Raw genomic sequence first — 72,089 nt, 5'->3', positions numbered from 1 at the left:
CTGGGGTGGAGGTGTCAATATGATGGAGTACCGGGAAGATGGCGAGGAACAAACCGAGGAGCGAAGGAGGTCAACACGAAGTAGTTTCACTCAAAGTAATCATTTTTCTGTGGATGCAGGGATCAATACACAAAAATGAGGGTCTCTTTCAAAAAAATCCCCAAGAAAGTTGAGAGCCATACCATAGCATATAATACTTAAGAACGGTACTTTTTGGTAGCCCTAAAAACAAGTTTAATACCCATTTATCTAGGACCTTTTGAATTGTCTATCTCATTTCTTGAGATCATGAAGGACAAACAAAGGCGTCTTATCTTCTTTATAAATATTGAATTTAGAATTTTTTTTTTTAAAAAAATAGTCGCTAGCAAAAGCGACTTTGTGTCTACTAAATATTTACCTTGAGCGCAGGTACATTCAAGGGAGTTGGCAAAATAAATATAATAATCAAAGGATCACTCAATAGGAGGAAGAGCAGAGAGTCACCCTCAAAATTCGCCTTGAAGCGAAGTAACAGTATTTGAGTAATCCTTAAACAAGGGTTTTTCCCCATTTACTTGCATTCGGTGGATTTGTTATTTCTTCAAAAGGAGAAGATTGATGGAAAAATAAGTCATTCAAATTATGATGCTCAGTATTTGTCATTAAACTATCATGAAGCTTGACTTTGGTCGCTAGTGAGAGCGACGTTGTGTCTACTAATTGTCTACCTTGAGTACAGGTACATGTAGAAAGCAAGACGTAGACAAACGAACTCGGGTGAAACTGTTTTCAGATCACCAAAAAAACCATTGCATCTCTGCCAAGAGGGCCATTTTATATCATTGCCAAGAGGGTCATTCATATCATCGTCGAGAGGGCCATTTCATATCATTGACAAGAGGGTTATTTCATATCATTACCGAGAGGGTCATTTCATATCATTGCCAAGAGGGTCATTTCATATCATTGCCAAGAGGGTCATTCATGCCATTGCCGAGAGGACCTTTTATATCATTGCCAAGAGGGTCATTCATGCCATTGCCGAGAGGACCTTTTATATCATTTCCAAGAGGTCCATTTATGTCATTGCCGAGAAGGGTCATTCAATATCTATTGACATGTGAGACACAAATGCTGGCGTCGAGGATATCATCAGCATTTTAATATCTTTTGACACACGAGATAACATACGTTAGCGTCGAGGATATCATCAATATTCAATATTTGTTGACACGCGAGATAGCATACGCTGGTGTCATATCATCAACATTCAATATATGTTGACACGCGAGATAGCATACGCTGGCGTCGAGGATATCATCAGCATTCAATATTTATTGACATGCTAGATAGCATACGCTGGCGTTGAAGATATCATCAACATCCAATATCTGTTGACACGTGTGATAAAAAATACTGGCATCGAGGATATCTCATCATGTGATGAATCAGCATCTGAATGCATTTAGAGCACACGATTTGAAGGAATGCCTTCAAATCGCTATCTAAGGATGAATGATATATAAGATTTCCTAGAAATTGACAATTTGAGGGTCATCTATAAGTCATATTATTTGAAATATGATAGTGTGCAAGATCACCTATAAGTTGATAGACTGTAGGTCATCCATAAGCCACAACAACATCCTAACCGGATAGTGTGCAAGATCGCCCAAAAATCGATAGTCTGGAGGTTATCCATAAGTCGCAACTAAATCTTTATCAGAGAATATGTGAGATTATCAAATTGATACGTCCAAGGGTTCTCTATAAGCCGCGTCATATCCAAGATCGATTATGTGCAGGATTACCCAAGGACTAGAAATTTGAGGGATATTTATAAGTAATATTGTATCCAATCAGGAACACCTAAAAGCTAGCAATTGGAGGGATATATGTAAACCATCTCTTATCCAAGGTCGGATAATGTGCAGGATTACCTAAAAGCTAGCAATTCAAAGGATATTTGTAAGTCGCCTCATATCCAACATCAAATAATGCATAAGATTATCCAAAGATTGATAATTGAAGGAAAATTTAGAAATCGATCATCGACTATAACCGGAAAGGTTATCATTCCACATACAACAAGTGATATAGGTAACTAAAAGAGTTGCCACACTAGCACAAGATTACATGGTTGTAGGGACCGTTCTGCATAAAGTATCACCGGTATCCAAAAGGGTCACCCCACTTTGAAGACATATTCAACCGACAAATGTCATAATTTTGTGTTTATTATTGCCAGTTAATTCATTCCAAACAGGTACATAAGGAGATGACTCCGGTTTTCAGGCCACAACTCACGTGGAGATATGGTAAAAGACTACATACCTCTTTCGTGAATTATGTTTAGCACTAACACTTTTTACTTGAAGCATTGTCGAGAGCATCGAGAGGATGAAAATCTCAAATCAAAACCACAGGTGCGGATGACTTTAGATAGAATGCAGCACAACGTGAAACTCTTTCTTAGCAGCAAAATGGGACATAGTCTAGAGAGGGACGTCAAACTCTCTGTACGCGAGCTAAAGGATGATCACCACCACCATCCAACCGCACCCCTATTAGAAGGAATGTGGGTATTTCTAGGATATTCTGGTTTCCGCTTCACCTTTGGAATATTTCTAAACTCATGCCAAGGGTAACTTTTTCTTTTTTTCAAATCCGGGTGACAACATACTTAGAGTTTTGGAAATTATACCTAGTTAAGTTCTTACCTATGGATATGAAGAGCTCCAAATTCATGGTTAAGAGGTTACAAGCATCTTTTCTGCAACTCATTAACTTGTCACTCATCTCGAGCCAAAGATCGCATAAAATAAAACACTATCTTTTCTATCGATCGAGTCGAACTACAAGCAATTTGATTCCCTGAGTCACGGGGATATGTAGGCTAGGCTATATGTAGAAAACTGGACTACATTCCAAATTCCCCCCAAATTTCTTTATTCCCCAGTTTCTCAATTTTATCAAAAACTCTAAAATTGAGATAACTTGTGAATTTTCTTGAAAATCGTGCTTAAAATCAAGCTTCATGAACTACAAGTGGCCTGAATTCTCATGTAACCTGAGATATATAGAAAACCTGATACCAAGTTCCGACCATAACTCCATGAAACTTGTGCGAAAGCCAGCCTCTTTCGGATTCAAATATGTGATCGGACAAAAATTAGGAATGTCAACCTCCCTTTGCCTAGGGTTACTTGCATCCACTCTACCCAAAGAAAGGAGATAGTTGTTGACACCTAATTTTTGCCCTCTATAACTAAGTTTAATCCTGAGTTGCTTCGATTTTAAATAAAATTATAATATTTATTTCATCCAAATAAAAATTGTTCAGAATATTATTGTACGTAATTTTATCATTTTTAAGTAGCGATTATATATTATCGTATTTAATTATACGAGATTATATAATTTGATTACTTATATATTTATTCTATGAAATATCATATTTTAATTAATGATTATTTTGAAAATAAATATAATAATTATAATCTTCATTTGAATATGATTTATTTCAAAAATAATTTATTTGAAAAAAATATTTATTCGATTTTATCGAATCAAAGAAGCTAGTGATTAAACTAGTTACTAAATTTGTTTCAAATGTTGATTCAATTTGGTCAATTTATTAAATTTGATTTAACTAAAGTCGATTTGGCTACAATTGCAACACAATTGGCCAATAAATTTTCAATTAGGTCAAAATTTAAACATAATTGATGAAACTTCCATCAATAGGCTATTTATTAAATAGCTTAAACCTCATCCTAATTGGGTTATGCCTTAAATAATCCCAAAATCCTATTAATAGGCTATTTAATAAATAACCCAAATCTAATTCATTCTTTTATTTAAACCCAAATAATTTTCCAAGCCCAAAAAAAAACAACATCATCTCCCCCAAGCCCAAAGAATGGCCGACCCAGCCCAATCCCCACTTTCCTTCCTCCTTTAATCACCAACATCGACAACAAGCCCTCAATCTGTTTCCACCAGCGAACATAAAAAACATCAACAAAATCAGTCGATGAACCAGCTTCGACCCGAACTAGCTCCGACCCGAAATTAATTCGTCCTCTTTCCTTCATACGCGTCATGTGCTCTACACGAGATGGTGTACCATAGGAGGTCCGAGAAGCTTCTAGAACAGTGCCAAAGTGGCCTCTCAACGGCTAAATCCACAAATTCAGGAGAAACAAGTATGAATTCATACATAGGTGTTTGAATCTCATTGGTTCTTAGGGGAATTATTCATTTCCCTCCAATTTCTATTTGTCGATTTTTCATTTTCCTCAAGAAAAATTGAAATTCGTACAATTTTGTTAGCTGGAAATTTCAATCCAAAACTTGAATTCAAAATATTGTATTTCTTAAATCCTGAAAATATTTCCCAATGGTCCTCTATATAAACGACCCATTGTGAAGCTGAAGAGGGGTTGAAAATTCTTGGGTTCAAAAATGTTAGGTTGGAAAACAGGAAAAAATCTCGGAGCTAAGGGTTTTTCCTTCATAATAAAAAATTCTCTTTTCTTTCTTCTTTTTGAAAGTTTAGTCGATTAATCGAAGGTTCTCGAGTTGATAACATTGATTTTCGGTGGTGAAGGAATCCTGTCGTCAGCTCAACATCCCGTTTTGCTGCTCTCAAACAGGTAATAGCCTATCTCGTTTAAACTTTTGACAATTTTTGCTTCATCTCAACTTTCTGAAGTTGTAGGTTTCCTTTAGTAATTTTGTATGTTGGGTTGCCTTCTGTAAAGGTCTTAAAGACCATAGGTTGTTGTTTTGGTGAAAGGTGTTGAATGTATTATTAAGTAAGGATTAATCTATGTTCGGATTATTGAATATGTGGTTTCTGTCTTTTTTTAAATTTTGGTGTCATGATCTCTTGTCCACTCTTGGTGTTACTGAGTAATTTTTTATCTATGCTTCATTTGGTGTATCGCTTGTGGATGGAAGGGCAAGTTTATTAGGCAAAGTCTGTTGCTTTGATTGTATTCAGTAGTTTTAGTAGGATGATGTTTGGCTCGTAGTTGTGATTTGATTGTGTTTTTCTGTTGTTATTACTGGATGGTGTCGTAATTGTCGAGCTAGCGGCATTGCTAGCAAAGCTACCTCTCAAGTTCCTTTGGCTTCTCATTTGCCAATAGGACAATTAGTAAGGTTCAAAATATGCTGGAAAATCCTAGGATTCCTCGATGACTATTTTATTTGAGTCTTTCGGAGCAAAGAGGAGGATTGAAACAATCTGTTGTTTTGCTCGTTGTTACTGTTTGTTGTTATCTTAACTGATGAGTCGTAATGTCATTTGCAGGACTCCTTCTTGAGTTCTTTGGCTTCTCAAAGGATGAAGAACAACGAGGATAAGTCCACTAAAAATAGAAAATCCTAAGCATATTTTTTTGGGTTTGTCAAAGAGAGAGTGAGGATAAGGATAGTAGACTTTGCCATATTTCCCTTTGGTTTAGTGGGTTATGCCTTTCTTTTTGTCTCAAAACCCGAATTTAGATTCCCAATCTTCTTTTAGGTTCATCTTCGGTATGAAAACACATTAGAAGGATAAACATAGTCGTATTTTGGGATGCTAGACGTTTGAGTATGTTTATTCAGAGAAGTTAGCTTAATTTTGTTGTCATTGCACTTTGTATGGTCTATACTCAGGTTAAGGATTCCCAAGGATCTTTCTTGGCCACAATAATCAAGAAGGTAAGGATGAAGTTGCATTCATCCTACTTTTAAAATAGGATTAGGGATGCAACAACGCATCACAATTGTTTGTCTCCATCCTCAAATACCTACTGCCAGAACCTAATATTGCAGATTATTTAAGCACTCTTCCAGATTCAAATATTATTTATCTTGTGCTCAAGTTCAATTAATATATTGTCATTGTAAAGGTTATTGTTTTGAGCGACTGAAAAGGCTCAAAACTTGGAAGGAAATTTGTTCCTTCGAAACTGCTAGCTTTATAGCTATTACTATGACTCATGAGTCGAACATTGGGCACCTCACTTGTTCTCCATGCTACTGTTGTGTGCTTGATTCTTCGGCTTCTCGATGTTTTCCTTCTTGATAAAATTGGATAACATGTAATCATTATGTGTTAACGTCTCAGTAAGTATTCAAAACCTCGTCCATATTCTGACCATACTTTTAGCTTGATAGAGTCTTGAATAAGCTTTATTTGTGTTGTTTGTATTAATTTACCATGAAGCAATAGTATTCTGATCACGAATATCTTTCAAATGAATTTACAGTATGTTTATGTACTATCTACATTGCCACACATCATATTCTCTTGAGTATTAAACATGTCATTCACACTTAAGTGAAAACAAAGCATACACCAAGACATCAGTTGCTCAGTGCGCTACTTGACTATCTAAATGTATCCTCGTTCTTTTTTATTATCCTTTTCTATATTTTTCCTCTTTTCTGTGACCAAACATGAGTTAGTGCGCTCTCTGTTTTCCTTGCTGTGCGCTCTCTGTTTTCCTTGCTTCAGATAGTCATATGTTGTGTATTTTACTTCCTCATTTCCTTGATTTGACTTTTGTATTTACCTCTGTTAATTTTTCTTCTTTCCTTTCTTAGTTGTTCACGTATTAATATATTTATTTTCTTGCTTTGCATGAATCTACCTTAGAGTCCCAAATGGACTCTTTCCCTTTGCATTTCCTAATGGGCCCATGAGGCTCACCTCGTTGAACTAAGCCCAAAAGAAGGTCCAAGAGCCCATCTTTTGGCGTATGGATACGAGAAGGCGGAAGGAAATGAAACAGATTAAAGTCGTACGTTTGAAGCGGCTAAGAGACAAAAGTCTCATTTATTATTTCATTTGTTTAATTACTGTTGTCTTTATTTTATTTATTTATTTATTTTATTCATTTCATGAAGTCAAGGTTGTATTTAATACAAGTGGAGGCAAGATTCGAGCCAAACGCTCGAAAACTAGATTAGGACAAGTGAAATGGGTCGAAGGTCCAATTAGACTAGGACAGGTTTTGTTGGTTTGGGCCAATGACCTAAATCCCTTACTTCCTCCCCTCCCCCCTGTTGTTTATGTTTGTTTTCCTTATGTACTTTGTGAACCTAGTTAAATCCTTAGTTAAGTCACTAAAAAATTAGTTTTGCATAAACATCAAAATATTTCAAAAATTGCTCTCTTTTCAAAAAATTAACTTTTCCTTATTCAAAGTTAGTCAAAGACAATTTTTAAACAGTCCGAGTAACCGTAAGTTAGCGGGCGTTTTAGGTGCCTAACACCTTCCTAAAACGTTAATAGGAACCACTTACTTAGAATCTCTAACTTAAACGATTTTCCTGTTTTAGATCGTTTGAAGTAACTCTCTAAAGGTTTCTTAATTTCTTTCCAAAATTAAGTGGCAACTCTTCCAAAAGTCAAAATTTCTCCGTAAAATAATGGCTAAGGCAAAATAATGTGTTTTTGATGTAAAGTCATGAAACTTGTCCATTGAATATTCTCCATTCCAAGAAGTGAATATGGTAGCAATATATGATAAGTCTGAAAGATGACAATTTGCTCCATTCTTGAAGTGAATGTGGTAGCAATATAGAGAATTCTTTCTATCATATTTATGCATCGATTTACTCCTGAAGTAGAAATATCATGAAAGAGGTTATAAGCTATCATAATTTGATAGGCTTAAGTCATAATTATATTCCATTCCTAGGGAATGAGAACCTTATTAATGCAAACGTGCACTTGTTTGTGATGGTATCACAACTCACCTCCGAATGAGGCAGAATAACTGAGAAAAGTTATTTTAAAATCTACTTCTATAGTAGTAAATCTAAAATTTATTCATGTAATAGTAAATCTGAAATTTACTAAAGAAATAAGTACATATCATGGTAAACTTGGAGTTTCTAGAATAAAATTTCATAAATTGATGTGAACGATTGTGACATCTCAAAGATGTGCATATTGAGTATTAGACATGTATTGAAGAACTAGAAGATTCTTCGAGAATTGTTTATGTCGCTTGTTTTCATGATAAGTTAGTTGGACCAACTAATGTTGGGATTGAATTCCTTAAATCTGAAAAGTATAAAAGGTGAATATGGGCCCATTCACCTATCATGTGATCTATTAAGATGCATCGATATAAGATGATCACATGTACATTTATTGTCAACCTGTCGTTTGACATTCATAAATGTTGCTTGCTCAATAAAATTGAGTTAAGATCATAACTTTCAGATTATGTAATCAACACAATTTATCTTGATGATGATAGTTTAGCATTGAATGCCTTCGATAAATAGCTAAACCATTACTAATGAGAATAAAGCTTCATGTGTTGATCTGAAATATGATATGTTGCATACAATAACACTTGTATGCATTAGACCAATAAATTATGATTATTTCTTTCCTCTTAATTGGTTCAAGGTCAGGAACCAACTATTCCATCTAATAATTTTGATGTGCGGTATACGATTAATGAATATACCAAGATGCACAAAGATGAAATCCTCAAAGAAAATGGAGGATGTATGTTAGTTTTCCTAACATAAGGGGGAGATTATATGCATCTATGAAATATATTAGGAATTCTCATCAAATCCTCATTCAAAAGATAATTCAAGTCAAATGCCGAAAGCATCTCATATTAAAGCTGCAAATGCTCCTATTTTGTGTTCCTAAAGGATAAAGTCTATGCATACGTAAAGCGTGGTTGACTAATCGATTTTAAATAAAATAATTCTTGAAAAGAATAAGGAGCAAATAATCATAATAAGAAGGCAATGTACTTTTGAAGAGTCTACGACATAACACTTCATAAAATCTTATGAAAGATTCAGGTACCTGAAAATAATGAAGTTATGAGATCTCAAAATGTTATGTCGCATTATGAACCAATACAAAATGATATATCATTAACGATATCTTTGATACAATATTGGCTCAATATTGTAAAAGATTACGAGGATCTAAATTCTATGTTTATTTAAGTATGCTGACGTAGAAACATTTATCAAGTGACATGAAAGGATGCATCTTGGTAAGTGTAAAACTTATCTGATTTGCAGTCCAGACACTTGAAGATGTTACATATGACATGTTGAATATTGTCACTTGACAAAATTCATATGAAACTTTCTAAGGATTCAAAATGTTTGAAGCATATAAAAGTTTCTGGGAAACTTATTTAGAATTCTTATATTGTATAAGCTTATAGCTTGAAAATCATTAAAACTCTTGGAGAGTTTTCAATAAGATTATTTGCTTAAATACGAAATATACCGAATTGGATTGGTCCTGAAGTACCATATCTTAGTTCAATTGGTGTACTAATGTATCTTGCAAATACTACAAGGCCTAATATAGCCTTTTCAGTTAATTTGTCAGCAAGATATAGCTCTGCTCCTATTAGGATACATCAAAATGAGATCAAATACATGATTTTATTCTAAAGCCTGCAGTCTTAATCTTGTTGGTTATGCTGATTTTAGGTACTTATCTAACCCGTATAAAGCTCGATCTCAAATAAGCTATGTGTTTACATGTAGGGATACTGTCATATCTTGGAGATATACAAAGCAGTTTATCATTGCCACTTCATCGAACCATGCTGATATAATAGTTATTCATGAAGCAAGCCGAGAATGTGTATGGTTGAGGTCCATGATACAACTCATTCGAGAAAAAATGTGATTTAAAATGTAACAATGTACCCACAGTTTTATATAGAGATAATGCAGCATGCATAACACATCTTAATAGAGGATTCATAAAAGGAGATAGAACGAAGCACACTTCATCAAAGTTTTTCTACGTACATGAGCTACAAAAGAATGGTGATATTAACGTACAACAGATTCGTTCAAGTGACAATGTGGCTGATTTATTCACCAAATCTCCTCCAATTGTAACTTTCAAGAAGATGGTGCACAAGATCGAGATGCAAAGGTTCAAGGATGATCTCATTAGGAGGAGTTAATATGCGTTGTACTCTTTTTTCCTTACGAGGTTTTGTCCCACTGGGTTTTCCTTATAAGGTTTCTAATGAGGCAATCTATATGCGTATTATTAAAGATGTGTACTCTTTTTCCTTCGCTAGATTTTTTTCTCACTGGATTTTTTCTAGTAAGGTTTTAACGAGGCACATTATCTACTAATTAGACATTCAAGAGAGAGTGTTATAAATGTATTTATATTATAGTGAATGTATCTATTTTGATATCTATTAGGATTTGAAGCATCTGTCTTTTACTCAGACTAGGAGTAAATTTCTCTTTAAATAGATGAATTTTGTTCATTATATTATCAATCTTATGATCTCTCATCCATCAATAGAAATAAAAAAGTCTCTCTCTTCTCTCTCTATTTATTCTTGTTGTTCTTTCTGTATATTTCATAACAATCATACTTTTTTAAAAAAAAAATGAAACATGTCGCAGTCTCCATTGGTCCAATATATCTCGTTGGTCCAATATATCTCGTTAGCAGTAAGTTGACATTAGTGGCATTATGTCTTAATCTTTTAATATTTTGCAACAAAAATAACGTGTCAGATGACAATTGTGTTAAATTCATTGAAAGAGATTGGACGAGCAGGTTGAAGAGTTCTCCCGATTTGCTAACCCTTCATGCCCCAAAAGGTTCGACCAATGACTTGAGACTCGACCCGAATCCAATTTGGGACTCAAGTGTAGGCCTAATCCAGGACCCGAGATCCGTTCTTACTAAGTATGACGAAATATTTGGGCAAAACCCGCGATATAGCGACTACATAAAGAGAAGTGAAATACGCGGTTAAACTGAGTTGAGCTAACATTTTTTTTAACAATGGATGGCAATTGAATGAGTTAAAATTTATTTGTTTTAAAATGGATCATGTTTGAATGAGTTGAGATTTATCTCAATTTAAAAATATTTTGAGCTTAACCCATAAGTATCTAGATCAATTGGGCGAGTCATATGTTGTTGGTTCATTTTGACAGTTTAAGTTTAAGTTATATGTGTTAATTAACACAGCTTTAACTCTTTTTATATTATCAATGTACTATATTCAGTTATATATATATATACTAGACACCGAGGGTTTGTGCTAGTACGGATCCAATATAAATTATTTTTTGGCCTTAATTTATATGACACGAATAAAATTTAGATAATTTATTATATTTTTAAATATTTTAAGTTGTTAACTATTGTAATTTTTGATACTTTTTGTGTAATTTTTAAATAATATATGTTACTTCCTTGTTTAAACTTTTGTGACATTGATAGTCAATTATATTTTTTAAATAATTTAAATTTTAAATTATTGTGATTTATAATAATTTTTCATAATTTTTCTTCTATTCTACTAATTAGAAGTGACATAGTAAAATTATTGTAAAAAATACCTGTAAAAAAATTAAGTGGACCCATATAAGACGCCAAGTTAATTTAAAACATCAAGAGTTGATTTATCATTTTATATCTATTTTATTTTTTATTAAATATTATTAATTTTTAATACTTAGATGACATATAATAATTAATTATGGGTGATATAGTAAAATCACGGTTAAAGCAGTTAAAGCAGACATGTCGACCATAAGCAACCTGCTTTAGTTGTTTCATTGTCACTTACTATAATAATTAATTAGGATTGATACAATAAAATCACAGTTGAAACAGCTGAAGCAGACATATCGACCACGTTCCTAAATATCTATTTTATTTTTTAATTAAATATTATTAATTTTATGATATGTAAATAACTTATAATATTTAATTAGGTATCTAATAATTAATTAGGAATGATATAGTAAAATTACGGTTGAAGCAGCTGAAGCAGACATGTCATAAATCTCTATTTTGATTATTTTATTAAATATAATTAAATTTTTAATACATAAATGACCAATAATAATTAATTAAAGATGATACGGTAAAATCATAGTTGAAGTAGTTGAAGCAGGCATGTCGACCTCGTACCTGCTTTAGTTGCTTATTCCCTCTTATTATATACTAGGTGGCTTAGCCGTGCTACGCACGGGCCCAATGTTGATACTTAAAAATTTCATGATATGTGTAATTTTAGTATTTAATTAAAACCTTTATTTATTTAGTTGATAATTTAAATTGTTAATATGACACCTATAAGATTTCGAAAGTCAATCAAATATTTTATATTTTAATTTTTTTTAGTTGTTAATTATTGTGATTAATATATTATTTTACTTATTTTTTTAAAATATATAACAAATTAATTATTTTTTAGATATTTTAAGTTGTTAACTATGATAATTTATAGCACTTTTTATGTAATTTATAAATAATATATTTTTTTAATATATAACAAATTAATTATTTTTTTGATATTTTAAGTCGTTAACTATTGTAATTTATAATAACTTTTTGACATTGTAATTTACTATTTTAAGTTGTTAGCTAATTTATAATACTCCACATGTTCAAATTTTTGTGGCATTGATAGTCAATTATATTTTAAAATAATTTAACTTTTAAATTATTATGATTTATAATTATTTTTCTTCTATTTCAATTTAAGTGACACTGATATAATTTTGATGTCAATCAAATACCACGATTGAAGCAGCAAATTAGACATGTCTTAAATGACTCATAATAACTAATTAGAAGTGATGGTATAAAAATTGTAAACACCTAATTTTTGACCAAACTGAATGTTTTACGTCATTTAGTATCTTATTTTACAAGATTGCTTTTAAAGTTTGGAAAACTACAAAAAATAAAGTCATATTAAAATAAGTTTTTATTTATTTTTATTATTTATTTATTTAAAAAAAAAAAAAAAAAAAAAAAGATAAAGTCAAATCCTAAATCTACCCAAACCACCCACAATCCCCCACTCCTAATCAACCTCCCCCACTATCCCCCCACACACAACACAAACACCACTATACTACATACACTACACACATACTACCACTACATATACACACACACGGAAACCAAAAACAAGAAACTAACACACTACAAAGACTACTATATATGCACTACTATATATACCACTACACTACATATTATATAGAGGCCACACACTACAAAGACTACTATATATGCACTACTATATATAACTACTACACACACATGCACTAGATAGAATATATATATATGCACATGCACACTACACCACGGACGACAACTACAACTACATATTACATATTACACACACGCACACGGAAGAAGAAGAAGAAAAATCAAGAAAAAAAAAACATAAGAAGGAGAGTTTGAGTTTGAAGTTCCGGTTGAGTTTTCGGTGACGTCCATCGGGTTTCTCTTTTAATTAATTCATTATTCAGGTTTTTTTCTCATCCTACACTATTTACTTTATAAGTTTCGTTGAGAGTAAAAGTATGAATAAAGTTATTTTCAATGATTTCTTACGTTATTTAGCGTGTATATTTTGTTACTTTCATGTATTTCGTGCTCTACATTTTAAAAATATAATTCGTTTGTTGGTTCGAAATAATATTCATTAAAATAATTTTGAGTTTTGCGTAAGATAATTTTTAGAGTTGTTAACGTTAGAAGATATAGTGATACACTTAATTAGTGCGTGATTAGTGTAATTGTGTTTAAATGAGAACAAGAATATAGGATCCATGCATGCATGCATGTAAAAAATAAAAAATAAAAAAAATACACACATACCTGCGCACATTATTCTTCATATACTAACTGATGTACTTAACTAGAAATGAAACTAACTAAATTTTATTGCTTTCCTATCAACATTTTGTTTCCGTAATCCTCCAAACCAAATGTTGTTATAAATTATTGTCGTTCAAAGCAAGGTCGAAAATGTTATGTAACTTCAGAAATATGTAGCTTTTCTAGCTAGAATCTTCACATGGTGTTTCAAGATGAAGTTGATTATAATTGTGTGATTCTTTATTTCAGTCACGTCATGTGAACCACTATCTCCAAATACACTGTAAAGTGGTTAAATTAGATTCAAACTGAGATAAAATATAAGACGTAGTTCACAATGGCATTCTAGTAAGTTGGAATAAATTGGAGTTTGATACATGGTTAACGACTTGATTAATCGTTCCCTTAAAGGAAAAGTGGCACTAACGAAGAAGGTTCGCGAACTATTCCATGTTCTATTATCTTGAGGCAAAGGTTACAACTTTTAGTGCACAATTACTGTGATCTATATGCTGAAGGGAAGTAGTTTACATTTTTTGATGCTAAAAAAAAAAAGAAAACTTCAATTTGAATCCTTCTAGTCTACATGTTTACTCATAACCATCGATCTTGTAAGAGGGTGAATTCATAAAAAATGAGTTAAGTTCTTAACTTCAAAGAACATTAAAGTTTATTATGCAGGTGAAAATTAACGATGAAGTTGGAAAGCCCTGCTACCAACCATCGTTATAATAAAATTAACATATCATTTTAAAGCCGATCTAATCGAGATAGATAATTTTTTGGCATGCTAAAATCTTGCTTAAACATGAGAAAAATGGAAACGACTTATAAATTCCGTAAAGGCGCGAGAAACGTGCCTAAATTTGTGGTGAGGCCGAAAAGTACTACTATCGGTAAGCCACACGTCAGTAAATAATTTCAAAATAAATTAAAAGCGGGAGGCAAACAACTCTTAGGTCCTAAAAAAAAAAAAAGGGGTTTTAATTTAAGCCGAACGTAAGTCATTAAAGCGACCGTGCTAGAACCACGGGACTCGAGGGGTGCCTAACACCTTCCCCTCGGTCAACAGAATTCCTTATCCGGATTTCTAGTTCGCAGATCGAAAAAAAAAAATTAAAGAGTCATTTTCTTCTTGAATAGGGATTCAATAAGGTAACTTGGAACACCCAAACTCAATTCCAAGTGGCGACTCTGTAAATAAAATAATCCCTTTTCAAAACGTCACTTTAATTGGAAAGACCCATTTTTCTCCAAAACCAACTCCCTAGCGGGGGGGGGGGGGGGGGGGGTCGGATGCGGTGAAAGAGAGGGGTGTGACAAAAATACTTATGAAAAAAGTCTAAATAGACCTCATATAAGATGTCAAATTAATTCAAAATATTATTGAGGTAATTTATTATTTTATGTCTATTTTATCTTTTTAATTAAATATTATTAACTTTTTAATATTTAGATGATCTCTAATAATTAATTAGGTGTGATATAGTAAAATTACAATTGAAGCAGACTTGTCATAAATGTCTATTTTAATTTTTTTTATTAAATATTATTAATTTTTTAATATTTAAATATCATATAATAATTAATTAGGAATAATATAATAAAATCACGAAACAAGCAAACAGCTGACAAGCTACGTGTCGACGGAGTGGAGTCTGCTTGAGCAGCTCCACTTCCACTTATTATATAGGAGAAAGAGAAAAGAGAATATATCATATTACTTATATTTTATTTCAGACTATTATGTTTGGTTTGGTATATATAACCAGTCTCTTTCATGTGTCTGTTTGTTATACCAAAATCTGTTGAAATCTGCAGTAGGAAACTGTTTGATTACATCTTCAAGTAGTATTTGTATGTTTTGTTTGGAGAAAGAGGAGCATAGTTTAGAATTAAATTAAAATAATAAACACAGATAAAATTAATTGTAAGTCTGAACCAAATATACGAGTAAATGACAAGAGGGAGTTGCTCTGATAATGAACATCCTTCGCTTTCAATCTTAATTGATTGTGAACTCGAATCACCAAATAAGCAAAAAGGAGTGGGAGCTCTAAGGAAGAAAATACAGAGTTATAATAAATAAATTAAACAAAAAAGAGCAACATTTCTAATTAATTGATTGACGGGATAATTGCATAACCCTTCAATAATTGGTAAATATCAATTTCTGTCTTTGTAATATCTAGCTCAACATATTTGACCTTTAATTAATAAAAAAAGGTTTTTTTTTTGTTTAGTAGAAAATATGTGAGTATATTTAAACTATTGTTAGAACCATATTACCCTCAAATATTTGGGTAACAATGCAAACTTAATGTTAGACATAAGTAATTAAGTAATGTATCGGTTACAAATTCAGTAAATTTGTGAAAATTAAAGTCACAAGCAGAAGGATTAAAAGCTAAGTGCATCAATTCAATTAATTAACTAAAGGCCTGATACTCTTATAAGTCACATATAACAAGAACCAAAATCAGAATTAACTGACAACTAACTAGGATCTTCTAAGCTTAATAGCTTAGAAATCTTGTGGTCCATCAGATCATGATGATTTCTGAAATCAATGGTGGAGATTGCCCTACGACTGAGACTCAGTCTATTGTCTTCATAATGTTTGGATTCTTCAGTAATAGAGGCTAACAAAATTGGATAATTCTTGATGTTTTTGAGAGCATTGGGATGTGCTTCAGTTTTAGCAAATTGATTAATGTTCTTGAATTTGAAAGATGGAGTTGGTGAAGGAGGAGGACTTTGATGATTATTCATGCTTCTTGATGAATTCACACTTAAGGAAAATGAACTACTTGATTCTCCTTGCTTTTCCTGGTAGAACAAAATGGAGTAAAATTTAATGAATTTAACTTTTATATAATGACACTACAAGATGGTTTTTTACTCTCTGATAACGGGAAGGATTAATATATAAGTATTTGTTTATAAAAAGTAAGATCAGAAATATGAAACATAAGACATCTTATCCGCCATATATAATAGGTCGAGATATAGTAATATGGTTAGTGTGTATTTAAATACAAATGTGTGTAATAAGATTGTAAAGTTTTAGCTTCTTATTTGATTTTGACAATGCATTACCATTTCGATTAAATTTTCACTTTGCAAAAAATTTGAGAAAAATCAAACCATAAAACTCTTTCGCACCCTTACCTTACATTTTTCCATCCTATCTTGATGGTAGTAAAAGTGCATATATATTAATTGCCAACCTCACGTGTATGTGTATTTGGTTGGATGCATGTGCAAGCATTCAATATGGCAATTTCTGTCCTATTTTTTGAATGAAAAAGGTAGGTTTTTCTTAGTAGAACTCTAAACTATTAGTTAAAAAAACAAAAATAAATCAAAATACACACAAACAAAATTGAAAGAGTGGTTAAAAATCATTTTGGCAGAAATTTTCGGCCCCTCAATTTGTTACTCCTATTTAAGAGAACGCATCCGTTTCATATAGACAACTCCCTCCGTCTTAAATCAACAGTTGTGATTTCTTTTACTTGTTTTTTAAAAAATATTAATTAAGAATGATTTTTAAAATTATTTTATGCTTTATTAGTATTTAAATAATCATAACAACACATATAGTTAAGGTGTACACTTATAGTTTTCCAATAACTAAACAAATTTTATGAGTCATCATCCAGCTTTATATTAATTATTCAAAATTCATTATTTTTTATTTTATCATACAAAAGTCATTCAACTTTATTTTATTATTTACAAAAGTAACTTTGATAAAATTTAGATAAAACCTTAGCTAAATGTGATAAATAAATAAAAAAAAAGATTCCTTGTGTTTGAGGACAGGTTTAAAATGGACCCTCAAATATATTTTTGAGCAGTTTTAAAATTTTAAACTTGTTAAATGTGAGTACATTTGATCTTCAAGGGATACTTAACAAACTCCGACGATTAAATTTTACAGAAAAAATTAATATTGAGTCACATTTAGATATGTATTATTTGCATTTTTTTAATTTATTGCAGGATTCGGTGTAGCTTGCTAGATTAATTTATTTATTTGTAGAATAATTTCATATTTCTCTTCACAAATTTCACTTCATAATGTTGATCTCTCATGGTACATATGATACCATATTTACTTCGATTATTTTGATTTTTTTGTAACAGTTTTTTTAACATAGTTATCACTAATACAAAAGTGTATACTTGAATTTTTCTTTTTGAAATAATTAAAATATCAAGGAATGAAATACTTGTATAATTTTTAAAATTTTCATTATGTCATCATTTTCAACTTTCAACAGATCTTTCAGCTTCGTCTCTGCCCCTCTAAAAAATCTATCATCCAAAACTTTTAAATTTTTTTATTTCATAATAATTAACACTATTTTATTTTTTAATTTCATAACAGGTAACATTACTTTTTTCTTTTACCAGCTTTATTTACTGAAAATACTATAGTTTACTTTGTATATTCAATGTATTGATAATAATATTCATAAAATTATTACAAAATAATTTAAAAATTATATCTATTTACTTAATAATGTACTAATAATATAAACAAAATAATATGTAACAAAAGTAAAAAAGAAAAATGTATATAAATTAATCAAACAAAACAGTATATTAGTAAAGGGTAAGTAAATAAAAATATAATTTTTTACATTCATGATAAATTTAAGATTTTTTTTATTTTTACTTTTTTTTAATTTCGTTAAATTTAGTAGGTAGAATAGTTTGTCAAATATATGAAAATAAAAATTCTTATTTTTAGCAATAAAGTGAATTAAAACTTCTCAAAAGAATATTTGAGAGGTCAGTTTGAACCTATCCTCAAATATATGAGATCTTTTTTTTATTTCATCTCACATTTTAGGTAGCATTTTAACTAAAATTTGTCAAAGTTACTTTTGTGAAAGATGAGATAAAATTAAATATCGTTTGTATAACTAAATAAAGAATAATTACTTTTGGGTAATGAACACAAAGTTGGATAACCAACCATGAAATTTACTCAGACAAAATGACGCTCTCTCTTTCCATTTAAACTTGCCTAGTATTGATCAACACACCTCTTAAAGAACAATAAATAGAATGACAATTTTACAATATCATTCTTTGAGTACAATAAATTTAACATTTTGATAAATAATTATAGTTAATAATTAGGACAATTAGAAATTACGTGATAAATTATCTCGTAATTTTTCAAATTAGATAAATAAAAGTAAACATTGATAAAATAATAAATAACTTGAAATAACTATTTTTTAAAATCACGATAGATAATTTAACACAAGGGGTACATTTTCTCAGGGAATCAAGAGAAAAATATAATCCAGAGAATTTTTTTTACCTTTGTTGAGTGTTCAGAAATATCTGAGAGCAATTTTCTGTAGTTCTCCATACTTTTCCTAGCTCGTTTCCCTTTTGAAGACTTCTTCCTGTGGTGCAATCCAACTTCACATCAGTATAGAGGGAAAATAAAATGCAATTTATTAATGATTATTATTAGGCAGTACTATAATTGTATGAAAGTTACAAAATATTCTCTTTCCTAGAATAGGATTTAATTAAAGATTGTATAGTTATGACAATATATATTCTTTTCTAGATTAGAACTCTAACCTACAGTTGTATAGCTATAAGTATTTCATTATGCATTATTGAAAAGGTAAGCAGCTATTCAGAAAATATTAATTTCTCTATCTCGTTTCTCTATCATGGTATCAAGAGCAACCGTATAATTTTTTTTCTGTGCTATCTGTTTTCTCTGCATAGGTACTTTGCTACCTTCTTGAGTTCCATTTATGTGTACCTTGTTTTTCCTCTTTGGTAATTGGTCGATCAATGGATTCACAATCATCTTCGCACGACTTGCTCTCCACAAAATTTGATGGTTCCAATTTTGCTCTCTGGAAATTTCACTTTGGAATCTTTGTTCAAGGTAAGAGCCTTTTTGGATTTTTAGATAGTTCTGCTCGTCCACCAATAGACGCAAAAGAGTTGGATCTCTGAAAATTGAATAATACGAAGGTAATCTCTTGGATGTTAATTTTGGTACATGATGACATTGCTATGGGGCTTAGACGACCTTTTAGTTTTTCTTCTAAGATGTGGACCCACCTCCGTACAGTTTATCAATAAAGTAATTTTGCGTGAGAGTTTGAAGTGGAACGCAACATTGCAGAATACACACAGAGGGACAAGAATGTTCTCTCTTTTTATGATGGTTTGCAGTTGCTCTGGTCGGAACAAAATCAAATTCTTGCGCAAAATATTTCTAAGGCAGCGCTCAAGGAAGTGTTGAGAGAACAAAAGAAGACAAGGGTGGTGTAATTCTTAATAAAACTTTGGCCTGAATTCGAGCTGATTCGTGGTAGTTTGTTGAATAGGGAAGTCACACCTACTCTTGACATTGTATTGGCAACTGTTTTGTGTAAAGAGACAATACTGGGAACGCAGGTTTTCATAGAGTCTACGTCATTACCTTCTATTGCGTTACTTGTAGGAAAATCAACAATTGTTGCTTCAATCGAAAATACTAAGCGAAGTATCCAATGCTATGAATGTCAAGACTTTGGTCATCTCACAGCCAATTGTCCTAAGAAGAAAAAATATTGTGCTTATTGCAAAATTACTGGCCATCATATTTCAGATTGTCGTCGTTGCCCAAATCGTTCACGCACTGCTAACTAAGCTTACCAGAAAAATGTCACTATATCGTCTAGTTCCTTCCATGTCGATCATGATCTTGAAAAACTTATTCAAGATTCTATTGCATCTGCCCTTCCTGGAGCCATCTCAAGTGTACTCTAGACATCTTCTTCAGGTACAAAAAGTAATTCAATTAAATCTACTTGATATCTAGATTCAGAGGCTTCCAATCATATGATAGGAGATTTGTCCGAATTCTCATCGTTGTCTAGTGATATTTCTAAACATATTATTCATATAACAAACATGCATACATTACCTGCGTTGGGTATTGGTTCTGTTGGAAATCCTTCTAATGTTCTTTATGTACCAAATTTAAAGGCTAATTTGATTTTAGTTGGTCAACTAGTTGATCAAAATTGTGTTGTAAAATTCTCACCCAATGATTGTGTTATTCAGAATCTGAAAATCGATACGATCATGGCCATGAGACGTAGATTTGGCAGAATATTTCTACTAGAGTCGGTTCACCGTCATTTGCATCATTTTTTTCTTTTAGTTTCTACAGTAGATTTTACTCGCTCGAATAAATTGCTCACTCTTTGGTATAATAGGATAGGTCATCCTCATTCTTCTCGGCTTTAACCTTCAATACCTAAATTCATTCATCCAAAGACTTTTCCATTCCCTGATCTGTGCCTCCTTGCTTTAACTAAGACTTTTTGAATAGTGGCTTGACTGGCTTTCGAGTTGGGAAAGATAAGAAGAGTTTGACCGATCCATTCTGAGGGGAAGAAGCACACTATTTAAGATATAAAGCGCAGTGCAGCCACCCCGACATATGTTTAAATCATGTCTTACTGCAGAACATCACATCCATTATAGTCTCCCTTTGACATGTACTAATTGTGCAGGTTCAAAAAGTCACAAACTCCCCTTTCCATCTAGTTCATCTGCTTATGAAGATCCATTCGATTTAGTACATAGCAATATTTGAGGTCCTTCTCCTATTTTGTCTCGAATGGGATATAAGTATTTTGTGTTATTTATTTATCATGCATTTAGATACACACGGGTGTTTTTTATTAGAAATAAATCTGAGGTTCTAACTTTTATTATGAATTTTGTTGAGTATGTTCGTACACAATTTCATAAAACTATAAAAATATTCCGTTCTGATTCAGGAGGGGAGTCCACAAAGACTAATCTTGTTGAATTTTTAAAAAACAAAGAAATTATTGCCCAACGCATTTGTCCTCATACTCCGGAATAAGATGGAGTAGTAGAAAAGAAGAATCGACATATGTTGAACATTGGCTTTGTTGGGTACGTCGAGTATGCCAAAAATCTTCTGGCCTGAAGCAATACATACTTCTGTAGATTTGATCAATAGACAAACTTCTTCGGTCCTTGAAAATAAGACACCGTACTTTAAATTATTTCATAGTAAGCCTGATTATTCTCACTTGTGAGTTTTTGGTTGTGTTTGCTTTGTCCATCTTCTGGCACATGATCGACATAAGCTTTCAGCAAAGGCATCATAGTGTATTTTCATAGGCAACAACGACACACAAAAGAGGTATCTATGTTATGATGCATCTTGTCGTCAGCTTCGAATATCTAGACATGTTATTTTCTTTGAGGATCAGTTTTCTTGCAAAAATAATTCTAAACATGCTTCAGAATCTCTCTTTTTTGTACAAGTTTGATGATGATATGATAGCAACTAACCCTTAACTTGATTCTCCAGAACAGACCGTGGACTATGATAGTGGTGATTTCCGGCCCTCATCTCCTTCCAGTACTGATCCTTTACTTGAATCCCAAGAACAACTCGAGAAATATGATAATGATGCTTTCCAGCCCTATTCTCTTTCTGGTATTGACTCTACATCATCATTTTCATCTTTAAAAGAAGGATCATCTCATCCAGTTACTCCTTCACGTCGGTCTAATAGAACAAATCGCCATGCTCTCGAACGGCTTGGTTACTCTTCAAGGAAATTTGGTAAGTCATATGTCTTGCATACCACATTGTATTCTGTTGAGGTACATACCTACATCTTACTCTCAAGCTTCTACACAAACCTGTTGGAAAGAGGCAATGTCGGACGAGCTTTGTGCACTGGATGAAAATTCAACTTGGGACTTTGTTGGTAAACCAACAGATGGAGTTCTCATTGGAAGTAAGTGGGTATATTCTATTAAAATGAAGGTAGATGGTACAATTAATCGCTATAAAATTCGATTGGTTTCTCAAGGGCACAAACAACAGTATGGGGTGGATTATGATGAGACTTTTGCACCTGTTGCTAAGATGACAACGGTATGAACATTATTGGCTTTGGCTTCAATAAAAGGCTAGACCTTATATTAGTTGGATATGAAAATGCATTTCTTCACAGTGATCTGAAAAAAGTTGTATTTATGAAACCACCACTTGGGCGAGTTCTTTCAAGACCAAATGTAGTTTGTCGTCTTCGAAAATATCTCTATAGCTTAAAACAGGCTCCCAGAGCTTGGTTTGATAAATGTCGATCCACGATTCAAACTGTGGGTTTCTCTCAAAGTTCTTCAGATTATTCCTTGTTTCTTCGTACTTCTCTAATAGGTATCACAGTACTTCTCATCTATGTTGATGATATAATTATCACAGGAAATGTTCAAGAGAATATTACTAAGTTAAAAGAATTCTTGCATACTTCATTTAAGATGAAGGACTTGGGGCGATTGGCATATTTTCTTGGACTTGAGGTTCTATACTTACCTACTGGGATCATGCTTACACAATAAAAGTATGCTAGTGATCTTGCTACGGCTGGTCTTACTGATGACAAGGTTGTATACACCCCAATGGAGATTAATACGAAATACAAGGAAGCTGATGGAGAACCATTCAGTAATCCAATATTGTATCGGCAGTTGGTGGGATCATCAGTTTATCTCACTATGACAAGGTCGAACATCTCATATGTTGTACAAGTTCTAAGTCAGTTTATGGCCAATCCTTACCGTATACATCACACTGCATTACTTCGTGTCATTCGGTATGTTCGTGGTTCTATGAATCAAGGTGTTCTCTTCCATTCTGATTCTCCTATACATCTTGAGGGATATATTGATGCAGATTAGGCTGGTTGTCTCGACTCTTGTCATTCCGTTACTGGTTGGTGCATGTTTCTCGACATATCCTTCATATCTTGGAAATGTAAGAAACAATCTCGTACGTCTAAATCATCTACAGAGGCCGAGTATCGGGATATTTCGGCATCAAGTTAGGAAATTGTTTGGCTACGACGTCTATTATCTGAGCTTGGTGTTGCTATTATATCTCCTACGGTGTTACATGCTGATAACACTAGTGCGATTAAAATAGCCACAAATTCTGTGCAACATGAAAACACAAAACATATAGAGGTTAACTGTCATTATATTCGGCAATTAGTTGTTGATCGTCTTATCACTCTACAACACATTTCTTCTCATGATCAACTTGCTGATTTGTTTACAAAGGCTATGACACGCGCGCGACATAACTATCTTATCTCCAAATTGCTACTGTGTAATCACTGGTATCAATTCGAGGGGGGATGTTAGGCGGTATTATAATTGTATAAAAGTTACAGAATATTCTCTTTCCTAGAATAGGATTTAATTACAGATTATATAGTTATGACAATATATATATTCTTTCCTAGATTAGAACTCTAACCTACAGTTGTATAACTATAAGTATTTCAGTATGTATTATTGAAAAGGTAAGAAGCTATTCGGAAAATATTAGTTTCTCTATCTCGTTTCTCTATCAATTGTAGCAGAAAGAAAAAAAAATGAAAAACTACGAAAAGAATCCATCTTATGCACTCCAAGCAGAAATATGTATTCTTGAAATAAACCGATACACATTACTTAGTTATTAGTATGAAAAAGTATAGATAAATAATTAATTAAAATGATGGTTTCTGTGTTCTAATTTGCATCAAAATTATTATTTTCTAAAACAATTGGACAAGAAATTAATGTAAATATTTAAAAACATAGTTTGGAATGTGAGAGAGCGCTTGAAGGGGAAGGTGAATAATCAATATGAATTTTGATCAATAATTTAAAATAATTTTTTCATCATATTAATATGAGAAATTATCAACTTATTATATTATATTTTGTGTATAGTTTTTGATTGTTTAAATTTTAATTTTAAAATATTAAATTAATATAATCTGAACTAGTCTAACTCTAAAATCAATCAAGCACTCTAGAAAAGTGAAACACAAATATTTTGAAGTAGAAAGAATATAATATTAGTAGTTTTAAAAAAAGAATTACATTTATGCAATTCATTATCACAAGAATTAAATTCCGGATTCAACGAAAACTAAAAGGAGCCACAAGCAGACACCACCCAAAAATAAAGGAAAAACGATAAAGAAAGAACTTATAATTAAATATGTAATGATGACTCTTTGTGCTCGTGATATAATAATTATCATCTTGTATAACCAATAGCAGTGGTGGGCAGAAAGGGGCTGCCCCAACCTATCCAGAGATCGAGGGTTTGATTCTGGACATGGACAAACACTCTGTTGGAAGCTTTTTTTCTCAAATAAGGTTCGATGTGGGGCAAATTCAGATATAATCGGATTCTTAAAAAGCGGGTAACGAATATCGGGTGGTTTAAACCAAAAAAAAAATTATCATCTTGTATTGCACGGGATTATATGTCAATAAGACTATGATTATACAGTGACCCTTGTGAAATTATTTATATATTTAGTGACATCTAATGTGTAGCCATCTGACTTACCTTGGTCCTAAAGTCTCCCTTTTATGATTATTGTCTAAAGTGTTGATGCATAAAAATACATGTTTGTTGTCCAATGAGAATAATACTGTCAAAATTCTCTAGTGATAATGCTTGTTTAAAACTTTCATGACTATTATAAAGGAATGTTGTATATAAAGCTCTTCGATATTCAAATCTTCTTTAACTGTTATAAATAAAATATACAAAATTAGATTGCGCATGAATATAAAAAGACAAATATTAATAGTCTTTCCATCGAGATTATGAAATAACTTATTTGCATCATTTAAATATAATTTTTTTCTTTAAATTAAATATTCGTACTTGAAAAATGTATGCATAACATTAATAATAATTACTATAAATATTTTGATATTTTAGTTTATACATAATATATTTTCTTACAAAATATTATTACATAATATTTGAGTATGCTATTATAGAAAGGTAATTTTATAAAGTGTGTACCACTATAATAAACGCTATTACTATTATAGGTAGAATACCGTTCTAGAGATGTAAAATATAATATGAAAAATCGATTTTGAAGAAAATCAAATTGGTATAGTAAAATATCGTTATAACAAAGTAACGTTATAAGATTTTCTCACTATATTTGATTAATTCAGCACAAAGTGTGTGTTTTGATATAAATGAAGTAATGTTTGCGTAGGTAAATGAAATAACGAATAATACGTGAAGATATCAAACTGAAAAAAAATGATACTTCATGTACAATTTTTAATCATTAACTCTAGGGAATTATCAATTACCTACTAGAACAACGTAATCATTTTAATCATCACTTATGTAATCCTAGCATTTGGGCTGTTGCGAGTCTAGCTTTGATGTTGGTTCAATGAATTAATTGAACGGAAAATATATTTGGCACGAAAGCAAATAACATGAATAGCATGAAAATCATTATTTACTTGATATTTTTATAATTAACTCATCAATTAGGAGTGAACTAGTAACTTCATAAATTTTAATTATACAAAATATCCTTCAAACTTCAAAATTACTTTATCAAAACCACAAGCTTTACTCTCTCTTCCGCCAATAAAAAAAAAAAAAAAAAAAAACATTGCCCAAGATTTGACTTACTGCCTAATAAATTTTTGTTTATGATGCGTAAGAAATGTCATGTCATAGTTGTATAACGATTTGTTTAAATTAAAAAAATATAGGAGTCCCACTTTATTGTAGTAGTGTTTTCTTTTCTCTTAACCTCTTTCCCACTTCTTACATTTTGTTTACACATGTCATATTATTACCTTTAAGTGGGAGCATTTTATTTTTCTTTTTTTGTATATAGTTTTAGTTTTTATTTCTCAAAAATTAAAAGAGAGATCAATAAATTAATATGTTGACCTAAATTTTATCTTCTTTTTGATTTAATTGATCTTTTGGACTTCATAATTTAAAGAATTGTAACGACAACATCAGTATAATAAAATTAAAATTTTATATTACAGATTTAAATGGTAAATGATTAATATGTTTCATAAAACTTATATATGTTAATTAATTTTTTTTTACAAATTTCGATCTTTAATTTAATTTGATTTTTTAATTTTTCAAGAATACCTTGATCTGTAAATATAAATTTTGAGTGAGTTTCTTATTTAAAGTTTTTTTTTTTTTTCAGAATTCATTGGGTTTGATTCGATTTTTTTAAAGTATTAAAATTTTCAATATCCTTTTTTTTGGATACAAGGGTTAATTTTTTTTGTTTTTACAAAGTTCATTTAGTTGAAGGTAGAAGGCTTATTTTATGAAATTGATTCAGTCGAGGTTAGAGTTGTTCATAGTTTGATTCGGATTGAGTTTGGGGTGAAATCAAAATTAGTTAAATTTAGTTAGTTTTTTAATAATAAAATTAAATCAAATTAATTTAATTCATATCTATTTATTTGATTTTATTTGTTTCGCTCTTTAAGTAGCATAATGATGTTTTTTTCTTTTGTTATTTTTCTTGCAATCATCACTTTATAACTTGTTAGGGATTTATTGTGGCTATGATTTTCTTAGATTTTGAAGAAAAAGTCTTAATGTCGATATACTTTAATTAAGTGAATAAAGTTGATATGAAATATATAAAATAATAAAAAAGAAAGAATCAACCAAATTAATTAGCAAAAACACAAAGGAGTATAAATAAAGTAGTGTAGATGAATAGATATTAATGGTTTCGATCCATTTTCTTGATAGGAATATAACAAAGAACCGGAAAAGTATATGTGAGAGAAACATGGTTGATTAACAAAAAAAACAAGAAGAAGAAAATTGAGACATAAAATTTAAAAAAAATAGTGTTGAAAAAAGAAAGAAAAATAGATAAATAGTGAACTACAAATACACTTAATAAAATATGAGAAAATGAACGGAAAGAAAGACAAGAAAAATTGAGAAAATAAGGGCAGAGGGACATTTACTGACATTACGGGACCCACAAACACACTTGTCAATAACTAAATGTGTCTCATACAGCTGGTTGTATTTCATTCATATTAAAATATTTTTGTTACATTCTACTTTTTTTTTTTTTTTTATATATATATATATATATAATGTTCTTTTCTTTTTCTCTTTAGAATTCCTTCTCCTCTTCAAATATTTTATATCCGACTTCACTATAACTAAAAGACTCAAATAAGTCATTTTAAATAGAAACTAGATTTTTAGAATTATCAAAATATAAATTACTTTTTCGTTTCAATTTATATGAGTTACTTTGACTTGACAAGAAATTTAAGAAAGAAAATATTTTTTTTTTAAATTTGTGATTTAAAATAAGTGTAGATATTTTTGTGTCTATATATCATTTCACTAAGGATAAAGTGAATTTTTACAGTTAAATTGTTACTAAATATAAAAATATGTCATTCTTTTTTAGATTAGTTAACAAAGAAAGTGAGTCATATAAATTTGGACTGAAAAAGTACAAATCATCCTATATATGTGAGTGTACAATTATAATATTTAATAACTATTTATATAGTTAATTTGATGTAGGTTTTCGTTTTTAAAATTTTAAAAGGTTCACAACTAAATTAAGTCTCGTAAATCAATAAAAAATAAATCGAGTTTTAAATTGTTGCGACTTTAGTTATTTCAATTAATTAACTTCTAATTGACAATTATTGATTCAATCCATGTTAAGATTGAATTGAGTCTCAATTTGTCACGACTATAGTCAACATAATTAATTGACTTCTAATTTCGATATATTGATTCAATATCTGTTAGGAACGAATTGATTCTCAATTTATCACGATTATAGTCAACATAAATAGTTGACTTCTAATTGACAAATGTTGATTCAATCTATATTATGATTAAATTGAGTTTCAATTTGTCATGAGTAAAGTTAATATAAATGTTTGACTTCTTTTGATAAAATATTAATGCAATTTATTTTATAATTAAATTAAGTCTCATTTTATCACGATTATAATCAATATAAATGTTTGACTACTAACTGAGAAATATTAATTTAATCTATAGAATGATTAAATTGAGACTCAGTTTATCATGACTATAAATAACATAAATATTTGACTTCTAATTGAAAAGTATTACTCCAATCTATTTTAGGATTGAATTGTGTCTCAATTTATCTTGATCAACGATATTCAACATAAATGATTGACTTTTAATTGGGGAATGTTGATTGAAGTTACGTTAGAATTGAATCGAATTTCAATTTGACATGATTATAGTCACCATAAATGATTTACTTCTAACTAAAAAGTGTTGATCCAATCTCTATTTGGATCAAATTTAATCTCAATTTATCGTGACTATAGTCAAAATTAATAATTGACTTTTAATTGGGAAATATTGATTCAATTCATGTTAGGATTGAATCAAGTCTCAATTTGTCACTACTACAATTAACGTAAATAGTTGACTTCTACTTCAAAAATGTTGATTCAATCTATATTAAGATTGAATCGAGTCTCAAGTAGTAGTAGCAATAATAATAATAATAATAATAAAATATTAATTTCAAATTTTTTTTTTTAGTTCAATAAAATTTAAGTGAAACAATATTAAAATACTTCAAATTTTTAGTTGACATAATTGTTGACTTCTAATAACTTGACTTCACTCTTATGTACATTTAAGATTTATTTTCATGAGATAAAGTGAAATACAATTTAAGAAGATATTACATTTAATTTTTTTTTCGAATTCAATTTTGACCAATTATTTATATATTTTTTCACAAAAATATATAAAAACACTTTAAATTTCTAGTCAACACAATTATTAACTTCTAATAACTTAATTTCACTCCTATGTATATTTTTAAGATGAAAATTATTCAGAAAATAGCCTAACTTTCAGTCAATTGGGAGGGTCCATAACCTAAATTTCAAAATTATCATTTGTGTCAAATGCATCAACTGTATGCAACCGACTCTATTAGATATAAAATAAAAATACAATGACAGTAATTACATGTACAAGCTTTTTTTCTCCTTTTTTCTCTTTTTATTTATTTAATGATACACCCTTGTGGTGGGATCCTTTTCCCGATCCTGCGCATAGTGGGAGTTTTAGTGCACCGATGTTTTTTTAAAAAAATTATTTTTTTTCTCCTTTCTCTCTCTCTTTTATCTCTAACTTGTATTTCTCTTTTTTTTTTTTTTTTCTTTTTTTTTTTTTCCCTTTTTCTTTTTTTTCTTGTTTCTTTTTTTTTTTTTTTTTTTCTTTTTTGTGTTTTTCCTTTTTCCTTTTTTTTTGTTTTTCTTTTTTCTATTTTCATTTCATTCTTTTCGCTTTTTTCCTTCCTTTTTTCCATCTCTAGCTTCAATTACTCTTTTTTTTATTTATTTATTTTTGTTGTTTTCTTATTTTTTACTTTCTCCTTTTTTTTTTTTGATCTTTAAAAAATATGGCTACGTCAAGCACAAATCATGCATAATAACAAAAATATCATAAATATTTATTGTCTTTGTATTCACATCATTATTTATATTTTTGTGTTCGTTGATATAATTGTATTTCTATTTTATAGTTCATACTTGCATGGATGTATTTAATTGGTAAGAGAGACAATGTATTGTAATTAATTGAAATTTAGGCTAAATAGGATAATTAAGAGCTTATGTTTGCTAAGTCATGTGATTTTTTCTTTTAAGATTTATTTTTATGAGATGAAATGAAAAATGATACCAAAAAAAATTGGATTAAAATTTTTTTTGAATCCAATACCAACTACTTAATTTTCTTAGATAAAATAATATGAAAATACTTTGTAATTTTAGAGAAATAATGTAAAATACTTTAAAAAAATATAATATAATTTAACTAAAATAAATTTATATTTTAACACGTCTGTTGATCAATCATTATAAATTTTTTTGACCAATTTTTTAGAATAACATTATATGATGATCCCAATAATTTTTATTTATTTATTTAATCTTTGCATATAGTTGAATTTTCAGTCAAACCTATATAAACTCAACATGCGAGTTATTTGGAGTTAAGATAAAATTTTTACATTGAAATTTTTAACTCAAACTTAATTAATTTACAGTTGAAATATCACCTTGATAACCATCAATTGAATTGCTATTTAAAGGTGATTTTCCTTTTGTTTGTAAACAAAACAAAAATGAATTTAACTTTAAAAGTAACCATATTATTTATTAAATACTATATAAATAAATAAATTTAGTGACTAAACTATCACTATTTTCAATCCCAAAAATTCCATTCATGATTTCTCTTAGTTAGATATTTTTATTATTTTGAATTCACTTTTTTGAAATAATTTATACGAGGAGTTTGGTATATGGAGGATTTAAAATTAAAAAATATTAAAAAAATTAAAAAGTTAAAAAATCTGTATAGTAAAACAACTAAAGAGATAGAAGTATTGAAAGAGAAAAATATATATAATACAAGTTAAAAAATGGTGATTAAAACACTTCAAATCAGATGAAAGAGCTTAGAATAAATAAAGAAAATGTAGAATAAAAAAAGTTAAAATATAAGGAGTAATTAAAAGAGTAAAGTAAGTTATGATTTATGAAAGAATAATAAATAATAAGAAATAAAAGTCAAAATGGTTTTACTTTTGAAGGGAGAAATAAATGGTTTTGGAGACGAAAGAAAATAGTAACAAAGAAAAGTCGAAGGATATTTGGCATTTTGGAGGAAAAAATAGATAGTTTTGTTATTAAAGGACAATATGGTCTTTTAATGAATTTCGTGTCAATTGTGTCAATTTCATTCGTGCCATTTAGCACTACCCTTAATTTAAACCTTTTTTTAATCAAAATCTTTTCAAGTTTTCTCTATTTTTTGAACTATACTTGAAAAAGAATGTCTGAACAAGTTGCTCAAAAAGGTAGTATGTTTAAGCAAGTAGCTCGAGCAAGTGTAACATATAAGTGAAGCACATAGGTCATTTACTTGTGTCCTTTATTTCCAAATCTTATTCAACACGTATATCCTTGGAATTTTGGTCTTTTTAGGTCTAATTACAACCTCATTCTTCCAATTTCAAATTATTCTGTTGACGTCAACTTAGTCCCAAACATGTTGAAAGATTTAAAGTGTTACAGAAAAAGAGTCAAATTAAACTGCTACAATGAATAACTTGTTCCGATCAAGTTTTGTAGTTACTGATCATAGTGGAAGAAGAGAAAAAGATACCTTGTGAAATCGATGGATTGCGCAAGCCCATCCTCTTCTACTTTGATGATAGGCAGTTCAGACAGCCTACATGCTAATGGACTTGTTGTAAATAACTAACACAATGTTCAACAAAATATTAGTGCTCAATGATATGGATGAAATTCACAACTAAGCACTTAATAAACTTTTGTAACCTGTAAAATAACTATTGACATTCAACTTTTATTAGCAGAGCACTAGAACTCAAGGATATTGTCATTGAGTTTCATGGTAAAATTTGAAATTTCATGGCAATGACTATTTTTAAAGGTGACCGTTAAAAAGTGTTTAGTAAATATAGACAAAGCAATAATATAGACATATATTCTAGGGTTCACATTTACCAATAGCTACTTTTTAGCCTCAGTAATTTAAAATTAGCCATTGTCTTGAATTTGTAACCTTAGGATAATCAACTTCAATTTTTTCAAGTGATCGGAATGAGTTTTTCAAGCAAAAAAACTCTTCTCTCATAAAAATTCAGCATTTTTTCAAGTAAAATGTATATCCAAACACAATTTCAACTTTCAAATATTTTTTAAATAAATTACATCCCAACTGAATGCGCATCTTATTCATCCAACGAAAACTTACATGATGCACCATTGAGTTCAACGGAACTCTACAAAAGAAGTTCAAACCAAGGTATAAAACTATATACAAAATAAGGCTTAATGACTAACAAAAAAAATTATCTTTGTCTTTTTTAATTCCTATGTGGAGTTCAACTCCATAAATGCCATTGAAAATTTGGATCATGGCATTCCATGATATAGGAAAAATATTTTTTTTCCTATGACTTAATTTTTCAAATTTTTGCAAAGAGAAAATCAATCAACAATCTTGTAGTTGCAAATGTTGACAAGTGCAACATTTGCTTATGTCATTAATGACTTATGTATGCTTTTTTTTTTTTCACTATAAAAGGAAAGCATTCAACTCATTCTACACACATCAAAAGTAAAGAGAAAAATAATATCGAGAAAGCAGTGACGTATTTCATAGACTGTGATAAAAAATAGTTTGTGAAGAAAAAATTAGTGCGAGCGATATTTTAATAAGGTGGGAGTCAAAAGAGGGTTATTTCTTTTGAGTGTGTAGTAGTAACTTCGAGTATTATACTTGTAATTACAGTGTAAATTTTTTTACTATAATAATAACAGTTGCTTCTCTTGGTCCATGATTTTTTTTTCTTATTTAAAAAGATTTTCACGTAAAATTCTTGGTGTCATTATTTTTTATTTTATTCCCCATTATTTTGCTACAAATACTTTTATTGTTATTACGCATTGACCCAATAAGTTGGTATCAGAGCCAGATTTATAATATTTGTATTTTTTGATAAACGATGAAAGTCAGTACAAGTAGAATATTACTTTGAGTAACGTTAACTATGCTATTTGGAAGGAAAAAAATGAAAGATTTGTTCTATGTTAAGAATTTTCATCAACCAGTCTTTGACACTATAAAATCTGAAAATAAAATCGATGAAGAGTGAAACCTGTTGCACAGACTGATTTGCAATATTATTAGGCAATGGCTTGACGATAATGTGTTGAACCATATTTCTGGAGAGAGACATGCTCGATCCCTATGGTATCATCTTGAAAGTTTTTATGCTCGAAAGACTGAAAATAATAAGATGTTCTTAATAAAATAAATGTTGGGGGTTAAAATACCATGATTGTTCTCCAATGACAGGTCACCTGAATAACTTTCAGGGCATCATGAACCAATTATTTGTTTTGGACATTAAGTTTGATGAGAAAATTAAGGGTTTGCTTCTACTTGGTTCCCTACCAGACTCTTGAAAAACATTTAGAACTTCATTGTCAAATTTTGCTGCCGATGATATGATCTATATGGATTTTATCAAAAGTAAAATTCTTAATAAAGAGATGAGACGAAAGTCTCAAGGTTCCTCTTTGTCCGATATCTTAGTGACTGGCACTAGGGGGAAACAGGAATTATGGTTCTCCAAATAGATTACACTATAGGAGCATTTAAAGATATTGAGTGCTATCATTGTGGGTTAAAAGTTATTTTTACCGAAAGTTGAAGAAGGAGAACAGAGGCAAGGAGGAAAAGAAAGAAAATGATAATAAAATTGTATAGCCACCGTCACCACCGAAGATCTTATTACTATCCTTGATGCAAATTTAATAAATATTACTTGTGATGAGTTAAGTTGATTCTGGTGCCGCAACTCATGTGACATCAAGAATTTTTTTTTCTTATCTTATACTCCAGGTAACTTCGGAACCTTGAGTATGGACAATGAGACTGTATCTAAGGTGGTTGATATTGGTATTATTCATTTGAAAACTTGTACTGAATCTAAACTAGCTTTAAACAATGTAAAACATGCACCTGATGTTTGTTTGTACTTTATTTCTATTGGTGTGCTGGATGATAAGGGATATGTTAGTACCAATAGTGGTGGAAAATGAAAATTCATTAAAGGTTCTTTGGTTGTGGATCGTGATGATAAGTGTCATGGTCTATACTAGACTACGACTTCTACTTGTGCTAATATGGTAAATGCAGTTGAAAGTGCTAACTCAACATTATGACATAAGAGGCTTAGCCACATAGTGAAAAGGGACTTAATATTCTGACCAAGAAGAAATTACTTTCAGATTTTGAAAGTGCTAAGTTAGAAAAATGTGAGCACTGTTTGGCTTAAAAACAAAATAGAGTTTCTTTCAAGGCTCATCCTTCTTCAAGAAAGACAAAGTTTTTTGAGTTAGTGCATTCAGATTTATGTGGTCCAATGAAAATAAGGATTTTGGATGGTGTACTTTACTTTGTTGCTTTTATTGATGATTACTCAATAAAATTTTGAATCTATGTCTTGAAGACTAAAGATGAAGTGTTAGTTGTGTTTAAGTAGTTTCAGTTTTTTCATGAAAGAGAAACAGAAAGAAAATTAAAGTGTATTCGTACTGATAATGGTAGTGAATATTATGGACCGTTTAATGAATACTGCAAGAAATAAGGTATAAAACATCAGAAGACTTATTCTAAGACTCCTCAAATTAATAGTTTGACGAAGAGGATGAACAGGACCTTGATGGAAAGAGTTAGATATTTGTTTTCAGAAGCAAAGTTGTCGAACTCCTTTTAGGGTACTCTATTAATCACTGCATATGCTATTAATCTATCTCCTGTCGTTGCTTTTAGAAGTGATGTACCAAATAGAGTTTGGTATGAAAAGGATGTTTTCTATGGACATTTGAGAGTATTTGGTTACAAAGCTTTTGTACGTATGCCCAAAAATGAGAGATCAAAGTTAGATATCAAGACAAGGTAATGCATCTTCATTAGTTATGGTCTTGATGAGTTTGATTACAGGCTATATGATTTAGTTGAGAAGAAGCTTCTAAAAAGTCGTGATATTGTCTTCATGGAGAATCAAACCACTGAAGATATTGACAAAGTAGATAAGTTAGAATCTTTAAGTTCTAATGGTGTGGTTAATCTTGATCAAGTTCCTCATATAAGCATTCATGATGTTGGTTGGCTTGTTAATTATGGTGACACCCAGAACTATGTTTTAAATCACATGTTAATATTGATAATGATAACGATGTTGTTGTTGATGATGCTCCTGTTCAAGAAGTTGTAGATGAGTTAAATATTTTACTTATAAGGTCTACCAAATACCGCATACCTTTTTCTCGTTATTCTTCTAATGAGTATGTGTTACTCATTGGTGGGAGAGAACCTGAATATTATGAGGAGGTCATGGAGGATGAGCATAGGGAATAATGAATTGAAGCCGTACAAGGTGAGATGAAATCTATGCATAAAAATCACACTTATGATCTGGTGAAATTGTCTAAGGGCATGAGAGCTTTGGAGAATAAGTGGGTGTTCAAAGTAAAATTTGAAGAACACAGTTTGAAGCCCAGATACAAAGACAAATTGATTGCCAAAGGATTTGGTCAAAATAAAAATATTGACTTTGACAAAATATTTTCTCCCGTCGTCAAAAAGACCTTTATTCATACAGTTCTTGGTTTGATTACTAGTCTTAATTTAGAGATTGAGCAGATAGATATGAAGACAGCTTTTTTATGGTGACCTTGAATAAGAGATTTATATGAAACAACCTGAGGTCTTCAAGGTAAAAAAATTGTGTGTGCAAACTTAAGATGAGTCTCTATAGCTTGAAGCAAGTTCTCAGACAGTGGTATAAGAAGTTTGAATTAATCACAGGGAAATAAGGCTAGAAGAAAACTTCTTTAGATCACTGTGTATTTGCATAAAATTTTTTTGATGATGGTTTTATCATTCTCTTGCTATAAGTGGATGATATGTTGATTGTGGGAAAGAGTACTTTCAGGATTGACAAGTTAAAGAAACAATTATGCAAGTTTTTTGCTATAAAAAACTTGGGTCATGCTAAACAGATTTTAGGCATGAGGATTATTCGTCTCAAAAATGAAAAGAAGCTTTACTTGACAAAAAATATATTAAACGTATACTGGAGAACTTGAACATAAAGAATGCTAAGGTTGTTAACACATCTCTTACTGTTCAAATGAAGTTGAGCAAGAAAATATGTCCTTAGGAAGAGAAAAAAAGTATTGCTAAAGTTTCATATTCGTCTGTTATCGAAAATTTAATGTATGTAATAGTGTATACTAGACTCGATATTGCTCAAACAATTGGCATTGCCAGCAGGTTTCTTGAAAATCTAGAAAAGGCGCAGTAGGAAGCAGTTAAATGGATATTGAGGTACTTAAAAGGAACCTTAGATGATTGTTTTTGTTTTGGAGATTCTAATCCAATCTTGAAGGGCTATACAAATGCTAATATGACGGGTAACCTTGATAACAAAAAATCTACTACTGAATTTTTGCTTACATTTTCAAGGGGGAGCATATCATGGCGGTCAAATTTGCAGATGTGTCATGCATCACACTATCTACAACCGACGCTGAGTATATTGCGCCTACTGAAACTAGTAAGAAAATGATGTGACTCAAACGGTTCCTTCAAGAACTTGGATTGCAACAATTGAAGTATGTTATCTATTGTGACAGTTAAAGTGCAACAGACTTGAGCAAAGAACTTCGTGTACCATGCAAGAACAAAATACATTGATGTGAAGTACCATTGAATTTGTAAACAAGTGAAGAATGAATAGTTCCATGTTAAGAAGAATTGCACAAGTAAAAATCCCGCGGATATGCTGACAAAGGTGGTTCCAAAAGATAAGTTCAAATTATGCAAAGAACTTCTTGGCCTGAGTTCTCTCTGAGAAGATGGGTTATCTCCTTCAGATTCATGGGAACTGGAAGGAGAGATTTGTGGGATATCGGCTCATAAATTCCATTGAAAATTTGAATCATGGTATTCCATGATATAGGAAAAATATTTCTTCCCTGTGGCTTAATTTTTCAAACGCACAGAGAAAATCAACCAATAATTTTGTAGTTGCAAATGTTAATAATTGCAATATTTGCTTATGTCATCAATGACTTATGCTTTCTCATTCTTTCAATATAAAAAGAGAGCATTTAGCTTATTCGTAGACACATCAAAAATAAAGAGAAAAACAATACACAAAAAACAGTGATATATTCCATAGTCTGTGAAGAAAAAATTAAAGTGAGCGATATTTTAATAAGGCGGGAGTCAAAAAAGAGTTTTTTTTTTAGTGTGTAGTGGTAACTTTGAGTATTATACTTATGACTACAGTATAAAATTTTTTACTATAATAATATCGGTTGTTCCTCTTAATTCGTGATTTTTTTCTTATTTAAAAATTTTTCACGTAAAATTCTTGTTGTCATTATTTTTTATTTTATTTTCCATTCTTTTATTACAAATACTTTTATTATTATTTAGCTTTACCCAATAAACTAGGCATATGAGATTTGTCAAGGTGGTAACAGCTTATAACATTGTCAGGCATATCTTCCAAATATTCTTTTTCAACTTAACATAACTTTAAATATTTTGTTCAGATATCACTCAGTTTATGCTCAAATGCCTAATTATACCATGTTATTTTAGGCATGACAACATAATGAAAATTATAATAACTTACTTCATTTTGGAGGGCAGTAGCAGCAGTGCCACGAAAGTGAGGTTCCACAGACAAAAGTGTGTACAAAAGGGGAAAAGCAGAATGAGGTAAATTGGGAAAAACTTGTCCAAAACAAGGCTTGTGTTGTGGTGGCCTAAATGTTGTAGGTGGCTTCACTTTCTTCCAATACTCCTCTGTTGGTGAACCACACAACTTAAATATCTTGTGAAGTTGCTCTATCTGTAAATACAAAAAAAAAAAAGAAAGAAAGAATATTAAGCATAAAACTGAGCAACTCAGCTCTTTGTTGAACTCTTGGTCTAATATTTATCCCCATACTTAGAAAAAAGAAATCGTGGAATGCATAAGCTAGCGCCTTTAGAGATAGGAACGATTTTCTGTGTTAGTAATTGAGAATGAACAAACACGGAAGGCAACTAAAGGGATAGTGAGACTTAATGAGAGGACTAACTAATATGACAATAGACTACATAAATAACTGATTTTTTTTTCCGAATATGGTAAGACTTAGGGTGTGTTTGGTATGATGAAAAATATTTTCTATGGAAAAAGTTTTTTTGGAAAATAAGTTTTTTGTCTACTTATTTTCTCATGTTTGGTTGGTGAGTGAAAAATATTTTTCAGAAATATATTTTCTAGTGTTTGGTTGGTGAGTGAAAAAATATTTTTTAAAAAATACTAGTAACTGTTAACTAGTATATCACTGCCTGAACTAATTTAAGCATAACAAATAATATTAATATCGAGTATTAAGATATTACAAGTCACTAAATTTTAAGCAATTACTAATTAGCAAACATAGGAGACACTTTTCAACATTTTATCAGGACAATCTCAAGATACCACAATCATTAGAAATACAATTGAACGACGAGCTTAATCAACCTTGTGAAACAAGCTACAAAGATGACAAAATGGAATATGCAATTAGCAAAAGTAACATAGGTAAGTCTTTTTCTATGCACATGGAAATAACAATACATTCAACGAACATTGAAAACAAGAAAAAATTCGAACTTTAATATTTTTTATTTCAAGCAGTGAAAAATTGGAGTAAAGCACAGTGAAAAATGTTTCTAAGTAATGTGAATTTTTTGAGTAATATGAATTTGAGTGTTGTTGGGGTGGGGGAAGAAAGGTGGGGATGGAGGTGGAGGTGGAGGCATAAAAGTCACATCTGTTATTTTCTGCATATTGACTTTCCTTAGCCCATGAGAAAAGTCATTTTCACTCAAATAAAGAAAAATAAGTCATTTTAGAAAACATCTTCCTAATATTTTAGTACAACCAAATAAGGAAAAAATATATATATATTTTTCAAAAAATATTTTCCATTAGAGTCAGAAGCCATATTTCTCAGCCAAGCGGCTTTGTTACCTAACACTCATCCCAAGCTATCTCGTTCGATTCAACAATGTTCAAATCTAACATTTTTTACTCCTGTTCACGATCCTCTAGAAATGTTAAAAAGTTAGAAATTGTCTTGCCAAACATAAACAATCTTTATCTAGACATTTCATGGCAATAGATGAAAGAGAGTTTCATCGTTGTTCTTAATCCTAGGCACATTCTTGTCTTGATTTTATCCTTGATTGTTATAGAGTTTTAACGTTAAAGTAATAAAATCATAATCAAAAGCTAAGGGATAAATTCGAACCCTTTTTCCTTAAAAAAATGAAGGTTTGGAGCCACCTCTTACATTCTAGAACTCTGTTAATGATAAAGATAAATATGAGACTAAGAGTGTGTTTGGTACGAAGGGAAATATTTTTTGAAAAATGTTTTCAATTTTCTCATGTTTCGTTGACTTAAATGTTTAATATTTTTCAAATCAACTTATTTTTTTCAAATCTCAGAAAAATGACTTCCCTTTAAAGAATAAGAAAAATATTTTCCAAAACTCTCTTTCAACCTTAATCTCTTAAAATAACCCACCCCTACCCCGACATCCAATCCCCTACCACCCTACCCCCACCCCAATCCAAAAAACATATTTAATTTTTTTTAAATACTTCAAAAAAATTTACTACCCCACCCTCAAACTCTACCCCCCCCCCCCCCCCCCCCCCCCCACCCCCCCTTCCCCCCCCCCCCCCCACCCAAAATAAGTTATTATTTTATTTTTAAAAAAAAAACTCAAGTTTTTTTTCTTACCCACCTCTATCACCTATTCTGACCTCACCCCACAACCAAGCCTCTCCAAAAAAAATATTTTTTTAATTTATTTTTTAAAAAAATTTCAAAACTTTTTCCTTAACCCTCCATTCCCCTCTTCTTACCCTATTCGTTCTCATTGTTTTTGTTAAATATATACAAATACTTTTAAAAAATATTTTCCTACTTGCATAACGAACACAAAAATATATGTAAGAAACAACTTATTTTCCTAGAAAAAGTTTTCCTCATCCATATTGAACACACCCTAAAAAAAGTGTTTTTTGGGGTCAAAAATTATTTTTATAAAAAGTATTTTCTACTCTTTAGCTAAACACTAAAATGTATTTTTTGAAAAATATTTTTTCATTCACCAACCAAATACTAAAAAATATGTTTCGAAAAATATTTTCCACTCACCAACCAAACATAAGAAAATAAGTAAGAAACCAACTTCTTTTTCATAAAAATATTTTCTAGAAAAATATTTTCTATGGATAACTTTTTCCTACATACCAAATACGCCCTAATTTACTAACAACAATGATACAAAAAAACCAAAAGTTGAATGTAAATAATAATTTTCAACTTTCTAGTATTTGATTTCCTAAAAGATTTAACATATCACTGATTAAAAACATTTTTTTTAAAAATATTTTTTACCTCATTCCTACCGGGCAAAATAGGTCTTCCAACAAACATTTCAGCCAAAATACAACCAGCACTCCAAAGATCAATTCCAACACTATAATCAGTTGAACCCAAAAGTAGTTCTGGTGCTCTATACCAAAGTGTCACAACTCTACTTGTTAGGGGCCTCTTTGTCTTTGTTTGATAAAAATTTGCAAGTCCAAAATCAGCAATTTTTAGCATCCCATTTTTGTCTATTAGTAAATTTGACCCCTTAATATCCCTATGCAATATTCCTTTCTCATGGCAATGTTGAAGTCCAGAGAGCAATTGCACCATGTAACGTTTTACCTGCAATTATGTGTGTATATAAAACACATTTTATTAGGTTTAATCTGAAGATATAAATATAAGAAAAAGAATCTCCATCAAATATTCTAGGTTCTTAATATAAAAAGATATAATTGCTCAATTATTCCTTGTAGATCAATTAACCTTAATATAACCTCCACATTTGGACTCTCTTAGCTTCATGAATAAAATTATATATAAAATACAGTTATATTTAAAATGAAGATCAGTAATGGACGAGAAGCGGAGGTGGAGTGAAGCTTATAAATTTTGAGTTTTATATTAATAATTTGTAAATATTCAACAAAAATTTTAAGACAGTTATAAAATAAAATTTGGATTAAAAGTTACTAATTCAGTCGAACCCGTACCCCACAGCATAGCTCTGTCCCTATTAGAAGTTGCAATTTACCCTTATACTACTTTAAACTAACTTACTTAGTTATGATGATCGCCAATCAACTATTATATAATTTGAGTCAAAGTTACTAATCAGGTCAAATCCGTAGCCCACAACATAGCTCCGTGCCTACGAGAAGTTGCAATTTATCCTTATACTTTAAAATAACTTACTTAGTTACGGTGCTCGCCAATCAACTATTATATGTAAATGTGTTTTAACCTACCCTATCCTATTAGGGTAAATAATGTTTATGATATTATTGTGTTACAATTAAATCTATCTATAGTGACAACGTTTATTTGAAAATTTTCTAACTACTATAGAAAATTGTTGTTATATATGTCTACTGATATTTGACGTTCATATCTCATTTCGCTTTTATAAATAAAACGTATGCAAAATTCTAAAGAACGTGCATACAAAAATAGCAAACGTTAGTAGTCTTTTCTCGTGAAGTTATGAAATAACTGATGTGCACCATCTAAATATAATTTTTTTTCTTTAAATTAGATACTCGTACTTGAAATTTACAATGTGCATCACATTACTGAAGATTACCATAAATATTTTGATATATTATTTTGTATATAATATATTTCTTTCAAAATATTATCACACAATATATTTGAGCATGTTGTTATCGAGAGATAATTTTACAAAGAGTGTACCGCTATAATACACGACAATAGTGTTATAGGTAGAATGTCATTACAGAAAAATAATATAACACGAAAAATTGGTTTTGATATAGTAAAATATCGTTATAATAAGATGAGGTTATAGGTCTGACATGTTGTAGCGCATAATACACCTTATTTTTTCGAGGCACTAATCCCTCTTTAGTTGGACAATTACCCGTAATTATCTTTTAATTACCTTTTAAGCGACATGATAGTGTAAACTTTTTTTACTACTAGTTCAACCGTATGTATCTCGCACGTGTAATGTCTGATTATTTAAAATCAAATGATTTTATTGATTGTGGAGATTTTTAGTGATATGTAAAAAGTTCAACTCATTTTTCGAAGATCCTTCACATTTAATATAATAATATAAATATAAACATATATTTTAGTGTAAGCACATATCTATTTTACCATCAAAAGTTTCAAGTGATTGATCGATCATCACTTTTGTGTTTTATCATGCAGTACCTCTTTCCCTTGCTGTCAGAGGTTAAGAGAGACACATCAATTTGAACCATATTTGTAGTACGATTATTACATTATAACTTTTAACAAAATCATTGATTACATTCTTATTATGCACTTAAATTTTTTAAAATTTGGTACTTCTTAAATTTTTCTTATTCTAACGCTTTTATATTTATTTTTAGATTTTTCAAATCTTCTTAAATCAAATTTTGTTGATTTAGAATTCTTAAACTAATGAAAAAAGTTTTATTTGTCATTAATTCTGATGACTTCTAATAAGAAAAGATTTTATCATAAATATATTTAATTAATTTTCAACGCTTAAATATTAGAAAAAATTATTAATTCTGATGACTTCTAATAAGGAAAGGTTTTACCATAAATATATTTAATTAGTTTTCAACACTTAAATATTAGGAAAAATCATTAATTCTGATGACTTCTAATAAGGAAATGTTTTATCATAAATATATTTAATTAATTTTCAATACTTAAATATTGGAAAAAAATAGTGAAAAGACGATTTTGTTTAAAGCAAAAACTTTTAATGAAGGACAAAAAGTTCAAACAATATTTCTAAGGTACTTCACACTTTTAATATATTATAGATTATAGATATAGATATAGATTATAGATTATAGATATAGATTATAGATGTAGATATAGATATAGATATAGATATAGATATTGATATAGATATAGATTATAGATATCGATTATAGATTATAGATATAGATTATAGATAGAAGTTTAAATCCAATTTAAATAATCTTAGAGGTCGTTTGGCCATAGATATTATTTACTTTTTTTCGAAATTTTTTTTCACTTTATGGAATTCATGGTGTTTGGCCATAGATATTCCAAAAACATTTCTATTTTTTTTTGAAAAAAAGTGAAAATAACTTTTTGTTGTTTTCACCTTTTTACAACTCCAATTTCATGTTTTTTTCTTATTACATATAACCCCAATTTTTTTAATATAACACAAAAAGCCCTTAAATGGTTTAGATGAGTTTTGGAGCAAATCCGGAAAGAAAGATATTTTTTATGAACAACAAATCAAGTCCGGACACATTTTTTAAAGATATTTCTTCTCGGTAAAAGACATTTTTGAACAACAAATAAAGATTTTTAAGCTAAAAGACCGGTATATTTTTATTATCTGTAGGTATATTTCATTTTTAAGCTCAGGACCCCTTCCATCATTGATATGAAATTTTTTTCATTCATGAGTATAATCAGTAGATAAATTAGTTAGGCAATTTTGATAGTTTTAAAAAGTTTAGGATATAAAATTAAATTAAAATTTTTTTTTTCAAAAGTCAAAAAACATCTTTCAAAAATAAATGGTCAAACACAACTCCAACTTAAACTCCAACTTCAAATTTTTTAAATTTTTATGGCCAAACACTACTTAGATTGACAAAAGAAAATACATTCAATTAATGAGTGTTCTTTTTAAATATTTTTATCACTAAAGGAAAGTGGTGGATGAATGAGATCTCGACCCTCCATCTTTAAAGGTACTGAATTTTAAAATAAGATGAGAAAAACATGTAAAATAAGTAGGAAGTCAATATTACCACATAATTCCACTAAATTGAGTAAAAAAAAAATATAATAAGACAGTTCGATGCAGTAAAGCTCATGCTAGGGAGGGGGAGGGGGATCCAACAATGGCTGAACCACAAGAATTTACTATACGCAATTTTACTTTGTATTTTTGTGAAAGACTGCATGGACAACTTAAACAATAAATAGAAAATGAGGAAATTAAAATAAGTGATTACTCACCTGAGGCTCAGTGAGTTTTCCTTGGGTACGATTGATAAGTTTAGTCAAATCAGATTCCATAAAGTCAAAAACCAAATAAAGACTATATTGCATTCTTGAAGTGGCTAATCCTTCAAGCTTTATAATATTTGGATGATCAAGTCTCTTCAATATTATGATCTCTCTTGCCATGAATTTCACACTTTCTGGTTCTGATGTATCAAATCTAACCTTCTTTAAGGCTACTATTTTCCCACTCTTCCTGTCTCTTGCTTTGTACACATTGCTATATGTCCCTTGTCCCACCTGCAATAACATAATATACAAGCGCTTATAATTTGGTTTCCTCATGTAGCATGAAAGTCGAAAACATGTATAAAAGTAATTACCTTTTAGTTTTGAGGAGTTGATTTTATATATGGTCACTCAATTAATGGTTATTAACTCAAAAAATCATATTTTTGGGACATTGATGAAAATTGAAATCATAGATAATAAGTATTATTTGAGTGACAATCTGAGATATCAACCCTAGTTTTTTGTCGCGACCGAGAGGGGTACAAGGTCGGAGGCATGGAGCATATCTACTATGAGTTCAACTGAACCCAATATTTTACATATACAGTATAAATATTTATGTGAATCGTATAATTAAAATTTCAATATATATTAGACATTGAACTTCTAATGAAAAAGTGAAATGAAGGGGAGCCTTGGGAGAAAACGATGATAAAGTTATCTAGCTGTAATATATAGGTCACAACACACAACATATATTTCATCTGTGAAATCAATCACTCGTGATACTTAATTGCGATAGGATAGGTTGCCTATATCATACATACTTTTTGGGGTGAGACCCTTTCTTACTCTTCGATTTCAATTTGTTTGTCTTAGTATGACTTGGTAAAAGTCCAAGAAAATTAAAATTAAAATGCCTTTTGAATCTTGTGATTTTAACCTAATTTTGTGTGCAATGTGCACCAAATAACTTGTTGAATATTGTATCTTAAATATGACATGTAGAATATTGGGGGCATAAAGAGTTACTGAATATAAAAAGTATAAAAAGTGTTGTTGTTTTTTAAAGAAACTTCAAAGGAAAATAAGATAAACAAAAATTGAAATGAAGGAATTAGAAACCTTAAAAGCTTGAAAATTTAAATCCTGAATTGGACTTGAAATTAACTTACCTTAGCAAGCTTTTCATATGAATCAGCAGTCTTTGGAACTAAACCAACCAAAACCTCATTAGGAATATTATCAACAAGCCATTTAGGCCATCCATGCACCAATTCATCTCCTCCTATTTTCCTACCATTACCACTTGTACCTCTTTGTGAACTACTGTCATTTCCTATTCTAACTCCATTTCCAATTCCATCCCTTCCTTTAATCTTCTCCATTTGATCTCTACCACTTCTTTTCTCTCCTTCAACTACACCATCATTCCTCCCATTCCCTTCTTGCTTGCGAATTCGAGCCGTATCCCTTGTTTGTTGTTGTTGTTGTTGTCGTTGGCTTTCAAATCTATTTCCTTTAACATAACCATTGTCAACTTTCATCCTCTCAAGTCTCTCCGGACTATAACCCTTGCCTTGAATACACCCCATTATGATCCTTGGACGATGCCAATCATACAAAGTTCTTTAACGTTTTGTGTTGAATATGAATGGCGATAATAACTAGAAAGGAGAATGCAAAGTACTAGTAGAAGAAGAAGAGGAGGATATGACTAACAAATGTAATAACTAATGGTAAAATTGTTAGAGAAATTTTAATTCTCTTTGTCCCTTTGGCCGGCAAATCATTCAGGAAATATGTACTCCTTCTATTTCAATTTATTTGTTTTCTTTTTTGAAACAAAGCTTAAGAAAATATAATATAGTATATATATACTTTCTCCGTCCTATTTTACTTGTCCCAAATTGGGATGACATAATAATTAAGAAAAATAATAAATAACATGACTACTTTACCAAAGTACTCTTATTAAATGATATTTACATTTTAATTTAAAGAAAAAGTAATTAATGCAAAGGTAAAACATGGAAAGAAAAGTTTATCTTATCTTGATAAGTAAAATGAGACATCAACTTAGTCAATTCGGGACAGATAAAATGGGATGGAGGAAGTATATATATTGAATCTTATGATCTTAAGCTATAGGTATGTATATTATATCAAAATGCTCTTTAATCTTATAGTTTTAAACACATCATTAGAAGTGTTAGAATTAAAACACTTCCAAAAAAAAAAAAAAAGAAATATTTTTTTTTAGAACAGTCTAAAAAATATACGACAAACTCAAGCGAAAGAATAGTAATTGTAAAAAAGTCATTTTCTAAGGTTTCGTTGCTTTCACCGCCATGGAAAATAATATGCAAAAAAGATCGTGACTTGAGTCTATGGTTAATGGCCAGGTTCTTTCTGTTTTCACAAAGAGTTTTACCCTTGTTTTTGGAGATACAAACTTTTTGTTTTGTATTCCCTTCGTCCCAAATTATACGCCCCAAATTGAGATGACACATTGATTAAGAAAAATAATTAATAACATGTCTAATTTATCATAGTACCCCTATTAAATGATGTTTACAATTTAATTTGAAGAAAAAGTAATTAATGCAAAGGGTAAAACATGAAAAAAAAATTTTGTCTTGTCTTAATTAATGAAAAAAGACAAATAAAATTAGACATCAAATTAAAAAATTTAGGATGGATAGTTTGGGACGGAGGGAGTAATAATCTTGCTGGTAGAACCTAAGTACTAGACACATGGGCTCAACTCAAGTATGTATTAAGTTCTGACAGACCCTTTATTTGGGTAAAACTCCATACAGTAAATAAGCTATATGAAATTTTTATATATTTCGATTGTTTTTTTCCGATATTTACTTATAGATCCGAAAATCGAATTACCGAACCGAATCAAAAAATTTGGTAATTGATATTCGGTAATTTGATATTTGGTATGGTATTTGGGAGTAAAATTTTAATATTTCGGTATTCAGAATTAGGTTTGGTTCAAGATATTAATACCATTTGGTATTCGGTTCAATATAAATAAATAAATATATATATATATATATATATATATATGTCTAACCAACCCAATAGACTATAATATTAGTCATTCCAAAAAAGAAAAAAGACATTGTTTTCATCCTAAACTATATAAAAAAAAAATCAAAGCCACATCTAAACTATACTAGTGACCTATTACAAACCTAAATTATTAAAAAATGAAACTATTTGCTCCTTGAAATGTCATAACCAGATTTTATCTTGAATGTATATACACACGCTGACACGTGTCAAACATATATTTTTTCACCTTTTTTTTTTCTTTTTTCCTAAATTAATCACCAACACCCCCTTCCATGTCCACCACTTCTATCTATCTATCTATCTATCTATCTCTCTCTTTATATATATATATATATATATAAAACTCCAAAATATTATCTCCTTCAGTCCTTCTTTTAGTTAAAATATGAGCAAAGCCCATTTACTGATAAACAAACGGATTCGATCGGATCAAAGCAATCCAAATCCGACAAACAAAATCACTTCAATCCTTCAACTGTTTCACAATCTTTTGCCATTTTTTGTGAAATTCTAGAAACCCACAACCCAATTCGATAAAATTCGAGCAAATAATAACCCAAACCATAAAATGCAAACACAGAACTCAATTCTTGAAAATTCAAGAAACCCACAACCCAGTTCAATAAAATTCAACTAATTTACAATTCAATTCGTAAATGCAAGAAACCCATAACTCAACTTCATAAAATTCGATAAATTTAGAATTCAATTTGCAAAATTCGAGAAACCCACAACACAATTCAGTAAAATGCAAGAAACTTAGAATCCAACTCGTGAAATTCAAGATACTCACATTTCAATTTTGTAAAATTCAAACAACCCACAATCCAACTCGTCAAATTCAAGATACCCATAATCCAATTTTGTAAAATCCAAAAAACCCACAATCTAATTTAAATTAAAATTGAGTAAATTTCGTCTAAATAATATTCAGATTCACAGAGAAATATCAATTATAAATTAGACAGAACACATCAATATCAAATTATATCTGTACTATTTTTTTCTAACAAAACCAAAAGGACATAGCAATAATAACAAACTTCTTCCTACTTGTAATAATAAAGGAAAAAAATAAAAGGGTAAGTGTATTTGTGAATTCATTGATGAATTGGTGGAGGTTGAGAGGAGGTAAGGAATAAGAAATGGAGTTAATGAAGAGATGAAGAGAAAAAAAGGAAAAGGAAAAACAAATTAAAAGGCAAAGAAAGAAAATAAAAATTATATAAATATAAATGAAAAACTAATTAAATATAATTGATTGATAAAATGCAATTGAATAATGACACGTGTACATTTTTAATAAGCTTTTAATTTCCTTTTCTGCTTTTCACGTGCGTGTAGAAATGTGATATCACATTCTTTGCCAGATCAGTTTGGACGGGTAAATAGTTTCACTTTTTTATAGTTTAGGTGCGTAATAGGTCACTAGTATAGTTTAGGTGTGGCTTCGACTTTTCTTGTATAGTTTGGGGTGAAAACGATGTATTTTTTCTTCCAAAAAACTCTTGAAACTTGCTAATATATTCGTAAAAAGAAACAAAAAGAATACTAAATAAGGTTTCTATTAAATATACTTTGAAATTTAAACGTACATTTGCACTTCTCCAACTTTAATATGGTAAAACCAAATACCATAGCAAACTAAAATTTAATTTACCGATTACCGAATTACCGAATCGATGTTCATAAGTATGATATGTGGTATTTATGTTTAAATACCAATTATCAAATTACCGAACCCAAACTTTAAAAATACCAAACGAAATACCGAACGTCCACCGAGATACAATCTAATTTTAATTACAAGCCAAATGGGCAAACATTGGAGTAATCAAAGAGATTGCAAATGGATGGATTGCACATTGAAGTAACCGTATGCATTAATATTGTTGATTCCTTTTCATATTCACATTCCAAATAGATGGAATGAAAGAATGACTCATAGAGTACTCCCTCCGTTCTATTTTACCCGTCCGAAATTTTCTAATTTGATGTCCCATTTTACTTGTCCTTTTTTACTTATCAAGACAAGATAATTTTTTTTCATTATACCCTTAGTATAATTGATTACTCCTTGTTATTAGTCATCCATCAATATTGGAACTAATAACAAGAAACAATTAATACGGGCAAAATGGTAAAGTTACATTACCAATCATTATTTTCTTAATAGTTGTGTCATCCCAATTTGAGACGGATAAAATGGGATGGAGGGAGTATTATTTATTTATTTATTTATTTTAGCATGAGTTAAATTATCCATACTTCGCGCGGTCTTAATAATACAAATAATTTATTAAATAATATATAGATAAATTTTTATATGAAAAGAATATAAAATTAAAAAATATAAAATAATAAAATAATTACACCGACTCAATCGCTTCTCAAGATAATAGACGTACAAATAATAGATTAAATATGTTAACAACATGTAATCATCTACTTTAAAAGGTGAAGAGCAAAATATTTATTCTTCTAATTATAATAATTAAAAACAAATGAGATAATTTTCTCAAACTTAAAAAGAAAGAAAAAGAAGAAATAAATAAAACATAAATGTTTCTTTTTTTATGTATATAATTTTTTTTAAAAATAAATCAGATAAATACACTATTATTATAAAATTAAAAATAAAAAAAGAAATGAACAAAACATAAATGGTTCTTTTTCGTGTATATAAAATTTTTCATAATTACCTCAAGTTTATAAAATTTTTAGAATTAATTACCTCAATTTCCTCCCTCACCTCCATGTTCCTTTATATTTCTCAAATTTTATGTCATGCATATTTATTGATAGTACTAAAACTTAATCATAACTAAGACCAAATAACAAATATATTTCAATTATTAAAATTTATTTAGCTATCGGTGGATGTTGGTTGCTTTGTATTGCTTTACATGTGATTAATGGAAATAAGCTAGACATCTAAAAAAGTCAATTATAAATTAAGAAACTTAATTAATAATTCATAAATTTTTAACTACAAATTATTCATTTGAACCAAAAGGAATTATAAACTTAAAAATTGAACTTAAGAGGCATCATATATAGATATAGAAATAAAACAATATACATATTATTATATTTTTAATCATTAATTAAAAATAAAAAGAAAGATAAAATCAGTGCATAATTGTCCAAGCTCTTGCCGATATCCACTTCCATAAGCTTTTAACCATTTAATAGCATCTTCTTCTTTTTCAAGTGAAATAACAACATAAATATCATAGTGAAAATGAAGGATAACCTTCGGTAAAATCGCATGAAATAAAATATATGAACTTCTATAGAAAGAAAAATGAAATGAATACATTAATGTCTCGATATGTACTTCCATAAGCCTAAAAAATCAATTATAAATTAAGAAACAAAATTAATAATTAGAAAATTTCCAACTACAAAGTTATTCATTTAACCAAAAGAAATTATAGACTTAAAAATTGGACTTAAGAGGCATCGTATATAGATATAGAAATAAGACGATACACATATTATTATATTTTTAATCATTAGTTGAAAAATAAAAAGAAAGTTGAAATCAAATGTTCGAGCTCTTGCCGATATCCACTTCCACAAACCTTTCACCATATCTTCTTCTTTTTTAAGTGAAATGAAAACATAAACATCATAGCGAAAATGAAAAATAACCTTGGATAAAAACGCATGAAATTCTATAGAAAGAAAAAACGGAATGAATACATAAATGTCTCAATATCTACTTCCACAAGCCTATCACCATTAAAAAGTCTTCTTCTTCTTTTCAAAACGAACAAATGCATGAATATAATAGTGACAATGAAGGGTGACCTTGAATTGCATCTCATGAAATAAAAAATATGAATTTATATACATAAAAATAAAGGAATACCATAAGGTATCATTAACTTTTGTATTAAATATTTAGGGGTTATAAATATAAAATCATGAACAGCTTGAGAGTTACAAATATTATTAGTAGAAATTACATAGATAAGTAACCTCAAATATATTTTTTATTTTACTACATAATAAATAGAATTTAAATGTGGTGACTTTTGATTTTTCTTTAAACACACAAATATATTTAAAATAAGGAGAAAACTCCACAAATATTCAAAAAAATCACAAAAAAGATAAATAGGTTTGGAGGCCTCTAAAACATGCCACATAGGATTGACTATTGATCTCCTTTATATATATATATATATATATATATATATTGATTCCCTTCGTCCTATTTAATGTGTCATCTGTCGACCTAATATATATGGCGCATATGATAAAAAGAGAGATTTTTAAAATTTGTGATCTAAAATAAATTTTGAATATCTTGTGTAACTCATTTCATTAAAGGTAAAAAAAAAAGAAGAGAAATGTAAAGTTAATTTTTTTCTAATTAGAGTAAGGTGATATTCATTTTAGGACGGGCTAAAAATGAAATGGTGTCACATAAAATGGGACGGAGGAAGGAGTACAATCAAACCTCTTTATAGTGACAACGTTTGTCTGAAAATTTCGTAGTTGCTATAGAGAGGTGTTGTTATATATGTATACTGACATTTGGCGTCAACTCTCATTTAGCTGTTATAAACAAAAGTATACAAAACTAAAAAGAATATGAATATAAAAAAACAAACATTAATAGCATTTTCCTCGTGGAGTTATGAAATAACATATGTGGACCATTTAAATATAATTTCTTCCTTTAAATTAGATATTTGTACTTGAAATTTACTATGTGCATAATATTAATAATGATTACCACAAATATTTGATATTTTATTTTGTATAATATACTTCTCACAAGATATTATTATATAATATTTAAGTATGTTGTTATTGAGAGGTAATTTTACAAAGAGTGTACAATTATAATAAATATTGTTATTGTCCTAGATAAAACGGCATTATAGAAAAGTAAATATAGTATGAAAACAGATCGATGACCTTATGATCTGAAACAAATTCTACATTATTTGTGTGGTTATAATAATCCTCATTAAGTGTAAATTAAGAAGTTTAAAGTTAGATTGTATCAACAAAAAGAAATTATGGCCTATATTTTTTTATAAATAGATTAAAGAAAAGTATAATATATAGATTAAAACAGATGAGTACCATTTTTTAATTTATAGTTCATAAGCTTAGTGAAAATTTGTATCATGTTATAGTCTTGAATTTTATAGATTTTCTTGGTTTTACAATTTCCAGGTTTATTAATTAAAGTCCAGGCTTATTAATTATGGTTTTTAATTTCCCACAAAAAAAAATTATGATTTTTAATTACTTTCTTTGTTTTAGCTGTCATTTTTTGAGACGACACATCAATTAAGAAAATAATTATTGATATGACTATTTTATCATAATACCCCTATTAATTGATGTCTAGATGATGTGAAACAAGAAAATAGAAGCAAGATAGAAATTAAAGAAAGATAGACACAATTAGATTCAAACAATTAAAAGATGTAAAGATGAAACTAATCAAAACACCCCTTAATTAAAAACTAAAAGTACCTAATCTATTAGAATCCTTATGTCACGACCCAAAAATGAGGGTCATGATAGCACTTGTCGCGGCGTACCTTGACAAGAAAGTCTATCACCTAAATTGTTATGAATAGAGAAAAAGACAGAAATACCCAAGGTAAGGCTTCTAGAATGAAGCCGAATCATATAAATAATCATAACAATGCGGAAAGAACTTATTCAAAACACCAATCATGCCCAAAACTAGTTGTTAATAGTGTAAGAACTACTAATACAATTCAAGAGTCAAATACATCGAAAAAATAACCACAAAAGAATAATAACTATCTCCGAACACTAATAAAGACATAACTAGTATAGAAAGATAGAGGTGAACTTCGGACGCATGAATGTCCAACCGCTACCCTGGAAGCTCCAACAACCGCCCGAATCAAGTAAGCTGAGGCGCACTTGAGCTTGGACCTGCACTGAAAGGGCGCAGTAGGCATGAGTACGGTTCACTTGTACTCAGTAGGTATCATAGGCCAACTAAGCAAAGTAGAAAATAAGGCATATAAAATATACACTAAGGGCACGTCACCTGCAATCAGAAAATATCCCACAACGGTAGCCCACACCGCTTGCACTAACAGTTCTAATATATCTCACATATATTGCAAAAACACATCAAGATGTAGAAAACAAGTATAGATTATGTCACATATAAAATAGAGCAAGAGAGAACATGTAGATACAAGATCATCAAATACAAGTAAAGAAAGGTAAGACAAATACATAGATAACAAGTCAATAAGGCAATAAAACACAACATAAACACAATAAAGTAAGTGCAATGTATATGATAATGATGATGATGATAATGGTGATGATGCACGAGGTTGTCGCATAACCTCCGGGATCGTCGCACAATCCCCGTATACACCTACGGAGCCAAAGCTTCCCGACATAGGACCCATGGGGGGTTCGTCAACCCATATGCAATCCACATATCTCATATCTCCTTTTCGGCACATCCCTTGGAAAGGGTTTTATAAAGTGTTACAATATTTTTTATAAAGGTGTTGCCAGTGTTTCTCAGATATTGCCACGGTGGTACCAATGTTTCATGAATGAGTATGATATGAATATGTAATGCTCACAACCAATCACAATAAGTATTTCCACAACCAACCACATGATATATTTCCACAACCAACCACAATGATACATTTCCATAACCAAATGAGCCAATATTCACTCGTTATTTTCATTTCATCCATGAATTTCCAGATGTCTCATATGCCAGTAAAGTATGAATATAATCACAATACACCCATGGTAACACATTAAATAATACAATACAATTACTCACATTTATTCAAGGCTATCAATGTCACATAGGACCCCACACGGTCAAACATATCACATAATATTTTAATTTCGACAATTACATCACATATAGGCCCCCACACGGGTACAACACGTAGATAGCTATTTTTCATGATTAGTTCCCACCCTTAACATGCATTTTGTACCATCATTTACTACCCAGCGCAGCCTGAAGAGTTAAGCCATAACTTACCTCGAAAGTCGAAATTGGTCCTCTACACTTGAACCCGCGACCTTAATTTTCACGAATAATCTCAAACTATACTAAAAACATCAAATATGAAATCTACACATCAAAACAAAACCAACGACACCCATATTAACTACTTTTGATTCGGGGTCAAAACGAACCCCTAAAATAGATTTTCGAAAAAGAAGGGCAAAATTGGAACTTTACTTCAAAAATATGTTCCTTATATTTTTAGGAACCTGCAGCTGAAAACCCAAGTTAAATCTAGTAAAAAAATAAGGTTCAAATCGAAGAAAAATCATTTTTGAGCTTTACCGAGTAAAATCCTTGAAATCCAGGTTAAAATCAAGAATCAGAGTTGTTTTGAAGGTTAAATTGATGAAAAACTAGTAATTATAAAATAAAAATATTATTCAAGTGAAAGGGGATGAAATTTGGGTTTAAATCATGCCCTAAGATTTTTGGGGTTTTGAGAAATTTATCAAGAAATTTCTAAGAAAAGGGTGAATTCTTACCTTAAATCCGTAATTAAAATCAAGAAATAGGTGTTAATCTAGCTTCCCAAGCTCTCACAAACTTCACTTTTAAGCTTTCAAAATATTTAGGGTTTAACTCTCAAGAGACAAGATGAAAAATGAACAAAATGGGCCAAAAATGTGAAAAAACTGCTATATATATATTGCAGATTTTTCTACATAACTGAACAGTTTTTTTATTCTAACTCGAAATGGACTTCGATGGGGTGCTCGAAATTCATTTGGAGTTCGATTTATGCAAACGAACTATGCAACCACACTAACTTCGATGTTTCGGGCACGATGGCGATACCAGATTTTTCAGAAAAATTCGTTTTCACAAAATTGATCCCCGAGACCCGAAATCACAATTTTCCAAATCGAGAGTCGAAATGAGATTTTAAAGCCGTAAAATCATACCAAACATGCTAACACACTAAAATCGACATTCTGGATCTGTTGGAGAAGTCGAATTTTTCATACGAGGTCGTTTCGATCAAACGTGGGTCCCACACCCATATTTCCAATTTTCTAACTTTCCGATCAATAGGTCGAAATGAGATCGGGTGAATCAGGACCCGAACCAAAGGTTTACCTAGCCTAAAATCGATATTCCAGAGTTGCTGGCACATTCCGTTTGGCCATCCATCACACGGATCAAAATATAACCACATAAGTCCAAAATAAGGCTCTCGAAGCCATTAAAAACCACAATATTGCATAAATGATACTAAAATGCATAAAAAATCATGTCAACCACTCCCACACCCCAGAAATACCATAATGCAACTACGGGGAGGGGTGAAACAGTCAAATCACACAAAATCACAAATTTTAAATATTTCATCAAATTTTTAGATCGTTACACCTCAAGAAGGTAGTAACCTTACTTGCAAATCCTAGGATGGGTGTTGAATATCAACAAAGGGTTCTCAAGCCCTCAAAGGAGACACAAATATTCAATCTTCAAAAACTAATAGTTCAACCCTAATAGTTAACTATTTATACTACTGGTTAAAAGAAGTAAAGAAAGGTCAAATTGCCCTTTATTTAAATTACAAGCTAATTTAAATGGTAGACACTTAGTATATTAAATATCTCCAACAATCTCTAAAGGAACAACCAAGAAAGGATCACCCACACACTTTCTCAACATCGAAACGTGGAAGACCGGATGGATAGAGCCCAGTCTAGACGACAACTCCAACTTGTAGGCCACATGGCCCACTCGCCTCAAAGTACGAAAGGGACCAACATACCGGGGTCTGAGCTTCACTTTATTTCCAAACCAAATCACTCCCTTCATGGGAGATACCTTCAAGAACACTAAAGTATCCACATTAAACTCCAATTTCCTACGCCTCACATCCGCATAGGACTTTAGGTGATTTTGGGCGGTCTTAAGTCTATCCCGAATTACCTTCACCTTTTTTATGGCTTGGTGAACCAGGTCGGGACCGAATAACCTATTCTCACCAAACTCAAACCACCCAATAGGATACCTACACCTCCTACCTTAAAGGGGCCTCGAAAGAAGCCATGCCAATACTAGAGTGAAAACTATTATTATAAGTAAACTCTATGAGAGGCAAATGATCAACCCAACTACCACCAAAGTCGATCACACATAACCTTAGTATATATTCCAAAGTCTGAATTGCCCTCACTGTTTGTCTATCTGCTTGAGGGTGGAAACTGGTGCTAAGGCTCACCTTAGTTTCCAAGCCTCACTGAAAAGAACGCCAAAGTGTGATGAGAAATGAGTACCTCAATCAGATATTATGGAAATTAGAGCACCATGCAACTTGATGATTTCCTGAAGGAAAAGCTTAGCATAATCTTCTGCCAAGTAGTCTTCACTGGGAGGAAGTGAGCGGACTTAGTCATCCTATCGACGATGACCTAAATCAATTCAAACTAACTGCGAGACCGCAGAAGACCAGTAATGAAATCTATATTAATCACCTCCTACTTCCACAAAGGAAACTCAATTTCTTGAAATAATCCACCTGGCCTCAAATGATCCACCTTCACTTGCTGACACACCATACACTTAGCCACAAAATTGGCCACATCCCTCTTCATGTTATTCCACTAATAGATCTCTTCCAAATTATGGTACTTCTTTATCAAACCTGGATGAATGGTGTACCTCGACTCATGAGCCTCAGCCAAGATCCTCTCCCTCAACCCATCAATATCAGGAACACACAACCTATCTTGGTACCTCAAGATACCATCACCACTAATACCGAAGGCCATTACTTTCTGCTGACCAACATCATCCTTGATCTGCATCAAGATAGGATCCAAAACCTATTTCTCTTTTACCTCAGCACCCATAGAGGACTTCACCACTTCTTGAACAATCACACCACCATCTTCAGAGTCCAAAAGACGAACTCCAAGATTAGCCAACCGATAAATGTCCTTCACCAATCATTCCCTGTTTTCATCCATGTAGGATAAACTTCCCATGGACAACCTGCTAAGAGCATTAACAACCACGTTAGCTTTTCCTGGATGGTAATGCAGATTCATATCATAGTCCTTGAGCAACTCAAGCCATCTCCTTTTCCTGAGATTCAACTCTTTCTAGGTGAACACGTACTGCAAGCTCTTGTGATCTGAAAAGATTTTAACATGAACTCTATACAGGTAGTGGCGCTAAATCTTCAATGCAAACACCACAACCAACAACTCTAATTCATGAGTCAAATAGTTCTTCTTATGCACCTTCAGCTGCCTCAAAGCATATGCTAGAACCTTGCCCCGCTGCATCAACACACAACCCAGTCCCACATCAAAATAGGAGCAGAAGTTAATTTATCCTTCAACTTCTCAAAACTAACCCTACAAGCATCAGATTATAGGAACCTTACCTTTTTTTGAGTAAACTTAGTCAATGGAGCAACAATAAATAAGAAGCTCTCCACAAACCTCCTATAATATCCGGCCAAACCTAAGAAGCTTCGAATATTGATTGGAGTCATGAGTCTAGGCCACTTCTTAACCACCACAACTTTCTGTAGATCTATCATAATACCCTTACAAGAAACAGCGTGACCCAAAAAAATAACAACATTGAACAAGAACTCACACTTCGAGAATTTTCCATACAACCACTGATCCTTAAGGGTTTGTAACACTATACGGAGGTGATAAGTATGATACACCTTGATCTTAGAATAAATTAGGATGTCATCAATAAACACAATGATGAATGAGTCCAAAAGCTATCGTAATACTCGGTTCATAAGATTCACAAATGTCGTCGGTGCATTATTCAAGCCAAAAGACATCACCAAAAACTCAAAATGACCTAATCAGGTTCAAAAAATAGTTTTAGAGATATCTACCTCCCTAATCTTCAATTGATGATAACCCAATCGAAGGTCAATCTTAGAGAATTACTTAGCACCCTAAAGCTGGTCAAACAGATCATTAATCCTAGGAAGAGAATACTTATTCTTCACTATCACCTTATTCAATTGGTGATAATCTATACAAATTTAAAGGGATCCATACTTCTTACGTATGAAGAGTATCGGAGCGCCCCACAGATAAACACTAGGGTGGATAAAATCCTTATCAAGAAGATCTTAAATTTCTCCTTGAGTTCTTTCAACTTAGCCAAAGCCATTCTATAGGAAGGGATAGAGATAGGATGAGTGTCTGGAAGAAGATCAATCCCAAAATCAATTTCTCTATCAGGAGGGACACTAGGAAGATCATTAGAAAACACTTTGGGAAACCCACAGACCATAGGAACAGATGACAAAAAGGGACCCTAAGAATTAGAATCCTTAACATGCACTAAAAAATAGAGACACCCCTTGGAGATCAACTTCTGGGCTCTAAGATAAGAAATGAACCTTCCCTTAGGCACTAGGGAACACCCTTTCCACTCTATAATTGGATCGTTTGAAAATTAAAAATGACCTTACAGATCTGATAGTCTAAAGAGGCACAACACGAATGGAGCCAATCCATTCCTAAAATCACATCAAAATCTAACATGTCTAACTCTATCAAATCTACCAAAGTCTCTCTAGCACATACAAATACCACACAATCCCTATACACCTTTCTAGACAAAACAGAGTCACCTAACGGGGTTGACACTAAAAAGGGTCAGGAATACACTCAGGATAAAAAAACAAATTGAATAGCCACATAAGGGATCACATAAGAAAGGGTGACCTTGATCTAACAGATAATACACACCACGAAAGAAAAGTTTTAGTGTACCAATAACAACATCAGGAGATGCCTCTGAATATTGATGGGTGGCAAGAGCCTACAGATAATTTCGACTAGTGTCGGAGCCAGAAGTAGCACCATTTGGTGCAGGAGCTAAAGAAGCAGCAACCGGGACCTTATTAGCCCCTATAGCAACATCGCCTAAAGGACAGTTCCTTTGAATATGGCTAGGCTAGCCACATCTGAAACATTTTTTCCTCCTCTCATCATAAAATTCGCAATTCAACTGTCTACAAAATTTGTAAGAAAGATGTGATAGAGCTAACTGGGCCCCACTGGCCTGAGATTAGGCACCTTGTGCCTTAAACCCACTGTTGCTCTGAAAATGGTGATCCCTGGATGGATTCAGATATAGATCACTGGCCATAGAATACGAACAAGAATTCCCCCACTTATTCATAGACCACTGTCTGCCATCTTTACCACTATTTTTTTAGCTTTCACCCTACTTAAAATATCGAGATCTCTTACTTTGACTTTCCCCTATTTCGGTTTGTTTCTTTTTTTATCTTCAACCTGCTGCATATACACCACAAGCCTCGAGATATCCATGTCACTATTCAGTAAGGAAACCTTTCATTCTAGCACTAAGTCCCAAGTCTAGTCGAAAGCAAATATCCTCATCTTAGCCCTCATGCTAGACACTAGCTCAGAAGCATGATGGGACAACTGATGAAGTTTTAGGGCATACTCTTTCATGATCATCCTTCTCTATTTCAGATTCCCAAATTCCTCAGCTTTGGCCTCCCTCAACTCTCGAGAAAAAAAATGACAGAAAGGTAATTAAAAACTCATCCTATAGTGCTAACTCCGTATCATCACCCCTAAACTGATCCCACTCCTCATACAACTGATATGCCACATCTTTCAACTTATAGGAAGTAAATTCTATGCCCTCAGAGTTAGAAGTATGTATAAACATAAGTATCTTCTCCATCTAATCTATGAACCATTGAGGATCTTTCTCAACCTTAGAGACAGTGAAGGTCGAGCACTGAGGCTCATAAATCGTTCAACTCGAGTAACCTTAAAAGAGCTCACAAAAGCACCAATAATACCCGACTGGCATGATTAAGATATCACCAACTGGGTCAATAGATAAATAGAATGACGAAACTCAACATTAGAAATATCCCCTCAAGGCAGTGGGGCATGATTATCATCAACCTGAGGAGCCTGAGAAGAACTAGTAGGGGACGATGGAACTCCACATAAGGTTATACAATCAGGAGCTGGAGCCCTAGATCGGGTCTGAACTCCATAAGTAGGAAGACTTCTTCCCACATTGTCCACAGGTGGGACAGAAGAAGTTACACGAGCATTAGATATTTGAGGAGGCATGATCTGAAATATGAACAAACAGAGGTTAGAGGAGTTTCAAGACCTTAGACTCTATAGCTTGAAATAGAACACAAGAAAGGACAATATTCCTAAATATCGCGTAGCCTCTCTCTTATAAGTGTGACGTATTACACACCTATAAAAGAGATTCTACTTGACATGACTTTGTGGACACCCAATTGACGATGAACTTAGGCTCTGATAGTAAATTTTTCATGACTCGAACTAGGGTCTGCCCGTGATGGGTATCTCAAGTTCACTGAGGATGGGAAACCACCCCTTTAGCCTATCCAAACAAAACATAACACACATGACAATGACTGAATTTCAAACATATAATGAGATAGAAAATATAAGTGTAAGGGCATCTACGAGTGCTAACATCAACGCCCAATCCATAACAATATCCATAAAGCCTCTACTAGTCCAAAAATAATCTAAGTCGGGATATGCCCCCAACCCTGATAATGATAATGACAATGAAAATGTAAATATAAAGCCTTCCAATTTATGGAAAGAAAAATCAATGGAATGATCAAGTCTTTTGGAGAATGAAAGCTCACCACGTCATTGCAAATGACCAACGAACTGAGTCGATCTCACTAACACCATGCAGGAAAAGTAAATGTTCACGTACATGCATACATATATATATATATATATAATGGATGTTGGGGTAGGGAACAGGGTTTAGCATGATAGTAAAATATTATCTTGGATTACTTATCTCAACCATCATAAATCGGTACCTATGGGCTATATGGGTTCATCTCTCTGCTGAAAGGCTCCAATGCATGCTACCCGTATAAACCGGAGGTATCAAGCAAAACCAGGGAATTCCCCAACCCCCACATCAATCCTAGATACAAGATATATCAATAGTGTGACTTTGCACATGATCATCAAGACCGACCCTCACATCGGTAAATATGTATTTCCATTATAAGTCATTCGTGACCCACACCTTCATGATTTAGCTACATAACCCCCACTAAGCCCAATTAAAACAAGTTTCATATAATCCATTCATTAACCAAGGAATTATACATTCAGGTATACCACAGGTATCTTCATACCATTTAGCTTGCAAGCTCATAATTATGCCATTACAACTCCATTAACATGGGGGAATTCCTCGACGCCCTTTGTTTATTAAATCAAGTTGGAATAATGTCTCAACCTCTTTTAATTTATTAAATCAAATTGGGGGAATGCCTCAACCCCCTTTGTTTATTAAATCAAAACATAGCTAATAAGACCTTCAAAATTTATATTTAAACTTTTAGCCATTTATGCAATGCAATAATATGGGTAAAAAAGTCAAATCATGTGACAAATCTATATTTCAAATTCAATTTCACAAACAGGTTGAGGAAATTCAATTATTCAAATTCAATTTCAAGTTCAAAAAATCAAATTTGGGGGATTAACTCGACCCCCATTCCAATTCTCATACCCATGCACCCTATTAGTTCAAAAACATTTAATTCAATGCATAAACAACTCATAAAACCATGAAAAAATAATTCAAGTATCAGCCATTTCAAAACCCTCAACCATGTCAAAATCCACATTCAAATCCATACAACTAAACCATTTAAAATACATTTTTTCACAAAATAAGATTTGGGGAAGAGTAATATACCTGAAAGTGTCACAACTGTGGAGACAAATCACCCTTGAGAGCCCTAAGTGACCAACTTCTCAAAAACCCTAAGTGTTCTTGACCTTGGAGATTTGAGAAGTTAGTTTGATTTGTTTTTAGAGGGATAATAACACCGTAAATGGGTTTTAAGTCATGTGTTATAATTGGGCAAAAGGGAAAATATCCAAAGTGCCCTTAATGAAATACTGAAAAAATTATTGCAGTGATTATGGGTCACTATACGACTCGTAAGGACTCATTATGACTCGTCACCATGAGTCATAGTGTAATACCCCATAAGATCCTAGGCAAGCTTCCATCTATTCATCGCTTGTTTAAAGGTCCCAAAGTAATTATTTCATACTAAGTAGAAGTGACATGACCATTTTAACACACCAAGAATTCAAATATTTTATTTTTGGCCTTCATGGGTTTGAAACATTGATTTATAAGTTGAAATATGTTAGAAATGTTAAAAGGATCACTCAAGAGAGTTTCAAAATTTTTAGAAGAGGTTCAGAGTAATTTTAGACCACGGAGGCAGTAAGCTACGTGATTTTAGCGTGTCACAAAGGTTAGTCTCTGCGATACACAGCGTGTCACGGAGTCTGGCCTCCGCTATAGTCACCATGCCATGCTACAGTGTTTATCATGTAACCTTCATTGAGGGGTAAGAGCTATTTTGTTCTTTTTTCTCTCCCTAAACACCCAATCCATGACCTAATACCCAAGAGGGGCATTATTTTCCTCATTTATCATCAGTTAACGACATTCAATATCCTCTCATTCTCAAGAATATCAAAAAAATCAAAAGCTTCTTCAAAGAATTTACCCTTTCAAGGTCTCAATTCCAAGTTTTCTTCAAGAATTCAAGCGAACTAAGGTATGTGAGATATTCATCAATGGGTTCCTTTCGCCCATTGAGTCCTAAAAATCCCTTATTTTTCAAGTATAAACCTTTTCCCCCTCTTTATGAAATTTCAATGTCAAGGGTGAATTTACTCAATTTTCTCTTAATAGTTTTGAATATAAACCATGACAATGCTCTTACCCATGTGAATTATGTTTTTACATGCTTTATAATCTCAGTAACCTATATCATGCTCAGTTGACACCATGTTAATTATCAATTTATGAATTAAACCATGTGAGCATGATGTCCTCATAAGTCTAACATCTTCCTATACTCATAATCATGGATTTCATTAGTTTAGTGAAATATACTATATTTTGGGTCTACGAATCATGAGTTTCCTTATAGTATTGTGATGATGTTATTGTATTTAATGTATTATTTAGTGCTGGTGAATTATGAACACCTAATACCTATATGTTTATGCATATTTTTTATTTCAGACAACAAGTCAGTCAGATCATAATTTTATCATCATATTCAGATTATTATATTCATGTTGAGAAATTATTAGTTGTGAATCATGTAAACTTTAGTTAGTACCAGTGTAAGTTTAGTTGGGAGTAGGATTTAGCATAGGGAAAACCTGGGGATGAAGGCTCACCCACTAGTAGAGGATTGAGACCTTTAGTAGAAGTCTGTAAGTTCCAAAACAACGTAGCCAGTGTAGGTTATGAGATGTCACCCATCAGTATAGGACTGACACTTTCTTAGGGGTCACCCATCAGTAGTGGAATGATACCCTAGTTCTTCAGGACTCTAATTTAGTGAATCCACACAACCAATATTAGTACTCGTGACAAGGTACTGAAGCCCTTCCAACTGGGGTTACAGGTTGGAACCCGATCAAATCAGATTGGGGCATGTTGGTTAAATTATAGATCCCACAGTTTCAGTTCAGTATTCAAATTATATCATTTCTGGTTTGCATGACCAAGTGTTCAATTTACCAGCTATTTAGTTAGTTACTTTTATAGATTATTTTAGTACATGCTTTACTTTGTCTTGCATTCATTTTACATGTCATACATTCATGCTTAGTATCTATATGTAATTCAGTTAGTCCTTATCTTACATACCAGTACATTCAAAATACTGATCACATACTCTCTTTTGCACTGTATTGCTTTATAACATAGGTTTGGACGCTTAGTTTCCCAATCGCCCTTAGTCAGTTCAGTGCCACTCGACAGCAATTTTAGTGAGTCCTCATCCATCGAGGACAAGTTATTTACAGTTATTTTCAGTACTTTCTTTATTTGAGCCAATCAGAGTTAGTTAGGGGTCTATTCCATCAATTCCTCATGTTTTATATGCTTTCTGATAGTTAGACTTGTTTTCAATTTTTATCAATAGTTCAGGCATGTTGGGTATTATTTTAACTATTACATCTTGATAGAATTTCTTATTAGTTTAACTTCCATATATGATGTTTTATTATTACTTTATTTAGTGCTAGTAATAGCTACTAGATCATGGGTTAACTTGGGGTCACTTATGGCCTTAAGCACCATGTTACGATCAAGGGGTAGTCACGGGTCGTGACAAACTTAATATCAGTGCTTAAGGTTTTAAAGTGTTCTAGGGTATATGAAATCCCCATTGAGTGGAGTCTTGTGCATGAGTGTGAAGCACGCCACACCTATGGGCAAAAGGCTATGAGATGTTTTAGGAAGGTTTCCATTCTTTTAGTATTCAGGTCGTGCGAAAGAGCGTGAGCTCTATTGAATTCCTTTTTCTAACTCATTTTTTATCCGTTTACAAAAAAAATTTCCCAAAAGAAATAACAGAATAGGAAATGCGATTATCCCGCACTACCACATATTTAGGAAGACCCTCCAAATGAATATGTTTTCCATGTCAAATTCAGGGTCGCTTTCACCATTTTGCCCCAGATTATGGCTTCTCAGAATAAATAATTTGTTGTTTCCCCAGCCAATCCTATAGTGAGCATGACAATATCTTGGAGCTGAGATTTCACTAAAATAAATCCTTCATTGCTTTTTGGATCTAATTCTGAGGAAGAGGATCTGCAAGAGTTTTTGGATAGTGTGCAGAAAGTGATAGATATCATAGGTGTCACTGCTAGTAAGGGTGTTGATTTAGCTACTTACCATCTGCAAGGAGTGGCTCATATATGGTTCAAGCAGTGGAAGGAGGATAAAGATATTAAGGTAGGACCTATAGAGTGGGATGAGTTCGCTATGACATTCTTTGATAGATTCTTCCCACTCGAGTTGAAGGAGCCCAAGGTGCAAAAGTTTATAAATCTTAAGCATGGTAACATGAGTGTTAAGGAGTACTCACTTAATTTTACCCAGTTGGTGAGGTATGTTCCGACTATGGTGGCTAATTCTAGGGGCAAAATGAGTAAGTTTATATCTAGTGTGTAAGATGGTGTATTCAAGAAGATTAGAATAGCCATGTTGATTAAGAAGATGGACCTTTCTCGATTGATGGTTCATGCTTAACAGATTAAGGAGGTGAAGCTCAAAGAGAAGAAAAAGAAGAATAAAATGGCCAGAACCGGTAGCTTTAACTTCTCACAACAAAGGTCTGATGGTTGTAATCATTCTCAATTTTGCGAAAATTTTTTAGCTTCAGCCCCATCATCAGCCAGTGCGCCAGTGCCTATGTTCAGGCAGGACAATTGGGATAAACACCAGGCTTTAAGTCCCAGGGTAGCATGAATAGTAGTCACACCAATATTCTTTACAGGAGATGTGGTAAGAACCATCAGGGGGAGAGCACGACAGACAATTATACCTATTTTGGATATGGTAAGCTAGGTCACAGGATCAAGGGATTGCAAGTCTTTCATCTTTATTTTTATGCATTGTTAGACCCCGAAGCTTCACTTTCTTTTGTGACTCCTTATATAGTTGTAGATACAATGACCAAGTCAACCCATTTTTTTCCAGTTCATACTTCATATTTAATTTATGCTAGACTCTATCTCAGGGAGCTGGTAAGGTTGTATGGGGTTCCATTGACCATCATTTCAGATAGAGGTACCCAGTTTACATTTCACTTTTGGAAGGCTTTTTAGAAGGGTCTTGGTACCTAAGTCCATCTTAGTACAACTGTTCTTTCTCAGACAGATAGCCAGGCAGAGCAGACCATTTAGATGTTAGATGACATGTTAAGGGATTTTGTTATCGACTTCAAGGGTAGTTAGTATGACCACTTACCTTTAATTGAGTTTGCCTATAACAACTATAACTTTAGTATTTAGATGACTCTGTTTGAGGATCTCTATGGAAGGAGGTATAGATCTTCTATTGGTTGGTTTAAAGTAGGTGAGGCTGCTTTGATAGGGTCAAATTCAGTCTATGAGGTGATAGAGAAAGTTCAGTTGATTCAAGAAAGGCTGAAGAGAACCCAGAGCCGACAGAAATCCTATGCTGATATGAGTAGAAGAGATCTTAAATTTAATGTTGATGACTTGGTTTATTTAAAAATTTCACCTGTGAAAGGGGTAAAGATGTTTGGTAAGAAAGGAAAGATCAGTCCCCACTATGTTGGCCCATATATGATTTTGAGTTATTTTGGGAAGGTATCTTATGAGTTAGAGTTGCCTGCAAAATTGACATCAGTGCATTCGGTGTTTCATATCTCTTTGCTAAAGAAGTGCATTGGTGATCCATCTTTTGTCATTCCTTTAGAGAGTGTGGGCGTGAAAGATAGCCTTTCCTACTAAGAAGTCCTAGTTAAAATCCCTGATCGTCAGATTCGTAGGTTAAGAAATAAAGAAGTTAGCTTGGTAAAGGTTTTGTGGAGAAATCAATCCATTGAGGGAGCTACTTGGGAAGAAGAAGCCGTTATACGAGCCAAGTATCCCCATGTTTTATCTATGAATTCAGATTTATCTTGAGGTAATGGTTTCCATTAAATTGATTATCTCAATTTCTATCTTAGCTATCCAACCATCCTCGTGTATAGCATCCATTCATAAATTCAATTCAATCTATGCGTCATGTTTCAGATTCAGTTATTTAATCATAAGTCAGCCCATAAGTATTCAGTACATGATCTCAGTCTTCCTAGTATCTCAGCTCAAACAGTTTTATTTGGGGACAAATGATCCCAAGGGGGAGATGTTGTAATACCCGTAAGATCCTAGGAAAGTTTCCAGTTATTCATCGCATGTTTGAAGGTCCCAAATTAGTTATTTCACCCTAAGTACAAGTGACATGACCATTTTTATACCCCAAGATTTTGAACATTTAATTATTGGCCTTTTGAGTTTGAAATATTGATTTATGAATTGAAATATGTTTAGGAATGTTAGAAGGGTCATCCATAAGAGTTCCAAAATTTTTGAAAGAGGTTCAAAGTGATTTTGGACCATAGAGGCAGTAAGCCACCACAATTTTAGTATGTCATGAAAGATAGTCTCCACGATAAGCAGCATGTCACGGAGGTTTGTCTCTATGATACGTAGCGCGTTATAAAGGATAGCCTCCGCGATGCACAGCATGTCACAAAGACTAGCCTCCACAATAGTCTTTGTGCCATGCTGCATTGTAAAATCATACAGCCTTCATTAAGGGGTGAGGGGCATTTTGGTCTTTTTTCTCTCCCTAAACACCCTATCCAGGACTTAAGACCCAAGAGGGGCATTATTTGCTCCTTTCATCATCAGTTGATGAGATTCAATCTTCTCCCATTCATAAGAACACAAAAAAGATCAAAAGCTTCTTCCAAGAATTCACGCATCCAAGGTCTCAATTCCAAGTATTCTTCAAGAATTCAAGCAAACTCAGTTGTGCGGGATATTCATCAATGGGTTCCTCCCACCTATTGAGTCGTAAAAATTGCTTATTTTTAAAGTATAAACATTTTTCCCTTTTTTTATGAAATTTCAATGTCAAGTGTGAATTTACTCAATTTTCTCTTAATAGTTTTAACTTCAAACCATGACAATGCATTTCCCCATGTGAATTATGTTCTTACATGCTTTATAATCTCAGTCACCATATCATGTTCAATTGACAACATGTTAATTTTCAATTTATGAATTAAACCATGTGAGCATGTTGTCCTCATAAGTTATATTTTTCCATACTCATAATCATGGATTTCATCAGTTTAGTGAAATATACTATGTTTTGGGTCTACAAATCATGAGTTTTCTTACAGTATTGAGATGCTGTTACTGTATTTAATGTATTATTCATTACTGGTGGGTTATGAACACCTGATACCTATATGTTTACACATATTTTTGATTTCAAAGAACAAGTCAGTCAGATCATAATTTTATCATCATATTCAGATAATCATATTCATGTTGCAAAATTATTAGTTGTGAGTCATGTTAACTTTAGTACCAGTGTCAGTTCAGTTGGGATTAGGATTTAGCACTAATCAAACCTAGGGATGAAGGCTCACCTGCTAGTAGAGGACTGAGACCTTTAGTAGAAGTTCCATAGTTCTAAAACTACGTAGCCAGTGTAGGTTATGAGATATCACCCGCCAGTAGAGGATTGATACTTTTTTAGGGGTCACCCACCAGTAGTGGACTGACACCTTATTCCTTTGGGACACCAATTTAGTGGATCCATACAGCCAATGTTAGTACCCGTGACAAGGTACTGACACCTTTCCAATTGGGGTTATAGGTTGGATCTAGATCAACTCAAATTGAGACATGTCGGTTAAATGATAGCACCCACAGTTTTAGTTTAGTATTCAAATTATATATGTTCTAGTTTTCATGATGAAGCGTTAAATTTACCAGCTATTCAATTAGTAATTTTACAGATTATTTCAGTACATGTTTTACTTGGTCTTGCATTTATTTTACATATTCATGCATTCATGCTCAGTATCTATATGTACTTCAGTTAGTCCTTATCTTACGTTTTAGTACATTCAAAGTACTGATCATATACTCTCTTTTGCACTATGTTGTCTTATAATTTAGTGACACCCTACGACTTGTAGGGAAAGTTGTATCTGGGTATTGAGCCCATTGATTTAGAAATTTTCAAGGACCAAAATCTGGGGTGTTTGATTCTTCCTCTTAGGATCATTCGCCCTCTGATGATGAGTCAAGGCATCCATTAGTAAGATTTAACACAGAGTACAACCACACTTACCTTTAACAAAGACAGAAATCAAAGAAGTCAAGGAAATCACAGTTTTCTTTAACAAAATCAAAAAACAAAGATATTAAAATTAACACATACCTTAAGCACGATTGTCGAAAGCGAAAAACAAGAATGGTTGTCTGAACTTCATGTATTCTTCGGCTTCCCAAGTAGCCTCATCAACTTTATGGTTCGTCTGTAGAACCTTCATCGAAGTAACATGCTTAGTCGTCAGGTAACAGACTTTCCTATCCCAAATTTGTATCGGGATTTTCTTATAGGAAAAAAAATCCAAAACACCAACACTCTACAAAAAAAAAAACAAGGAAGGATCACTCGCAGACTTCCTCAATATCAAAACATGGAAGACCGAATGGATAGAGACCAATCTAGATGACAACTACAACTCGTAGGACACATGTCCACTCACCTCAAAGTACTAAACGGACCAACATACAGAGGACTAAGCTTTTCTTTATTTCCAAATCGCATCACTTCCTTTATGGGAGATACCTTCAAGAACACAAAATCATCCACATTAAAATCTAACTCACTATGGCTTACATCCGCATAAAATTTTTGGTGACTTTGGGAGGCCATAAGTCTATCCCGCATTACCTTCACCTTTTCCATGGCTTGGTGGACCAGGTAGAGACCCTATAACCTATTCTGACCAACCTCAGACCACCCAATAGGAGACCTACACCTCTTACCGTAAAGGACCTCGAAAGGAGCCATACCAATACTAGAGTGAAAACTATTATTATAAGCAAACTCAATGAGAAGAAAATGATTAACCCAACTACCACTAATGTCGCTCACATATGACCTTAGCATATCTTACAAAGTCTGAATCATCCTCTCTGCTTGTCCATCAACTTGAGGGTTAAATATGGTGCTAAGGCTCACCTTAGCTCCCAAGCCTCTTTACAAAAACACCAAAAGTTTGATGAGAATTGAGTACCTCGATCAGATATGATGGAAATTGGAGTACCATGCAACTTGAAGATATCCTGAAGAAAAAGCTTAGCATAATCCTCTTCCGAATAAGTATTCTTCACTGGCAAGAAGTGAACAGACTTAGTCATACTATCAATGATGACCCAAATCAAATCAAACTGACTGTAAAACTGCGGAAAATTAGTAACAAAATCCATATTAATCACCTCCCAATTCCACACAGGCAACTCAATTTCTTGAAATAACCCACCATGCCTCAAATGTTCCTCCTTCACTTGTTAACACACGATATATTTAGCCATAAAATTAGCTATTTCCCTTTTCACGTTATTCCACCAATAGATCTCTTCCAAATTAATGGTATATCCTGCTAAGATTACCAGGATCTCTTACTTTGAATCTCACCTATTTTAGCTTATTTCTTTTTCTTATTTTCCACCTAGTGTATATACACCACAAGCCTCGAGATATCCATGTCACTATTCAGCAAGGCAATCTTACACTCTAGCACCAAGTTCAGAGATAAGTCGAAAGCAGACTTTCTCATCTTATCCCTCATGCTAAACACTAGCTCAGTAGCCTAACATAATAACTAATGAAATTTTAGGGCATACTCTTTCACGATCATCCTTCTTTATTTTAGATTTATGAATTCCTCAGCTTTGGTCTCCCTCAACTCATGAGGGAAGAAACAATTTAGGAAGGTACCCAAAAATTTATCCCATAGTTACAACTCTGCATCATCACCCCTAGACTAATTCCACTCCTTATAAAGTTGATGTGAAATATCCTTTAACTAATAGATGGTAAATTCTATGCCCTCAGAGTCAGAAGTATGCATAACCCTGAATATCTTCTCTATCTTATCTATGAACCCCCGAGTATCCTTCTCAATCTTAGAGAAAGTGAAGATCAGAGGAATGAGCCTCATAAACTGTCCTACTCGAGTAACCTCAAAAAAACTTACAGTAGTACCAGCAGGACCTGACTGACATGACTGAGATATCACCAACTGGGTCAACAGATGAATAGACCGATGAAACTCAGCATTAGAAATATCTCCTTGGGTGGTGAGGCATGATAATCATAAGCTCGAGGAGCCTAAAAAGGACAGGTACGAGGTGGAAAAACTCCATATGGGGTAGTAAAATTAGGAGCTGGAGCCCTAGAACAGGTCTGAACTCCATAAGTAGGATGAGTTCTACCCACATTGTCCTTAGGTGGGATAGAAAAAGTTCTATGAGCATCAAATCCTTAGGGTGGCATAATCTGAAATATGAACAAATGGATGTTAGAGGAGTTTCAAGACCTTAGACTCTATAGCTCAAAATAAAACAACAAGAAAGGGAAATATTACTAAATATCTCGTAGCCTCTTTATTATAAGTGTGGCATGATACACACCCATAAAAGAGACTCTACTTGACATGGCTTTATGGATACCTAATTGACCATAAACCTAGGATCTAATAACAACTTTTTTACGATCCAAACCAAGGTCTGACCGTGATGGGTATCTCAAGTCCACCGAGGATTGAAGACCACTCTCTTAGCCTATCCAAATAGAACATAACACACCTGACAATGAATGAATTCTGAACATATAATAAGATAGAAAGATATAAGTTTAAAGACATCAAAGAGTTTTAACATCAATACCCAATCCACAACAATATCCATAAAGCCTCTACTGATCCAAAAATAATATAAGTCGGGTACATGCCCCAGATCCTGACAATGACAATGATAATGTAAATGTAAAGTCTTCACTTCTAATTTATGGAAATAAAAACCGATGGAATGATCAAGTCTTCTGAAGAATGAAATCTCACCACTTTACCGTAAATGACTGATGAATTAAGCTGGTCCCACTAATACTACACAAGAAAAGT

The 72,089-nt window shown here is 31.8% G+C and overlaps 2 protein-coding genes across 2 annotated transcripts; both read right to left on the bottom strand.

Annotated features, from left to right (window-relative positions):
* Nucleotides 1–15,980: 15,980 nt before the first annotated feature.
* On the bottom strand, nucleotides 15,981–19,047 carry LOC124889538. The gene is made up of 2 exons (XM_047401471.1): nucleotides 18,993–19,047; nucleotides 15,981–16,477 (listed from the first exon to the last, which is right to left on the bottom strand). The coding sequence occupies exons 1-2, from the start codon at nucleotides 19,041–19,043 to the stop codon at nucleotides 16,145–16,147; spliced, it is 384 nt and encodes a 127-aa protein (XP_047257427.1). The 5' UTR covers nucleotides 19,044–19,047; the 3' UTR covers nucleotides 15,981–16,144.
* Nucleotides 19,048–31,246: 12,199 nt separating this feature from the next.
* Nucleotides 31,247–46,076, bottom strand: LOC107849801 (probable serine/threonine-protein kinase At1g54610). The gene is made up of 5 exons (XM_016694359.2): nucleotides 45,516–46,076; nucleotides 44,344–44,628; nucleotides 40,675–40,992; nucleotides 37,858–38,076; nucleotides 31,247–31,870 (listed from the first exon to the last, which is right to left on the bottom strand). The coding sequence occupies exons 1-5, from the start codon at nucleotides 45,933–45,935 to the stop codon at nucleotides 31,742–31,744; spliced, it is 1,371 nt and encodes a 456-aa protein (XP_016549845.2). The 5' UTR covers nucleotides 45,936–46,076; the 3' UTR covers nucleotides 31,247–31,741.
* Nucleotides 46,077–72,089: the final 26,013 nt, after the last annotated feature.

The sequence above is a fragment of the Capsicum annuum genome, chromosome 12 (genome assembly GCF_002878395.1).
Source record: "Capsicum annuum cultivar UCD-10X-F1 chromosome 12, UCD10Xv1.1, whole genome shotgun sequence".
Lineage (NCBI taxonomy): Eukaryota > Viridiplantae > Streptophyta > Magnoliopsida > Solanales > Solanaceae > Capsicum > Capsicum annuum.
The sequence above is the reverse complement of the archived record's forward strand: the minus strand, read 5'-3'. Positions and strand labels throughout refer to the sequence as shown.

Bases quoted from the DNA above. Each gene is read 5' to 3' on its own strand.
- LOC124889538 (XM_047401471.1), bottom strand. From the start codon at position 19,043: ATGGAGAACTACAGAAAATTGCTCTCAGATATTTCTGAACACTCAACA. The intron at 16,478-18,992 runs GTAAAAAAAATT...TTGTTCTACCAG, and splicing joins TTTCTGAACACTCAACAAAG to GAAAAGCAAGGAGAATCAAG.
- LOC107849801 (XM_016694359.2), bottom strand. From the start codon at position 45,935: ATGGGGTGTATTCAAGGCAAGGGTTATAGTCCGGAGAGACTTGAGAGG. The intron at 44,629-45,515 runs GTAAGTTAATTT...ATGTTATTGCAG, and splicing joins CATATGAAAAGCTTGCTAAG to GTGGGACAAGGGACATATAG. The intron at 38,077-40,674 runs GTAAAAAATATT...TTGTATTTACAG, and splicing joins TTTTGCCCGGTAGGAATGAG to ATAGAGCAACTTCACAAGAT.